Source organism: Halichoeres trimaculatus, unplaced genomic scaffold, assembly GCF_033239565.1.
Source record: "Halichoeres trimaculatus isolate MK-OKI-2021-1 unplaced genomic scaffold, fHalTri1.1 fHalTri1_scaffold_16, whole genome shotgun sequence".
Lineage (NCBI taxonomy): Eukaryota > Metazoa > Chordata > Actinopteri > Labriformes > Labridae > Halichoeres > Halichoeres trimaculatus.
In genome coordinates, this window is record NW_027437194.1 from 10979823 (window position 1) to 11049529 (window position 69707).

The 69707-nt window shown below is 43.2% G+C and overlaps 6 protein-coding genes and 5 non-coding genes across 16 annotated transcripts in view; 2 read left to right on the forward strand and 9 right to left on the reverse strand.

The window, feature by feature from the left end:
• Positions 1–12638: 12638 nt before the first annotated feature.
• Positions 12639–15261, reverse strand: nkx6.1 (NK6 homeobox 1). Its single transcript, XM_074690691.1, has 3 exons — positions 14447–15261; positions 14153–14325; positions 12639–13338 (listed from the first exon to the last, which is right to left on the reverse strand). The coding sequence occupies exons 1-3, from the start codon at positions 15006–15008 to the stop codon at positions 13075–13077; spliced, it is 999 nt and encodes a 332-aa protein (XP_074546792.1). The 5' UTR covers positions 15009–15261; the 3' UTR covers positions 12639–13074.
• Positions 15262–17948: 2687 nt separating this feature from the next.
• rpl17 (ribosomal protein L17) lies at positions 17949–21784 on the reverse strand. Its single transcript, XM_074690432.1, has 7 exons — positions 21685–21784; positions 21164–21213; positions 20939–20979; positions 19476–19610; positions 19202–19300; positions 18201–18392; positions 17949–18027 (listed from the first exon to the last, which is right to left on the reverse strand). Exons 2-7 carry the CDS (start codon positions 21201–21203, stop codon positions 17980–17982), a joined length of 555 nt encoding a protein of 184 aa, XP_074546533.1. The 5' UTR covers positions 21204–21213; positions 21685–21784; the 3' UTR covers positions 17949–17979.
• LOC141805956 (small nucleolar RNA SNORD58) lies at positions 18094–18160 on the reverse strand. The gene has a single exon (XR_012599748.1). It is a non-coding gene; the product is annotated as a small nucleolar RNA SNORD58 (small nucleolar RNA).
• On the reverse strand, positions 18653–18719 carry LOC141805954 (small nucleolar RNA SNORD58). The gene has a single exon (XR_012599746.1). It is a non-coding gene; the product is annotated as a small nucleolar RNA SNORD58 (small nucleolar RNA).
• Positions 19368–19434, reverse strand: LOC141805953 (small nucleolar RNA SNORD58). Its single transcript, XR_012599745.1, has one exon. It is a non-coding gene; the product is annotated as a small nucleolar RNA SNORD58 (small nucleolar RNA).
• Positions 20316–20382, reverse strand: LOC141805955 (small nucleolar RNA SNORD58). Its single transcript, XR_012599747.1, has one exon. It is a non-coding gene; the product is annotated as a small nucleolar RNA SNORD58 (small nucleolar RNA).
• On the reverse strand, positions 21055–21124 carry LOC141805957 (small nucleolar RNA SNORD58). The gene has a single exon (XR_012599749.1). It is a non-coding gene; the product is annotated as a small nucleolar RNA SNORD58 (small nucleolar RNA).
• Positions 21785–25082: 3298 nt separating the features above from the next.
• On the reverse strand, positions 25083–44679 carry mfhas1 (multifunctional ROCO family signaling regulator 1). The gene is made up of 3 exons (XM_074690543.1): positions 41316–44679; positions 27706–27961; positions 25083–27540 (listed from the first exon to the last, which is right to left on the reverse strand). The coding sequence occupies exons 1-2, from the start codon at positions 44260–44262 to the stop codon at positions 27831–27833; spliced, it is 3078 nt and encodes a 1025-aa protein (XP_074546644.1). The 5' UTR covers positions 44263–44679; the 3' UTR covers positions 25083–27540; positions 27706–27830.
• A 3151-nt stretch (positions 44680–47830) lies between these two features.
• On the reverse strand, positions 47831–50877 carry ppp1r3b (protein phosphatase 1, regulatory subunit 3B). The gene is made up of 2 exons (XM_074690555.1): positions 50663–50877; positions 47831–49885 (listed from the first exon to the last, which is right to left on the reverse strand). Exon 2 carries the CDS (start codon positions 49850–49852, stop codon positions 48998–49000), a length of 855 nt encoding a protein of 284 aa, XP_074546656.1. The 5' UTR covers positions 49853–49885; positions 50663–50877; the 3' UTR covers positions 47831–48997.
• A 4306-nt stretch (positions 50878–55183) lies between these two features.
• lmbrd2b (LMBR1 domain containing 2b) lies at positions 55184–64550 on the forward strand. Its single transcript, XM_074691055.1, has 18 exons — positions 55184–55348; positions 57052–57258; positions 57339–57451; positions 57743–57841; positions 57946–58113; positions 58220–58430; positions 58511–58585; positions 58659–58772; positions 60053–60236; positions 60371–60552; positions 60643–60776; positions 61237–61342; positions 61444–61541; positions 62283–62386; positions 62472–62518; positions 62613–62727; positions 62816–62942; positions 63081–64550. The coding sequence occupies exons 2-18, from the start codon at positions 57085–57087 to the stop codon at positions 63142–63144; spliced, it is 2115 nt and encodes a 704-aa protein (XP_074547156.1). The 5' UTR covers positions 55184–55348; positions 57052–57084; the 3' UTR covers positions 63145–64550.
• Positions 64551–66647: 2097 nt separating this feature from the next.
• The window catches only part of LOC141805429 (uncharacterized), a 25070-nt gene continuing 22010 nt past the window's right edge, over positions 66648–69707 (forward strand). For 4 of the 6 annotated variants that reach the window (XM_074690491.1, XM_074690492.1, XM_074690490.1 and 1 more), the window contains exons 1-2: positions 67688–67725; positions 67895–67941. The gene's annotated coding sequence lies outside the window, so the exon portion shown is untranslated. Of the gene's footprint in view, positions 66670–67687; positions 67726–67894; positions 67942–69707 lie in introns of those variants that run through there. The other 2 variants (XM_074690487.1, XM_074690489.1) reach the window with 1 other exon arrangement.

Below are 69707 nucleotides of genomic sequence, written 5' to 3' on the forward strand. Positions count from 1 at the left end.
ATTGATTTTACATAAGAATTCATCTTTCTGCATGAGAACAAAGACCCATCCACTTTATTAATCCGGTCCTGATGGATGTGTGGCTGAGGAGACCTGTTAAAGTGTCCCTGAAGTGATGGACTGAGGGTTTAATCTGCTAATATTACAGCGCTGTATTTATCTGATCTGACCTCAGGGCTCACATTCAGCTTTTAGGTCATCTCACAGGACAACCAGAGACAGGAAGACCTCCTTATTGACAAGAAAGCATCCTCTAAACAAGAGAAAACATCTAAAACATAGATATAAAACAGAGGAATTACAGCAAAGAAGAGTCAGTCACTCAGGTTTCTGTCTGAACGTTGATGCCAAAGTCAAGATTGAGGGAGAAAGATATTGAATACAGAGAAAAATCAGTCAGACTCTGAGAGAGGGAATCTGAATTTAGAAGAAAAAACTGAAAAGTTAAAAACTTTCTTATCTGAGGTTAAATCATGAAAGTAACATTCAGGTCACACCTGGATCAGGGCTCTATAGACTGACAGGTAAGACGGATCCTCACACCTTTATCATAAACCTCAGGTTCTGACTGAAGCCTTACAGTACATAATCTGTGAGCTCAGAGAGAAGGCTCCTCCCCTTGTGATGTCACTTCCTCTGACCCTCTGATGGAGTTATCGATCCGATCAGCTGATGATCTGAAGTGGGTCAGGGTCTGGGGGGGTTAAGTGCTGAGGGGGGTCTGAACCTCCTTTCAGTCTTCTTGACCAGACGCCCCCCAGGTCAGAGGTCAGAGGTCACTGAGTAGCGGCAGCTCTGCATTAACATGGCAGCAGTTAATTCAATAAACACACGGCTCGACTCTGGTATAAAACCCTTTAAACGGTGAGTTATTCTGAGTGAAGGGGGCGGGGCTAAACCAACGACCAGCAAAGTATTTCTTCTTTAATGGATACTTGAGACTCATAATAGGCCAGGTCAGTACCAGAGATATCTCCATAATCGATGAACAGAGGTTCCTCATCCTCTTCTCCTCCTCAGAGGGGGCGGAGCTAGGTCAGGGTCAGCATGTGATTGGCTGAGGCTCCAGCGCTGACCCACAGGTGAACTGAAGGTCTGAATCCAGGAAGCAGAGTTAATTTCAATGTTTAAACTCATCTGGATCAAAAATTAAAATCTTACCTGAGCTCTCCTGCAGGGGGCACTGTACCTGTGTGAGTGTGTCTGACTCTGTTAACACACACTCTGTGACGTCCTGATTGTTTTACTTGTGCTCTAATTACTTTAACGAGGGGAATCAGCCCACTCTCCCTCTCTCTGCTCCTCGTCCTCTTCCTGCTGAGCTCAGCGCGCTCTCGCCTTTATTTCCTTTTGTTTGACTTTACAGCGGACACTAAAACACAGTTTGATCCCCACAGCTGGTAAAGAGTAAAGAGGCTCCGCTGAGCGTCCCGTCACCGGCCTGCCAATAAAAAATGAAAACCCATTTAAGCCAATGGAGGCGCAGCGGCGTGTCTGCGGTCAGTCAATAAAGCAAACAGTTGGGGGGGGGGGGGGGGGGGGGGGCAGATCAGCTGAGTGACAAACAGAGGAGACGACAAGGTCAGCAAAATGATCCAACTAGAGACAAACAGGAAGTCCAGGTTACAGACCAACAAGACCCACTGCTCCACCGGGCCATCATGGGCCCCAGGCCCTGCTACACAAACACATCAAAACACACGACCACACACATGCTCTCTCAGGTACCTGAGGTGTTTAAAGAACTAGTTTGGAGCTTCTTCTGCTGATAGAGAAATGATCTATCCAGAATGAAATCATGTCCTGAACCAGGCTGTAAACATGTTTATTTCTGCTGTAAAGATCAGCTTTTTGAATTCTGCAGACAGCCTCTTGTGGACACTCTAGGTACTGCTTCAGCATCATCTCTCAGGGACGGAGGTTTAATGTACTCATCATTTTATATGAGAGAATGTTTAATTTTTTATTTCAAAAGAACAAAAGTCCACATATCATGTAAGTCGTCATCTTGTATAATGCAACAGTTACGTTAGTTTACAGCTGTTCATTTTAAACCAGAAACATTAACAAAAAAAAAGGCGTACAATAAAAAAAAAGATAAATAAGGAAAATAACAAAATTACATTTTCTCTTGTTTAGTAGATTACTTTATAGATTATCATTTTGCTAGAAATAACACATCCAGGTACTGATTATCTAAATTTAAATTGTGGATTGTTATCAGGCATTGTAGACTTTAAATAGTTATTAAAGTGATTTGTTGATGGTCACACTATAACTTTTATTTATTTATAGAGCACTTTAAATACAAACATAGTTTGTGCCAAAGTACTGTACTGCAGGAAAAACTTAGACTAAGCACAAATAGAGCAAATAATATGTGATAGGAACATAGCATAAATAAATTAATTAAATAATAATAATAATAAAAAGAACATGATTTTGACACAACAGTAAAAGTCTCTCAGGAGAGACAGCAGGATGGGGTCCCAGGTCCTAGACCTCTCCCTGAAGCCTGATGACCTGGTGGACCCCAACTAGACATGATCATAGGAGAGACGAAAGACAAACATATACGCTAATAACACATGGTGATATTCTTTTCTTATTTAACAAACTTTAGAGAAAACCAGGACAAGAGATTCTTTAAACCCTCGAAAAGTATTTCTGATGTTCTCAAAGACTTAAGCTCTAAAACATCAAATATATATGTTTCCATTATTGAACTTTGCTTTTAATGTTTTATACCATTTAAAACCCATAAAAATGTTCACTTCTCCCAGTAACCTCCTCTGAAACATGACATCTCCAACATACATACGCACACCTGTGACTGATGGTGATGATGATGATGATTATGAGGCTAAGGAGGAGGAGGATGGAGAGGAGGATATGCTCTTCATCAATGTTTGTGTTTAATGTTGTTTTTCTGTTCACAGTCTCATGTTTCAGATGTCTACAGTCGCTGATTCTCCTCTCTGTGATGGAGACACACACACACACACACACACACACACACACACACACACACACACACACACACACACACACACACACACACAGCCATTAGGTGGTGTTTTGGAGTCTCTGTTTATCATGTGATGCGTTCAGAGGAGGAACATTGTGTGAATGATTCTACAGCTGCATTCATCATAACAGATCTGTGTGTGTGTGTGTGTGTGTGTGTGTGTGTGTGTGTGTGTGTGTGTGTGTGTGTGTGTGTGTGTGTGTGTGTGTGTGTGTGTGTGTGTGTGTGTTCAGGCTAATGATCCAGGGGAAATTAATGAGTCCATAAAGGAGAGAAATCCAGCGTTCACACATGACGGGATCGTCTGACTTTGATAAACCGTCAAACGACAGATAATCAGGAGGAGGAGTCATCAGGGCCTGACGTCTCTATGTACCCAGACACACACACTCACACACTCACACACACACAGGTTCATGATACCACAGAGGAGCTGTATGGGAAGCTGCAGCCCAAAATATACAATAAATATTAAAGATTGGCATTCTGACCCCCTGTATTAAATATCAGGACTAACTTCTGAGTGGACATTGACACTGCACAGTTGGAGCTTAGGAGTGTTTTCATATGCTGCAGAAAGTAGAGCCAAACTAACCTGCTGATTTATTATCAGGACAAACGAATAAAACTACATTTATTAAACACCTCTCCTTAAAACAGCAGAGAGAAGTTCATTAACAAGTTAAAGGCTGTAGAGAAATTAACATTTAATAGAATATATATATAGTCAGAAAATAATGGAAAACAAATGGAGTATACAGTTGCTTTTATTGATGAATCTAAAGGTAATGCTACAAAGAAACCAAATAGTGAGGAAATTGTGTTGTGGGATAATCTCATGATAAAACACAAAATCTGTAACGTCACCGATTGGTAAACCAACCAACCAATCAGAAACAGCCTGCTCTGTTCTTTGATCTTTGGGAGAACACTCCATAAAGTTAGCTTAGTGCGGTGAAGGCCCTTAAAGAGACAGTAGCTACAATATAACATAAGGGGACACCTCGAAGCACAAATCTGACCCTTTATCCTCTGAGGATTTAAAGGAACATTCCTCTGTTTTTTTTTTTCCATTTTAGCTGCTGTTGTTGAGCTGAAAGTAAAGATAAAATTATAACTGTAGTCATCCAAGTTTCCACAAGAGGCACAAAAACACTAACCTTGCAGAGCAGATGGACTTGCCTGATTCAGTTTCTAAAATCTTGCAGATCCATCTTGTCAGGCTCCAATGACCAACGAATTCACTCAGCTAAATTCTGACCGGCCCAATCAGGGAAGAGAGGCAGGAGCTGTGGGAGCAGACGTGACGTCAGCAGACTTTTGGACTTGTCAGCGTTCCTTTGATTCTTAAGTTGACTTTACAAAAACAGCAACAGTCGTCTAACGCCATTATCACAGCTGTTTCTCATGTTCCTGTAGTTGTTCGTCTATTGTTTCTCAGCAGCAGCACACATAAGCTACGTCATACCGTGGCTTGATGCGGATTGGTCCGTGGTGAGTGTGTTAATCAGAACGGACGTCCAATCACCAGCTGATGATTTTTTTTGAAGGTCCCGCCTCTGAAAATAAATCTGAAGAGCCGCTACCCAGATGGACTAGTGAAATATTTCTGTGGCGGATATATGAAACTGTCCATCTGGTGTGTCAGGTTGCAAAAACACAGTGCTCTTCTTAAAACTGTTCGACCGTCTAACTCTAGTGGACACTCAAGGAACTGCAGTTTCTGGGACTTTTTGTTTAGTCACGTCTTAGACCTGGAGGTGGTTTGGTGGTTGTTTTTCTCGCCTCTGCTGATGTGGCAGTGTTTCCTCAGTGGGGAGTGTTCAACTCATTGTTTTAATTTCATTAAAGCTCTGAAGCTCTTTATTACCTTTATTCGTCTTCTCTCTTTATGACACACTTTGATACTGGCCCAGGGAGTGGGGGCGGGGGGAGTCGAGGCGCCCAAATGAAGTCTAATCAGGCTTTGATTCCCAGGTCTGCACAATCTATTACTGTGGTGCCATCTCCTAAGTGTTTGCCCCCCCTCCCTGACCCTGCCACTTTATCTGCAGCCTTTTATTTGCAGAGTGCATGCTGTCCATATGTTAGCCTAATAGTTGCTATAATTCTTGTGCTGCGGGGTGCGTGTTTTATCCGTCCTGAGCAGGAAGAGATGCATTTTAATAAAAGCCTGTAGCAGCTCTCTAATGGGCTGACAGACACATATTTGCATAGAGATGAATTACTGCAGCCGCCTGACGTGACTTTTAAAATATGATTGAGGAGGTTATTATTGCTGCACTCTGATTCGTGTTAACAGGTTATTTTAGCGCGGCTAGTGCTAATAAAATCCAGAACAAAAGACTCAGGTGATGAGGGCAGGCTTTTTCATTGCCAGAGTCTACTGAAGGTGCTCATTTTGTCATTACTTAGCCCCCCCCCCATCACCATCACAGAACTGTCCTCATGCAGAGGGCAGGAGGAACAACAGGCAGCGTTTTACCCGCATCCATCCTCAAGACGCCACGAGTAACGCCACTCTGATAACACACCACAACGGGTCAACTTCATTCAGATTAAAAAAGGGCAAAGCTGTTATTAACCTGAATGATTTTAGTCAGAGTGTGTGCAGGCTGTAACACCTGTAACCCAACCCTTCATGGGTTAAAGTGAGTCCCTTAAGCCCCATTTCCACCAAGCATTTCAGTTCGGTTCGTCTCGGCACGGCACACATTTCACGGCATTTCCAGTGACTAATCCTGGGATGGATCCCCAAATAACCGAGACGAGCCGTCCCACTTTTTGGCACCCTTCCATGGGGGTGCCAGATTAAGAGCGCAGTCACACTGGCCATTCAAACTGCCGTGCTTAAGCACGATTGCCCCCCCCCCGCAGAGCTGTTCCCCAGCCGGAGAGTACGGCCAGCGGTCACACTACCCCTAAATGAACCAGACTTTAGTGGGTATTACACACGGGCATGGCCCGCCTACGTCATCGTGAAGCGTCTGTTTACATGAAGCGCGATCTCATCAGAGTCAGCACAATGAGACACAGAGAGCCCTGCTACAACTTTAGAGACTTTTGGACTTATATTAAGTCGTTTTCGCCCGACGCAGTCCTCTGACACCCCCGCTTCGTTTAAAATGATTGTCGAGAGATGCGCTCGCGGTGATTATACGTCATGGATTGCACTCGTATCCGCTTGCTTGTGCTCGTGCATGAAGTAAACCGTGCCGAAGCCCACCTCTCCGAAGCGTGCCAAAGCACGGAAGCGAATCGTGCTTGAGCACGGCACAGTTGCGGTCACACTGGCCATTCCAAACGTGCTTTAGGGCTAAAGCGTGCTTAGGCGCAGCACGATTGGCCAGTGTGACCGCGTCCTAAACCGATCTTGAAAGGTGGAGCTATAACACTGCTGATCCTTGATTGTTCAAAAGAATCGTTACTTATCATGAATACTTCTCCACGCACACAGCCTCCTCTGAAACAAAGCTTGATTTATGATGTGTAACAAAGAGCCACATGGCAATCACAAAGAAGACAAATTGCTGGATGTTTACCATTGTTGCTCTTTGTTTCCTGTGTTGCCCTTTTCTTCTTTGTTAGATTTGTTAGCAGGGTACACTGTGTCTCACTGCTATGGCGTCACGCTATTATTTAACTGATGCAGCTATTGGCATCTGGCTTGCACCCCGCCTACCACGAGGGGTCACAGTTGGCTGTGGAAATGCGGACAGGATCAGGCTTAACCTTAGGTTGATCTGAACCCGACTGCTTGGTGGAAACTGGGTTTAAGAGTTCCTGATCCCCATCAGGGTCTTAGATCAGCTGACTTCAAACATCTGAATGAAACACACATTAATCTCTCAATCTTAAAACTCTAAGCCTCCTCAAGATGTTAAAGAGATCGCACTGAGGAGTTTGCGTCTTGCACCCTGTCTGGGATTATCTCCGACCTGTTGTGATGATACCTGTTTGTAATCCAGCTGCTGTGACACCTGCAGGGAGCCGAGACCTCATTAAAGGAGATTATCTCTGAATAAATACTGACAACAGATTATACCTGAAACATCATCCAAATACACTCACACACTCAGAAGGCTGCAGGTGACACACACACACACACACACACACACACACAGAGCAATTAGCAGAGACTTTATCTGTCACCCAGCGGACCGCCGATCATCAAAGGCTGAGGATGAATTACAGTCAGGCAGAGCATGCTGCGTTCAGGGCCCTCAAAGCACAATGTTCCCACTCAACCATGAACCTGTGTGTGTGTGTGTGTGAGGAAGAGGAGCTGCTTCTGTGTTAGCTCCTAATAATGGAGGCTCCCTCAGCGCTCCTTATCTCAGGCCTGCAGGAGGGTTACACGCTGATAACACCTCTTCTTCCCCCCCGCAGACACATGTCCTTGTTGTAATCTCTTGTTGAACACGGTCAACTAAGAGCCGTCAATGGGCTCTTTATCCCACGCCGCTAACGCTAACACATTAGTCACGGCAGCAAACAGGAGCCGTCAACAGGTGTAGCTGAGAGCAACAGGTGGGACTGTCTGCTTACATAATCTGTTAATTTGAGCAGCTTTCTCACACTGATAGCAAAAACGCTTCAGACCTCTTCAAAATAAAAGCCTCTAATTTAGAAAAACTACTCTAAAATGTATGAGAAACCAAAGATTTAAAAGAAAATTTCTTCTATTACTTTTTTTTAAAATCAGCTGCTGTTGTTCGACAACCAACCTGAAACTATCGGGCTTAAAAAGAAGAGGATAAAGTTACAAAAACCTGCAGTTCTTCAAGTGTCCACTGGAGCCAAAAAAAATCAGCACTCTTCTTAAGCCAGGCATTCACTGAAAGATATTTGAAATTGTTTTATTCAGCTCTATCTTAAAACGCACTAAATTCCCAAGTTCAAAAGTTTGCAGCCCACTAATCATGTTCTCATTCTTTACAACCCGATGCTGTGATGCAACCTCACTGCTCACATTATACATCCATATACCACACGTCGGACTCTGTATCCTTTTTTTATGGCATTTGGGAGCTGTATCCATAACTGCAATGTCAAAAAGAGGAAGAAGAGAAGCTCTGAAGCGGGAAAAGATTTTCTTGCGATCAATGGATTTGCCAATTTGGCCCAACAAAATGAGCTCACAAATGGCAAATGGTCTCAAAACGAGCCGACAATCGCACAGCGTCTGCCCATTTTTGAAGCTACTTGACTTGCTCTAGTGGACAATGAGGGAACTGCAGTTTATTTTAACATTGAGTTTAAAGGCGACCAAATCTCTACTGGAGACAGACTCTTGGGGACACTGAGGGAACTGCAGTTGTCTGGTGTGTGTACAGCTTGTTTCTGTATCAGTGTGTTCAGAGAGCGGCTCAGTCTGGCACACAGAGAGGGAACAGATGCTGCAGTGGGTCCCTGAGGGACAGGTATGGAGGGGGGTCATGTTCAGCACACCTGGAACACAGAAAGTGATGTTTCCTCACAGCTGGAGTCAGCAGAGAGCTTGTTAACTTCACCTGCAGCCTTATGGAGTCAAACGTGAGCGTTAACTCTTTGTGATTAACAACAGGACTCACCTCACTGAGGACCAAACAATGGGATTGTAATCCTGATCATTTTTGTCAGGGATTATGTTCACATTGTTCAGCTAATGGGGGTGCTCCCTGCTTCACAGCACAGGTAGCATCAAACCAGGTAAGGAGTGAACATGGAGGCTAACTGTCATCATGTCCTCACTCAATGGGACTAACACCTGTTTACTTGCTGACAAACAACTCACTGCACTCACAAATATAATCCAAGCAGCACCCTTAGCTCTAAAAAATGAGGCCACTGCAGGAATTAAACCTGCAGTTCCTGTCGTGTCCACTAGAGGCTGTGTGCAGAAACAGGAGAAACCACATACACACCCATTAAAAAGTTGATTTTTACAGCAAAAATAGACATATTTACAGCCTGGTCAAGAAGATGATTTCAGTCTGACTAGATCATTTCTTTACCACCACAAAAGACATTAATCTGATGAAGGCCATTCCACCTTTTCCTCCTCCTACCTCTGCTCCCTCTTTCACCCGCTCTGCTCACAAAGTCCTGCCGAAAGTTCCTAAAACACAAACATCAGTCGTCCTGATGGAATCCACAAACAGTACGATCAGCTGAACAATTTAATCTCAAAGTCAGCTTTAAGGACTGCTCGTCACATTTGCCGGTGGTGTTTCTGTCCTGTCTGCTGTCATAGAGCTCATGTTTTCTCACACCTGTGTGCTGGTCCACATGCTGTGTATGTACTGTTCGTTGTTAATGTCTTTTTAACTTCTGATAGTCCCTTTAGTCCTGCTTCTCTCAAGAGGCTCTGCACCTGTTGTCACTCCACATATCCCTGTTTCTTTCTGCACATTATAAGCTCAGCTGGTGTCCTGAATGATAACCATCACCTCTTTAAACATTGAATTGTGTCAGGAAACAAAAGGTCTTCATTTCTGGTTTTAACTCAACACACTCTTCAGAACTCTGCTTTCGCACTTGTTCACATCCCTTGAGTTCACTGATAAGAGCTGAGAAAAATAAAATAAAACACTTTTTTTCTCTTCCTGCAACGTACTCCTGCAATGAACAGCGCACTTTTAGCTTTAATGTGATCCAGAAACTGGATTTTAGCTTCCTCTGTGACTGTTAAGCTGAATGTATCTTTAAAACAGTCAATCATTTACCACTTTTCTCTATTTTTAATGGGTTTAATCTCTTTTAAATTAGCTGACACTTTGTTCATGAATTTAAAGGCCTTTTAAGTTCCATATTCTGCTTCTATCTTTTTTGTATTTGAGTTAAATGGGGGTCTTTCCGCTATGTTTTTCTGCAGTTTCAATAAAAAAGTAGTTTTATGATCTGCTAAACATGTAAGATTAGAAATCTGTTCTCTGATAACAGAATAAATCCTTCAGAATGGGCTTATTTTTAACATCTCAATCTGAAATAAGTCAGTGAATATTTACGTTTCATATTAGATATTAACTTCAACAAATTTCAGAAAATATCAATTATTACATAAAAAAAACATTTTGGATGCATTTATCTGAAACATATGTCTCTGTAAAACCTCAAAAAAGCTTTGAAAACTTCATCTTCATAACATCAGGATTTTAATCTCCAGGCTGATTTTCTTTGTTTCATGTTACTTAGCCTATCTAAATGTTGTTTATTTAAATTTTCAAATTAAGAAAAAGAAAAAAGTTGATTGATTTTCACAGTGAAATGGAAGCCTGAGGTGACGTTTCTGTAGAATCATAAAAAAGAAATCGTGTTTTTATTTTTCAAATATGAAATTAAAACCTGAGCTCTGCTCTCACCTTTAAATCACTCTGATTATGTTCATTATTTTCTGTTTTCTGATGAGGATTAATTTAAACTCACTTATGACAAGCTGTGTCTTCCTTCCACTCCCTTACACACGTGTAAAGGGGAAGTGACATCAGAAAGAAACTGTTTCTGAGTTTGTAAACTTAAAGTTTAATCTTTCTGCCTGTCTTTTATTCATGACTTTACTTTTCGCTCTCTTTTTTTAACATGTTTACGACAAACATTTTTACCAGCCCAAACCCTGTGACGTGTTCACTGACCGGATTTCATGATGCATTAAAGGACCCCGATGAAAACACGACCTGTTATCTGAGGGTTTGATGTGAGAAACTGGAGATTTAAATGTTTTTATGCTCAAAAAGATTTACTTCACTGACAATAAAAACTGCTTAAAATGACAATAAACGCTGCAGCTTCAAACTATTATTATTATTATTATTATTATTATTATTATTATTATTATTATTATTATTATTATTATTATTATATCAAATAATTTTATAAAGAGATTAATTAAGTTGGATATGTTGGTTCTGACGCTTTCAAACGAGAGATAACTTCCTGTCTAAGAAAGAATGTATCTTACTTTAAACATTTTCAGACCTTTAAACTATTATTGTTTCAATTCAGTCAATAGGTTATAATTCTAATTTCTTGTCAAAGTTTTATTTTCATTTCACTCTGTGGTCATTTTGGGTCTCTCTGTCGGAAAAATAAGAGTAAAATTATAAGAAGAGCCTGAAGTCTTTGTTATCCTCTTAATTATCCAGAGGAGAAGACTTTAAAATTTAAAGCCCCGCACGTCTTTTGGGGGTCAGACATGTTAGCTCCTTAAACTGTGATTCATTTTAACATCAGAGGGTATAGAATTGAGCATTTTAACTCTGCTGATTTTATCTGTTTCTGTAGTTTAAATTCTGTCTAAAGTTTTTTTTTTCTCATGATGTTAGAAATAAAAATTAAACCACCGAGGTCTCCCGAAGTAATTCTGCTTTCACTTTTTAAAGTGTCTATCTTTTACATCTGTTTATTATTATTATTATTATTATTATTATTATTATTATTATTATTATTATTATTAATAATAATAATAATAATAATAATAATAATAATAATAATAATAATAATAATAACAAGAAATAATTGTGTCTCATTTGATCTTTCTGACTTTAGCTGCATTATTCTCCAGAATCGAATCCAAGTCTTCAAATAAATATGTGAGAAGTTTGTAAAAAATCAGTGAAACAGGAACAACACATTTCACATAAAGAGATGAAAACGCAGAAACATGACAGTTTATGATCTGAAAAAGAGATGAACTCAGGCGGCGTTAATATGTTTGACTTCCTGCAGAGCCTGAATTAAGTCTTCAGGTTAAACTGAAGAAAAACAGCAGAACAGGTTTGATCCTGACCGAATTTAAAAAGATGTTTTTACACACCCCTGTGTGTGGGTGTATGTGTTTAAATGTGTGCGCCTCAAAGGCCCCTCACCAAAGACAGAAATAACCAAAGATAATAATTCATAAGAATGAACTAAATCTATGGGGAGTCGAGTCTGTAAACACAATACTGAAAAAAAGCGTCAGGTATGTTTCTCTTTGTGTAGTTGTGTGTGTGAACATCTGTTAAAATGGAGAAAATTAGACCGAGCAGAGGAGCTCATAGACACAGAGCACTCTGCAGACGGTCACACTGACACACAGAAAACAGATGAGTAAAAATAAATATTAATGTTAAAAAAAAAAACTGATATATTAAACATGTGGATAAACTGTCTTTTGCTTTTGTCGGATCGTTAGCGAATATTTTTTCGTTTGCGATGACCCGGATGATTGACTTCGGAAGCATAAATCTGAGCTGCGATTTTAAATCGGGTCTGTGTCCACATTTCCCTGACTGAATTAAATTAAGTAACGTCCTCACATTTATATTTAAAAGATTAAATCCCCAGACTGAACCAGTTTTTAAATGTGAACATTTTTTAAGAGGGATTAAAATTTTCCTCCAAATCCCAACAGATCACCCTGACACTGAGTCCGCTCACGACCTTTATAAAAACCTGAACATGTGTTTTAATTAATGTTTTAAAAGAAGCGCTGTGCAGGATGTGAGCATGCGCAGCGCGTTGATTGCTGAATATTAATGAGGCTGATAAATTGTCCGTCGTTAGTTGATTAATGAGCTGCGTCATGAATTGATGACGTGTCATTAGGTGATTAAAAGGTGCGTCAGTCATTCAGGTTAAAAGTCCAACATTAGATTTTATTAAATAAAAGTGCATTACATTCACCTGCCAGGTACACAGCTGCACTACATATAAATTAAACACGTCTGTACAAGTGCGCGTGGTGCGTTCACGGTCTCCCTTATCTGAAGTGTCAACAGGGCCTTCACAGACCCGCAGGAGTAGCAGGAGGAGATTTAGTGAGATAGAAAATAAAGTGTGAGTTGGTCTGGAGCAAAAACACGGAAATGATTCACAGCAGGGGGGGGGACTCTCCTCACAACTCACGGCTTATCTACAAGTCCACAACCACTCCGGGTCCGGGTCCAGGTCCACGTCCAGGTCCAGGGCCGGCTCTGAGAGTCCACTCAGCTCCACGTGAGTCCGGCCCGAAGCTCCGCAGACAAACAGAAAAATCCTCCTCGGTGTGTCTCAGAGCGTCCTCGGAGTCTCATCCACACTCAGAGTTAGGAGCTGTCGTTCTCCGAGCCGTGCAGGAGCAGACCCGGACCGGGACCTGTTCCCGGGGCCGGTTTGTGTTTCTTCAGCAGCTGTGTGATCTTCTCGTCGTCAGAGTTTGGGTCCAGAGGTTTGTTGTAGTCGTCGTCCTCCTCCTCCAGGTCTGAGGTCCCCTTCAGTCTCTCCGTCTCTGAGTCCTGCTTCTTCTTCGCTGTCGCCATCTCTGCCGCGTGCTTCTTCCGCCACTTCGTCCTCCGGTTCTGGAACCAGACCTACAAGAAGACACAGACCCGGGTCAGATTTCATATTACAATCTATACGAGACATATTAGTCCATCCAGGATCAGGGACAACTTCAAGAGGGTGTGCGTAAAAACAAACTAGGAGTCATAAACCGACAAATTAACCTGAACAAAAAAAAACATGGTGTATTTAAATGCATACTTTTAGAAATATGTGTTTGACTTTAATTCCCGCTTTTAGAGCTTCTGGAAGCAGTAGTTTTGATATTTCACTCTGAGAGTTCAAAAGTTTCAGCGTGAAGAACAGAGAAATGTGCGTAAATTACAAGAAAGGAAAAAAAACGAATGTGAAGTTGTTTTCTGCTCTGAATAAATTTAAAACATTGATTTTATTTTATCTGTTTTGGAACACATACAGGTTGGTGAAATAATTTTAACATAATGAGATTTTTAAACATCACAGAAATAAATCAGCCTGGTTTGTGGAGCAACAATTGAGATCGGAAAAAAATAAAATACAGGAACATTTTACGCATGAAAGTCACAGCATCATAATAGAGATAAAATCATTTCAGGTCTGCCTGGTTAAATTATATTCCAGTTTCAGTGACAGAACAATGAGCTCAGTGTTTAAGTCTACTCCAAAAACACATTAATATTTTATATGCATTTATTTAAAAAATGGTAAATAAATAAATAAATAAATACTGTCTCCACTGAGTTTCCTGTGAATTATTCAAAATTATTTTAACTCCGGCCTTTTTCCCTAATCACATTAAAGTTGATTAAAAATTCAAAAATGAATAAAAACACAAATGTATGCTGGTTTATTCTCTGGGATTACCTTCACCTGGCTCTCCGTCATGCCCAGGCTGTAGGCCAGCCTCGCGCGCTCCGGTCCCGCCAGGTATTTGGTCTGTTCGAAGGTTTTTTCCAGCGCGAAGATCTGCTGCCCGGAGAAGGTGGGCCGCGTGTGTTTCCGTTTCCCGTCCTTGTCTAGCAGCACGGAGTTCTGGTCTGAAACCGGGACAGAAGATCGGGTTAGAAACGAACCAGAGAACAAACCCTGAGAGAAACCATTCAGATTAAATCAGAGATTCTTTCAGCCCGGAGGCCTCTCTGACCCGCTCACACTCACGCGGTGAACACGCGAACCGGGCGTCCCTCCAGTGGGGGCTCTGCATCACTCCGGGCCAGAAGATCGGCGTCCTGCCCGGCAGGTCCGCCAGAGGCTTCGGGTACCGGGCCACTGCCACCGCAGCGGCCCCGGGACTGAAGTAGAGTCCTGGGGGCGGTGGGGGGCTGAGGCTGCTGAACCGAGGGAGACCCGACAGGAGCCCTGCGGAGGAGGAGGCGGCGGCAGCGGCCACGGCCACCGAGGCGGCGGCAGAAGCGGCAGCGGGCCGGTTCAGGATGTCGTTAATCCCGTGCGGGGTGGCGGAGGAGCACTGCTGAGGGGAGCCGAGCCCCGAGGACAGTCCTGAGGAGCTCTTGATTCCCGGGGAGGACACCGCCATGCCGCCCGGGTTGGGGGAGGTGGTGGCCGGGGAGGTGGAGCAGGTGGGGCCGCTGGAGGAGAGCGGGTAGGCGGGGTACAGCGGGGTCTTCATCTCCGTCATGCTGTGCAGAGCCGCTAACGGGGGGGTGCTGAGGAGGAAGGCGCTCTGTCGGGACCCGTCCATCGGACCCACCGCTAACATCACCTCCTCTCTGCGGGATCCTGGGCGAGGGGACCAGGTCTGCGTGGCTCCGTGGGGCCCTGCTCCTGACAGAGTCCGGACTACAGCTGAACCACAACCCACTCCTTCACGGACTCTAAACCCATCTCAGGACCAGGATCCAGAAAATCCTCAGAGTTACTCAGAGAAAAAGAGAAATCCCCCGCTGAGAGTCCGGGTCCGGGTCTGTCCTGAGTCCGGGTCCTTTCTGAGTCCAGAGTTAGAGATAATAAAAGCTGATCATCTCTCTGATGTCTATTAGCTAAAGTCCAAACTTTCAGAATGCAGGGGGGGACTCTGCTCTGATTGGCTGACATGTCCGTGACGTAGAGGTGTATAGATTTAGGGGGGGCTCCTGATTGGCTGCTGGGCTTCGATCTGGGGATGGGAGCGTGCAGAGGAAAACATCAGACAGATAGAAAGAAGAGGAGGAGAGTTTACCAACCTGAAGAATCATGAAAAACATCAGACAGATTAAAAAAATATATGAGGCCTAAAAACTTAAATAATGATTCAATTTTAAACGTGCAAATTTAACTTCTCGCTTTATACTGAGCTGGTTGAAGCAGGTTTAATATGTTTAAAGATTATTTTATAATGTGAATAAATTACCTTTATAGCCTATGCTTCAGAACATGATGCACCATAGCTGTTTTTTCAACACGTTTTATTTCAAAAACTAAGATTTGATGAAGTTCCTCATTTAATTATTCTCAGACTTTTTGTTTTAATCTTTAATTAGCCTATTTTATTATGAAGGTAAAATAAAATATTAAATATAAATCTGTTGCTCACTGTGTAGAAACCTCTTGAATCTGATGAACGAGAAATTATTTTAAATCTGACAGTGTATTAATTTATCAGCAGAGCATGTGCAGGAAGTGTTTTAGATCCATCAGCCGGCGCATCAGTGTTTTTGTTGTTTACAGTTTCTGAACAATTTTTATCCTTTTTACTTAACTTTCTTGATTAACATTATAAATGCATAGGTTTATTCATAGTCGAATGATTATATTGTAGAGAATGCAGGTTGCTTCAAACACTCTGCATGTCAAAAAAATATAAATCTGTAAAGAATGAAGTGAGCTGTGTTGGCATTAATGTGACTTTTAAATGAACTTAAAGTGATAGTAATTAACATGTAATTTTTCATACTGTATTTATCTTTTTTTTTTCTGTGTGACATTTAGGGCCTAGTTTGATGTGTATTTTGACAAAGAGGTATTTCAGCTATGGTAAACTTTTTAGTCTTAGCATCATAAGAAATGATTTTCTATCTGAATTGATATAATAATATTTCATTATATTACCATCACTAAGTCTATCTTTGTTAAAATGTTTTTGCTTTGCTCTGTGTAAATGAGATAGCCTAAGTATAATTTAAATATCCTATCCTAAAAGTTATAGTGAAAAAGCGGGTGTTTGCTCCAATCCAGTAGGGGGCGTGTCCGTGAGCTCAATAAATAAATATATTTGTGAGTGTGTGTGTGTGTGTGTGTGTGTGTGTGTGTGTGTGTGTGTGTGTGTGTGTGTGTGTGTGTGTGTGTCTGTGTGTGTGTGTGTGTGTGTGTGTGTGTGTGTGTGTGTGTGTGTGTGTGTGTGTGTGTGTGTGTGTGTCATTAATCTGCTGAGCGTCGGATTGGGGCCAGACACACACTCACTTGTATATGAGGACAGGTAGAATTCCCCACATGTCCAGGTGAGTGTGGTTCCTGAAATAAAATAGCACATATCAATCGTATTGTTAAATATTAAAACATTATTTCATTCTTTAACATTTCTGTATTCAGAAGAAGTTTTACGTGACCAGCTGATTCAGTTGTAAACAGATCTATCATAATTATTTATGATGACTTCAATGATTGTTAATGGCTGGTTGGGAAAATAAATAGTCAATTAAAGAGACTCAAACATGGCCACAGGAACACCTTCACATTCTTAACAATACACTGGCGCCACCTCGTGGTCACTCTGAAAACAGCAGCAGCAGACTGTATGAGGTAATCAGACTAATACAAAGCTGAATGTTAAAAGTTTCAACTCTGGGCAATAAATGATTTAATAAACTCCACGTAGTCCCGTTTCCTCTCTGTGTGTTGCAAACATTAAACTGAGCAAGACTCAAAATCCACAGCCTACCGGAGTATTGCTGCAGACTATGGCGACTCCCACCCATCCTCTGATGGATACTTCGAGCAGGATAACGCTCCATGTCACAAATCTCATATCATCTCAAACCGGTTTCTCGGACATGAAGATGAGTTCACTCCCAAAGGCCTCCACAGTCCCCAGATCTCGAAGAGAGCTCCTTTGGGATGCGATAGACCAGGAGATCCTCATCCTGGATGTTCAGATGACAAATCTGCAGCAACTGTGTGATGTTGTTGCTCAATATGGCGCAAAACCATTAAAGCCAAGAATTTGGGTTAATTGTAACCCCTCAAATCTGCAGATACACCCAACCAGAGAGAGTTTGCATTGAAATTACTCACTCTAAACTAAAAGATGAGTTAGTTACTGATGAAGAGCTGGAAAGAAGATATTGTAGTGGATAAAATTAATCAGAACAATCCCCTCTTCATCACTGTGGAGGTTAGCAGGATGAAACTGGAGAAAATATGCAGAGCTGCAAACATACATTTTAAAGTTTTTCCCCTTGAATGTTTTAATATCTGCCTAAAAGTGTGGGGTTTTTTAAAGAAGTTAAGGTTCATCTTACAGATGAGTACTTCCTGTTTCCTCTCCTCTGAAACTCTAAAGTCAAGTTTCTGGCAGGAAGAGAATGAAACTTAATATCTCTGGAGCTTAAGTCAACTTAAATACACTCGTTTTTTTTGACATAGAACTAATTATGCACGATACCCATTAGAGATCCTTCAAAACAAGAGTCACAAGGTAAATAAAGACCAGGTAGACCAGTGGTGTAATAACAAGATGTGACTTTATTCAGTTTCTACTCCCGGGCCATGAGCTTCTGCTTCCTCAGCTTCTTCTGTGAAACCTGTAATGACAAAGGAGGAGTCAGGAGGCATCACAGGCCAAAGGTCAGAGGTCAAACATGCATTAAGCTGCTCAGTTTGCACGGTTTGTTTTCATGGTTCATCCAAAGGTGTCCTAAGATGTCATCACTGCAGCTCTGCAGTTCATTCAGGGACACAGAAATCAGAGTTTTACCTTCTTCTTCTGAGCAACCTCCTCCTCAGGTTTGGGGACGATCTGCTCCTTCTCCGTCAGGATCATCTCAATGTGACACGGAGAGCTCATGTAGGGGTTGATGCGGCCGTGAGCACGGTATGTGCGCCTCCTCATCTTGGGGGCCTTGTTGACCTGGATGTGCTCGATGACCAGGGAGTCCACGTCCAGACCCTGAACCACATCAAGACCAAGAGACGGGTCAGAAACTTCAGACTTGTTCAGAAACTTTATATCCCTGCAGGGTTACACGTCTTTAGCCTCCAGTTAGACGAGGAGATCTTCAGTCAGACACGTTTTTGATCAGAGATTTTTTCAACCTTGTACTTGTTACACCTCCCACAGACTACATCAGTCAAAGTCTTTACCTGCCTGCAGACAGACCTCTGAGAACAGGTGTGTTGACAGAGACTCACAGAGAGGAGGAAGAGGAGATTGCTCAGATTGTATCATTTCTTTTCATGGTTCATCCAAAGGTGTCCTAAGATGTCATCACTGCAATCTCCTCCCACTGAGCTCACCTTTAAACTCCTATTCAAGACTCAATCAGAAATAGCAGACTAGAAATTCTCTCCATTTTGTAAATGGCCTCCTGTGTAGATTTGGTTAGTATGCAGGCAGGTTTCAGGTGTTTTAAAACTGAAGACATATCGCTATAGAAAATAGAACTTTAGGACTCAAATTTAGCAAATCTGATACAAGACTTCAGAATCAGACATAAGGAAAAAGCATCAGCGCAGATCATACACCTTGTTTACAGTATTTAAAGCTCCACACAAGGACATTTAGTGTTTAATTTCACATCACATTTGTCCCAAGTTTAACCAGATTTATTTATTTAATATTTGAGTAAAGACAGCTTTAACATGATCTTGAATTTACCTTGGGATCAATAAAGTATCTACCTGTTCACCCTTTGGCTCAGATTTAACCAGAGAGCCTGAAATCAGGTAGCAGTGAGTTAAAGTGACTCTACATCTTACCTTGAGCTCGGCGTTGCTCTCAGCGTTTTTGAGCATGTGCAGGAGGAACTCGGCGCTCTTCTTGGGCCAGCGTCCCTGCGTCCAGCCAAACTGTTTGGCCTGTGAAGAACACAAACGTCATGTTAGTAACAGTTCTGCCCCCTGACAGACCTGGACCGCCTCAGACACTGCTCAGATTAAAAGTTTAGTTTCATCTTTCATCCAAAGGTGTCCTAAGATGGTCATCACAGCAGTTGCAGCTCTCTAACGTGTGCTGGCTGTGATCAGGGCTCACCTGGGCACACCTGCCCACTCCACCGTTGTAGCGGCGGAAGGGGACACACTGGTGCTTGACGATCACGTCCCTCAGGTACTTGTTGGCCTTGCGGATGTGCATGCCTTTGATGGCCTGGGCTGTCTCACGGGTGTTCTGTGAGGAAAAACAAACATTCATATAACATCACGACATTCTCAAACCAACTTTCTCAGCGATTCTGAGGAAACTGACAGATTACACTGGTCATCAGAACAAAAACACCTCCAGGAAGGCAACAAACACGGAGCTTTAAATCCAGAATACCTAAACTTCTTTTAGTCCTGTGTGCGGTTTCAGCCAGTACAACTCTCAAGTTTAGATACTGTGTTGTAGACAGCAACAGAGTTCAACTCAATGACAAGTCGAGGCACATCTGTGAGTGTATGTACCACAACAACCCCAACTGAGAACAATCTAACCCAACAATCTATCAGAGGTTACATGTGAGCCTAATTTTAGTTTGAGAATAATCCTGAGTTCTGGTCATTGATTTTAGACAAAAGCTCTGAATCAATGATTTTAAAGACCAACATTAACCAGCATTTACATGTAGAAACACTGATCCAACAAACGTGTTTAAATTCTGGGTCATAATTATAAACAAGCTGACAGAAAATCAGTGCCACCCTGCTCACTCGCTTTATCTATCCACATAATCTCTGTTAGCTCAATGTATGGTACTCTAAATGACGAAGAAGACATTATTTTTCATGCCACTTTATATGCATCCTAAAATCATTCAAAACAAGACAACTTATCAACATCTCCATATCACTTCTAATAACGTGTGTGTTAACAGAGACTCACTGTGAGGAGGAGATTGCTCAGAGTCAATAGTTTCTTTTCATGGTTCATCCAAAGGTGTCCTAAGATGTCATCACTGCAATCTCCTCCAGCTGAGCCCACCTATTAATTCCAATTCAAGACCCGGACTGGTCTGATCTTTACATGTGTAATACCTCAGCACTGTCTAAATGTTCCGCAAATAGTTTTCACTCTGTGATCAGCCTGTGGACAATTTGGACCTGCGTTTTTAGTCTAAATATTTCAAGGGGTCCATTTTTTCTTTGTAATTTTTTCTGGTTTTACTAATAATACTTGTCTGTTTATGAATTATTCCTTTTATGCAGCAAAGTGAAGTCTAAAGTGCTGCCATCTTCTGTACTTGTGGCATTTAAACCTTGCCTTAATCGAGAGAAATCGGCAGAGATCATTTAAAATAAGGCATTTTAATGTGAAATAAGCAAGACTCCGCTTCTGACTGAGTTATTATCTGAAGAGCATTGTGTGTGTCCTGAAAAGTGACCACTGATATACCTCCAACACTTATCCTATATATAATCATATAGCAGAACAATTATGACATATTGATCATCTATAACGAATGACCACAGGAAATCTAAATACTAGGGTTGAGACTAAAGAGAAATGTTTTAGCTTACCTTGAAGTGAACCCGGAGGTTGGAGCCCCTCGACTTGCATGCTGAAACAGAACATATCAAAAGTTCACATGACAGTCAATTTGTACAAGCTGGTATGTCAGTCATGTTCAGGTGTGTCAGCTCAGGTGTAACAGTGAGTTATTTTCATGATTAATCCAAAGGTGTCCTAAGAAGTCATCATAGCCAACATGCTAGCGCAGCTGCCAACTTGCTATATTTACTCACATTTAGTCGGGTTCTCGGGGTCGAGAGAGTAGCGGACCATTTTCAGATATCTGCAGTAAACGGAAGATAATCACTTTACATTTAAAGCTTCAAATGAAGATGAAATCTAAGCATCGCGATAACAGGAAGAGACATTGATGCTAGCTTGGATTAGCTTCAGCTGCTGCGCCGGTACATGAAGCCGTTCCACATTCACACTTCAACTTTAGGTAAAACGTTTAGAGGATAAAATCAGGTGTATTCTAGCTTTAAATAAAGATTCAAGGAGGCCAATAAGCAACAATCTACTAATTCTGATTGAATAGCAGCGTCCAACATGGCGGACATGGTGAGCTAGCCACGAAAATCTAAAGAAACGCATAAAACCAGAGGAATAGCTCCTCCATCCTCTTTAATATGACATTTTCTGAACACTTGTATCATATTAAACAAGTTTTTAGAGGTTTAACACGCAGGATGTCAAAGATTTAAAGCAGATTGAAGTCAGATTCTGCTCTCCAGACAGGGATCTGTTTGCTCACCTCTGTGGCCGGCAGGAAGAGAGAGAGCAGCGGACACAGCTGCTCTTCAGCTGGCGCTCTGGAGGTCACCGCCCCCTGCCGGCGAGGAGGAGAACAGGCTGAGGGCAGCAGCTCATAAAGGAGCGGAGTTACCGGGTTTGGACCTTCGACAGTAGGTAGCGCTGTTTAACGTAACATCGCTGTTAAATGTTCATTCAAATCAAAACATTTTAGCATTTCCAATTATAATAATTTATTTATTTCATAGTCTCTTCAGTAATCTGTCTAAATAAAGTATTTTCTATTCTAATGCTATTCAATGAATGTGTATGGATGTTTGTGCTCACCCCCTTTTTCATGAGCACAGGGCACCTGGTGTTTGATCAGCTTTTTTTAATGATTATTTTATTTAAAATGGGTATGTATTTTAAACAATTCTGATTCTTGTGTTTCTGTTTACTTAGTCTTTTCCAGTTTCCTCAGAATTCATTTGTTGTTATGGACACTTCAATGGCATGGAGATCTCAAACAAGTTGGTCCCTTTTTCTTACTGTGTTCTTACTCTGTTTCAATGTTTCAATGTAGTGCGGGCGTGTGTTGGGTTTGTCTGTGTCTCTGTGTTTTTGGTTTGACAGGTTTCTTAATTCTTTCCTCAGATTTTCACATTCATTATCAAACCATTTGTAAAGTTTTTTGTTGTTTGGGGGGTTTCTAGAGGTCTTGAGGTTTGATGTGGTGGCTGAAAGGTCAAAAATATTATTTAGGCTGTCAACTGCCTCATTGACGTCTTTGCAGCTATGTTGAATTATTTATCCAGTAATTGATCTAAGAGAATTTGTATGTTTTGTTGACTAACAGTGTTTTGGTATGTTTCTGCACCATTTTATGGCAGGTTTTAATTGGGTGAAGTTAGGTTTGCCAGGGTGCCGTTAGGTTGACTTTTAGTCTGCCCACTGTAAATGCTTTGATAGACATTAGGCTGAGGTCACTAATAAAATAATCTACTGTGCTGTCACCCAATCACTGACTGTGAAAACTTCTGCTGGACTTCAGGCAGCTTGGGTTTTGCCTCACCACTCCACAAGTTATTTATTATCACTAAACTGAGGATTAAACCACGGTGAGAGGATGTTAAAGACTGACAGTGTTTGACTGCTTATAGTTTATTATTAACATAAAGCAGGATACAAAAATATAATAATACATCATCAACATTTCAACAAAATCTTTAAAGTCAAAAGTGAAAAATATAAAACAAGATAGATGAGATAAGATAATGACAACATCCAGCTCATCCAACAACAGTGTCATCTCTCTTTAAAATAAGAGCACCACGTTAAAAACATCATATTAAGTTAAAAAGTCCCACTATCCAGCTACAGTTCAAATACAAATTAAGCCTTAATACAAATCATATACTCACATATAACTCTGCAAAACTCTGTATGTTAATAAAACTGAATATGATGGTTTGCAAAGAAAAAGTGTGAAAAGCGGAAACTGGAAAATGCTTCTGTGACTGAAAATAAGAGCTGGTTCAAAATAGTTTTCACATTTTATCAGCTGACAGTCAGAATCAGAGCTTCACATCAGATCTTTAATAATCTCTAAACTTTTTCAGTTCCTCACTCATCTCCTGAAAACTGGCATTGACTTTCTGACACTGATCAGCTGACTGGTTGATGGAGTCTACTAACTTTTTATCCTCCTCAGGAGATGGAGTGAATCTGAAGATGCCCACAATAAATGTCAGGATATTCCCTATCATCTGAAACACACTTGTAATTATAGTTATAGTGCCTGCACTCATCTCTCTCAGGACGGTCACTCTTTTGAGAATCAACTTAAACTCCTCCACCTCTTCCACAGCGAGTCCAGCCTGAAGTTCGGCTGATTTGTTCTCCAGTTTCTCACATGTTGTCTTTATTTCTTCCAGCTTCTTCTTCAGTGGTTCAACAATCCACATGAACTCTCTTCCTTTCCTCTCTACTTCCTCTGTACTTCTTTTCTCTGCTGAGATTTTGACTGCATTTGCACGGACAACACTGCCCCCTGTCCAGAAGACCCCAATTCCAAAGGTTGCCTTAATTTCATCAACACTTCTTCTTCTGACTTCTTCTGTTTCTCTCTGCACATTTCTGACTTCATCAGCTATTATCCTAAACTCTTGTACAATCCCTCTCATCCTGGGCTCATGTTTGTGATACTCTTGGATAAATGAAGCACTAAGTTCAATAAGTGCGTTCATTAGGTCCGACAGTTCAGGAGGCAGATCTTTGCTCCGTCGTCTTCCTCCTATTCCTTGAGTTGGGTTGGGTGGGTCCATGGTCCAAGCTGAGGTTTTCCTCTGCAGGGTCTGATCGTCAAACTAAACCCTGAGGAGATAGATTACAGGACTCAGGTGTGACAAAGTCTCCTCTGTAGTTGTTTTTTAACCTTAAAGTTATTGATCCCAATAACTCTACTGTATGTCTTTCATGGATTACCCGAAAAATGATTCAGGAGATCCCGCTGGTCAGAGGAAGTCGGGTGTGTGTTCGGCACATAGACTCAATTCACTCCACGTTTTATTGTAGATGCTGTAGAAAAAAAAGAGTGTTTCACGGTGTTGTTATCTAATTAGTGTTCATAGTGATGGTGTTGTTTTTGTTGTTGGTGGTGTGTTTTTTTGTGTGTTTTAGTATCAGATTATACAGTTTTTATGGTTTGTGAGACATGTAAGCACAGAAACAGAAAGGTGAGAAATCGAAAGTGAATGACTGAAACACAGCTCTCAGCCCCTGATTTACACACGGGAAACTCCATAGCATTAACTTACTTTACGGTCAGATAAAGGAACTTTGCCGTATGACTACAAGGTTCACCTCAACTCTGCCGAGTTTATAGAGATTAGAGTTTGTAAAGATTTGACTTAATAAAGATTGAATTTATTAAGATCAGAGTTTCTAGAGATCAGAGAAATGTTCTTACCTCCTCTCAAAGGGTTCAGCGCAGACTGAAGACTTGCTCCTCACATCCTGAACCTCTTAAAAGGACAGAGCACTGATGTGGTTGTAAAATGTACAGATCTTATCCCACCTGCTGACTTTAATAGTACACCAAACATGAGAGTCAGAAGGATTTGAGTCAGAGCTTACACCTGTGGGCTAAGCATACAGATGCAACCACATCACAGAAGCTTTAACAAGGTCAGCATGAAGGTTCAATTAATCAAGAACAGCAAATGTGGACTGAAACTGAGTCTAATGTGTTATACTGATAGTGAAATACACACACACACACACACACACACACACACACACACACACACACACACACACACACACACACACACACACACACACAGAAACACACACACACACACACAGAAACACACACACACACACACACACACACACAGAAACAGACAAAGCTTGGGCGGCGGTACAAGAGCCAGCCGTTGGTTTATTTGGTTTGTCATGTCGTCCTGTGAGATGTAGAGCAGCTACATATAAAACCCTGTGTGCACCCTCACAGTGACTCATGCACAACATTGCACTGTAAATAATGTCAAAGCTCATAGTGTCAACATATAAAAATAAAGATATTATTTACATCAGAGAAAGAAAACCCCTCAGAGAGTGAAAACCACCACAGGGGGTGGAACAGAGACCTGGTTTCACACACAGCCTGTCAGGGAGGAAATGTCACGTGATTGGTTCAGAGGAGATAAATATCTGTACACATCTCACTGACCTCTCATGTCCTTGGCATAAAGACTTCATCAGTCCATCTCAGGCTGAACCAAACCTTTGTACAGAATCAGCTGACTGTAGCTCCTCAGTCCTGTGCTCCTGGAGCTGTGTCCTGTAGCTTTTGATTAGCTTAGCTTAGCCTCAAACGGAGTCAGGTAACCAGAAACCTTCAGGGTTTAACTGGATATGTCGTCAGCAGCAAGAGTTTGAGACCTGTGACTATGAATATCTGCAAGAGTATAAAAACAATCTAGAAAGAGCTAGCCTTTTTCTGGTCTAAAAGCTAAGCTCAGCTAAGCTAAGCAGCTTCCTGTGTGTAAAGTAAAATGAATGTGTGCATCAAAGACGGTTGGCCCTGGTCACATACTCTGCTTTTGACAGCCATATTAAGGTTTTAATTTTGAGTTTAGAGCCTTTTGATATCTATTTGTTTATGGGAAGTTTCGTTACTGCTCAACCTCGACACAAGTGCTCCAGTACTTTTCCCCTGGTTTAATCAATCATATCTTATTGTCTGACCGATTTTGTTTGACGGTTGGGTTTCACTTTAATCTATCTTTAAGGTGCAGTTTGTGTGTGTGAGTGAGTATTAGTCAGTGCTGACGCTCGCTGAAACTAATTCCAATCCATAGAGTCGACATGGCAATTAAATCTTGATTTCTGATGAAGCTCTGCCAATTTCTCACCACACAACATCATCATCTTCTCCACGAGGTGTTCACATCGATGCGAGAGTAAAACTGAACTGTCTGAGGATCAAAGCGATACTGATTTGAGATTAAAGTCATAATGTAACAGGGTCAAAGTCATAATTTAAAGTTATTAAAATCATAATGTTAGGAGATTTAAGTCAAAATGACACAAGAACAAAGTGGTAATATGACAAAGTCAAAGTCATAATGTGTCATTGAATAAAGTTGTAATATTACAGGATCAAAGTCATAATGCTACAATATCAAAAGTTGTGATAATACAAGATTGAAGTCTTAATTGAAGATTAGAGATGAGATCAATGTTGTAATATTGTTCGATGATGGTTGTAATATTACAAAATAAAAGTTGTATTGTTACAAGAACAAAGTTGTAATACTACAAGATCAAAGTCATAATGTTAGGAGATCAAAGCTGTAATACATCAAGATCAGTGTTGTAATATTATGAAATAAAAATTGTAATATTACGAATTAAAAGTCTTAATGTTATGAGATCAAAATTGTAATGTCAGTGGAGTTAAGTTATTAAGTGCTGATCCAAACTATAAGGTAATGGGAGTTGTAATGTTAATGCTATGGAGGAGCACACTCCTGATAATGCTATGAAAATAATGTCTGATCAAAGTTGTGTTTCTGCGTTGAAAATTGTGTTACTCATCCTTTAACTTGATACATTTGGATTTTATTCTTCAGATGCTAAGTCTTTTAATGTTGATGTTCACTGTCACACAGATCTTTCATCATGTTAGGGTTTAACGGTCAGGATATGTCTCCTCAGGAGCTTCTCACTGAAACCACAGAGGAGGTTAGCATGAAGCTCACTGCTACAGTGTGTCTCTGTGTGTGACTGCATTATTCTGTGTCACTAAACCCTCATTAGCTCCTCTGTTTGAAGCTGCAGAGTTACAGCAAGTGGTCTAAACCTGACACCAGGACAGCTCAGACTGATGTTTCCTCCACAGGACAACAGAAACTCTGATTGACAGAAGTCAAAGCTAGCAACACAACAACAGCTCCAACATGTCAGAGCTGGCCTCCTTCTGTCGAGAAATATTTACACAAGAAAACACTTTCAGTTCCTCTCTGTCAGTCCAAAGGTTCCCCACAGGGGCAGGAACTTTTTCAGATCTCACAGAACACATCAGTCCAGTTCAGTCTCCCCTCCTGACCTCAGAGACCTGTCAAGAAGCGCTGCATTGTCTGTACATTTCTCCTCCGTTGGATGTAATGATCCGTCACAGTTTTTCATGCTTTGAGCAATGAGTTCAGAGTAGAAAGGTTGAGACGTGTGGGCGGTCCAATAATGAGGGGCGTTTGAAGCATGACGTGAAGGGATGCTACAGAGAGGATCCAGCCGAAGCTTGTGCTCATCGAGTCCTTAAAAAGTGTTCAACATGACATCAGCCAGAGGCCCATCAACCTGCAACCACCTGCAACACAAGAACATATGGTTTAATGGACCAAGGAGTTCACAACGCAGAGAGTGACATCACCAAGGCTTTATATGTGTGTGTGTGTGTGTGTGTGTGTGTGTGTGTGTGTGTGTGTGTGTGTGTGTGTGTGTGTGTGTGTGTGTGTGTGCATTAAGTACGTACATTATAGGCAGTGATCCCACAGCCGGTGTCCTTCAGCTGCAGGTTTGGTTCAGGCTGTCTGGAGAGGAGGAGGGGACTGATGAAGGGAAGTCAGGTGAGGCAGGTGAAGGAGGGGCTCCAGGAAATCACTTGAGGCAGGGGCTGAGCACGGTGGGTGTAGGGGGGTACACCAAAGCCACGTTGACCCTTTCAGAGCCATTCTTTGGGCAGATGATCTCAGTCAGACCCTCAGGCCGCGGCTGGCTCAGCAGCTCACCTGAAACACAGACAGGAAGTGAGCATGAAGCTAAGACATACGACAAAGCTTCACAGCAGTTCCCTGAGGGTCCACATCTCTTTGTAAACTGAGCTCCATGTTTAATTCATGGTTTATGGTCCAGTCAGGATTCAGGTCTTCAGGCTATGATCTAATGAAAACAGGAGCAGCTCATCCTCATAGGGAAGAGGAACAGGAAGTTGTAGTCTGTGTGTGTCAGTAAACTCTGCTGGGTGACAAAAGTGATAGGATCTTATCTCTGAACATCAGCATAATGTTTTCCTTCTTATCGTTCCAGTTTGTCCACTAGAGGGCAACAGTGACAGTGTAAAAGTGTGCTACATGTTAAGGGAGAGGCAGCCAGCAGGGGGCGCACACATGCAGAGTTTTTTGTGTAGTTCAAAGCAAGTGATTTGAAGCAAGTCTGACAAACAGCTCATCGCTCAGTGAAGGATAAAGGGTCAGGGTCAGGTCTGAGGACTGAGAGACCCCAAACTCAGGGCAGTGTGTGTGTGTGTGTGTGTGTGTGTGTGTGTGTGTGTGTGTGTGTGTGTGTGTGTGTGTGTGTGTGTGTGTGTGTGTGTATGTGTGTGTGTGTGTGTGTGTGTGTGTGTGTGTGTGTGTGTGTGTGTGTGTGTGTGTGTGTGTGTGTGTGTGTTTTATTTTTCCTGGTAGTGTGTATGTTTCCCCTGGACCCAAAAAGAGGAACACATCCACACACTCAGCCCCAATTCCTCTTCCTGTCCAGCACAGGAAATAGAATAAATAAACATCTTTCACTGCTCTTGTGTCCGACGTTATACCCTTCATCATCATCATTATCATCATCACCATCAGTCCCTCTTCTTCACACAGGAATAGCTGAGTCAGGTTAGGATCAGACTCCTGTTGATTCACAGTCTTCAGGATTTACAGACATCCCAAGTTAGGACACAGACCCATCACACCCAGGATGTAGACCTCTCCCCATCCAGATTGTGGATTCATCCTGACCCAGGACTCTGACCTTTTCCACCCAGGATGTAGACTCACTCTGGGGAAACTGTTTCACCAAACCAAACTGATCAGATGTTCACATTTATGACTCATCTCCTAAAAACCTGGAGAGTAAGTTTACCTTCCTGTGAACTCCCTTCAATCTGTTACAAATATGACTTATTTATTTTCTGTGGCTGTGAATGAAATGGAGACAAAGAAAGTGGAGCAACAAAAACACCCGACCCAGATCCCAGCTCCGAGGCTGACACCAGGGATTAATTCACATTAATACCTCCTGTTTTCAGGACAGCTACAGCTCAAAAACACTGTGATCAGCTCACACACACACAAACACACACACTGACCTGTTTCCACGGCCCATATATAACATGCTAAACTGCTGTAACATGACACAGACACAGAGAGAGTGAGGTCGAGTCTAAACACAGGAACACTAATCCACCAATCAGCTTCACCCTGACTGAAGACGTTCAGGTGAGGTCAGCTGATCAATCAGCTGACCTCATGAATCTTCTGCACAGATTATCCACAGGCACAGAAATTAGACATGATCAGAGTTTAGAGCTGAATAATTCAAGTAGCTGATTCTGACCACCTGCCAGATCTGAACCAGATCCACAGTCCCTCATTTCACATAAATCTGGATTAAAATCTCTGCTGAGGCTTTCTGACAAGGTCCCAGTAGACAGGAGGATCAGGCTCATGTGGTTCCATCAGACTCATGTGGCATTTAAAACCAGAGGAGACCAGATGACAGGAAAAAATGTCACGGGGGGCAGAGGATCCATCCTTCAGGATTAAAGAGTGGTACTTCAAGATGCTGATCAGGATTAAAGAGGGGTACTACAAGATGCTGATCAGAAGGACGAAAGATGAAGAGAGGTCAAAGATCAGACTCCACTCATCTCTTTTCCCTTGAAAGCACAGTGAGGATGTGTTTCAGTAACAAAATCAAACTTTTAGCTGGAAATACACTGACTCCACCCCTTTAAAGTCAACCTGTTCTCATTAAAACCTCAGATATCAAAGCAGACCTGAACTCAGCAGCGGGTCTCTTCCTGAACATGCGGCTCTCACTCCTCTGAAGCAGGACGGGGGTCTGGATCCTAATGAACCTAAGCTCACACATTAAAGATGACATCATCAGCCATTAGCCGTTAGCTTCTACCCTCTCACACCCAGCTCCTCTCAGAGTGATGGATGGATAGATCTGTAATGGATCTGTGTGAGATCGATCAGATGAAGCAGATTCACTGAGAGACACGTTCAGCTGAGCGTTAGCGCTGTGCTAAGCTAACCAGATCAGAGGCCTATTAGCCTGTGATGGGGTGAAGCTAAGCAGCATTAGCATCAATCACACAGCTCCCTGCTGACTGCAGACCATTATAGACCAGCAATCTGAAAGGATGTAAGGAAAGGATGTGAGGAGAGGATGTGAGGGGGGATAATGATTGTTGTGTCTGCAGCTCTAAACTCAGCTGATGCTGTCAGGCGAGTTTTCATTCCAGGAAGCAGCTCCAACATCCAGCTGTGTGTCCTGAATTAGGTCAGGGAGTGACTCCTCCTCTTTACACACACACACACACACACACACACACACACACACACACACACACACACACACACACACACACACACACACACACACACACACACACACACACACACACACACACACACACACACACAAAATTAGGAATGTGCTCACCCCCCCTCACACAGGTAGATGACTGGATCACATTCCTGCTCCTCTCGCCCAGACTGTCCTCTCCCTTCTCCTCCTCCTTCTCTTCTTCCTCCTCTCCCTCGTCCTCCTCCTCTTTTCTGCAGTTTCTCTCCCTTTTCTCAAACAGGAAGTAGACTCGAGGACTTGTGGTCCTGCAGGAAACTCTCTCTGAGCATTCAGGGTAGGCTTTGTTCAAAAACTGTTTCCACAAAGTCTCATATCCGACTCACTTCCTGTGCCATGAGAGCAACAGCGGGGTAGGACCATTGAACCCAAAAAAATTAAGCTCACAAAGAAGTCCTGCAGATCGTTTTTAGACTGAAAATGTGTCCTGTCATTTTAAAGACAAAGAGTGTGAAGGAGCATTTCTTCAGTTTAGAAACAGGATCAGAGATCGTTATGTCTGTGATTGTTCACCTCTCACTCCCTGACAATTAAAGGCAGATATTTACAGATTTGTGACAGAGTGGCGAGGAGAGGCCGCCCCTCCCATTAGAGGTGGATTGGAGTTTGGCGTGTTGCAACCTGTTGTTGTTCTTTGTGTAACCTTATTACTGCTGTTTCAATGTGGACGATTTGCTAAGAGAGGTTTAGTGATTCAGAGAGGACGCTGAAATTAAAGAATCTGCAGATAAACTCACACAGGACAAACGATGCTCCTGGTTTTAAAAACTGCAGAAGCTACAAATATGAGTCACTACTGTCTGTGTAAAAAAACATTTGTGGCTGAACGAGTGGTCTATTTGGTGATTTACATTGAGCTGCAGGTCAGTTTTCAGCACAGAGCACATAGAGGACAATGTTAAGCCTTGTTTCCTTAGAGCAGTCTGGTTTAGATTGGTACAGTAACGGGTTGGCTTGGTTAAGCCTGGTCCTGTTTGTGTCTCCATAGTAGGGCTGCACGATTATCGCAATCGCAATTGCAATCGCAATGTCAGCACATACAATTACGTAATCGCAACAGAGGATATCGCAATCGCAATCGCAATGTCAGCACATGCAATTCAGATTTTTCTCCATGATAACCAAGCAAGTCTGTAGACTCATCATGACACAACTTTTTTTATTAAATCGCAAGCACGATCGCAATCACAATATTGTCCACCTAATCGCAAATCGCACCTTTTCCCCAAATCGTGCAGCACTACTCCATAGCCAACCATGCCCCCTCATGGTTGGAGATGTGTAAGCCAGATGCTGATAGCCACACCACTTAAATGATAGTGTGACGCCATAGCAGCATGAAACAGTGATCCCTGCTAATAAATCCAAAGAAGAAGTAAAATGTGACGCAGTAAACAAAAAGCAGCTTTGGGAAACATCCAGAAACTGGAACATTAATGACATATAAAGCAGAGTTTATGAATAAAAGTATTCATAAAGTGATCTCTGCTCCCTCAGCCTGAAGCTTCAAATATTAACAACCTGAGCTGCAAATAGAGACTGTCACCGAGCAGAACCACAGGGTGAGGGAGAATCTGTGTCAGAACCAACACAAGCTGCAGAGTCACTGCCTGATTACACAGCAATAGAGACCGAGAGAGACACCAGCAAGGGGCCAGAACAAAAGATCATATGTGAGCTGAAATCAGCTTATGTTACAGAATCAGCTCTAATCTGTAAACCCACAGTTCCCAGAATGCACCTCGGCATAGCCGAACCTGAGTCAGAGAGCAGGGTGTATAGCCTGGCAGACAGGGAGCAGGGCATGCAGCCTCACAGGCAAGCTGCAGGGCATATAGCCCAGCAGTCAAAAAAAAGGTAAAAGGCCTAAGAGGCAGGCAGCAAAGCATACAGCCTGATGGACAAAGAACAAAGTTAAAAGCCTGACAGACAGATAGCAGGGCTTACAGGTGGACAGACAGAAAGCAGGGTGTGCATCTCACTCCTCTTGCTCTTGATGCTCACGTTGCTGCTTCTGTTAGCATAAACACATAAACAAGGGGTCACATGACATTCACACACTTGAAGGGGATATATCATGCTTGTTTCTCCTTTTCACTATGCCAGACTAGGATGCCTGTAAAGCATTTCTGCCCTCAGTACAAGTCATTTAGTTCCTTCATTGCCCCACAATAAATTCTTAATATCCTCATTTTAGGCCATTCTGAAGATCTCGTTGAAACGCTCTGATTCAGGAATGACCTCCAGTAACCCCGCAACGTCACAGCCCTTTGTGCTCTGATTGGTCAGTTCTATCAGAGGGGCGGAGAGATTAGAGCCAGGGGGCGGTTTTTGCAGCATGGCAGTATTTACAAAATCGCCACATTGAATGGAGCAGACCGAGCGAGTTTGCTGTTTGCCAAAACTTCCCCGTAAGGCATTGATAGCACTAATATAATGGCAGAGTGTAGGATACGTCCTTTTGTATTGGACCCCGAGTCAGACCCGGACGGTTCTGCAGCTCAGGAGGAAGAAAATCCACCTCGACATAGATCATCACAGGACGCTACAGTGTGGTGAGTCAAACTGGTACTGTAACATGTATAGTTTTTACGTTTATACTTGGCTCTTGGTGGGTGTATCCTCGTTGGCGGTTGTGTGACTAACTGACATCACAGAGGAGGAGCTGCTTTATCAGATTACTCCAATAAAAAGAAAGGATCCTCGTGTCGTCACGAAGGTCGAAATCTCACGGCCAAATGGCAATGACCTATTTTCAGAAGCATCAAATCTCGTTCTAGGATATCTGAAAAAATACAATATCTCATTTTTGAAAATTCAGGGGGTGAAAGGTCTTGTTTTTAAATTTATTATTTTATATGTAAGTATTAAATTACGGATCAGCATATGTCCCCTTTAATGTGATGCTAACAGCCAGGCTAACAGGGTTAACTACTGCAAGGTGATAACGTTTGCATGCTGGTTAGCCTGGAGAGCTAACAGAGCATCTGGAGTCTGTAACAGAGAGTGTTTGTAGCTAATCCTCCTCCATCTTCACACACTCCGTCACACACTCCTGGTTTCTATCAGTCTGATCCGTCCCCCACAGTGAGTGTGTAAGATCTGATAAATCCAGGGTGTATGAAATGGAGCAGAATCAGCCGACAGGATCCAGATCTCCTGAGCAGTCTCTAAAACCACGCCACATTAGCCTGATCCTCCTCCACCTCCTCTTCTTCCTCCTCCTCCCCCCCTCGCTCTGCTGGACTGACACACAGACGGGATTCTCAGGAATGTGTGGCCTACTTCCACCGCAAAGGAAACACTGAAAATAGCTCTCACACACACGCAGCAGACACACACATGCAGCAGGCACACACACAGACACCTGAGAGCTGCACGAGTCCTGCAGGATTGAAGCTGAGAACAGAGGAGCAGCAGCTGTCCCAGAATCCCTCACTTCATCCAGAAATAGAAACCAAACTTCATTTTTATCATTCAGACATCTGAAGCTCTCTCACATCTGCTTCAGCAGTGAGGGATTCCCCTTCAGACGTGAGTGTGAGCGTGTGAGAGAGTGTGTGTGCAGCTGCTAACATATGCTGTGTAATGAGATGGAGTGCTGAGCAGGGATCTGTCTCATTAGGAGCAAAAACAGGCAGCGAGGAGCCTCGTGCTCTTAGCACATCTGAAGACAGACCAGGAGCTGTGAGGGCCACCGTCTGAGCTCTTACATAACCTCCACGGCGCCTGGCAGGCACCAGGGATTATTATGGGATGTATTCAGGGTGATTCTGCAGACGTAAAGAGATGTACAAACAGACAGGAGGACGTAAAGCAGTCGATCAGGTGATCCTACAGGTGAAGAAACATCCTGCTCCTGATGTTTAATCTGTCAGTAAGTATTAATGCTCCAACAACACAAACCAAACATGGCCTCGCCCTGCAGAGCGGTGTGTCGCCTCAGGTTCTGGTGAGTCTGAAACCTGACCCGGTCTGAGCTCCACAGGAAAAAAAGAGAGTAAGAGAAAGGCAGGGGGAAAGTTCTGGATCCTGTTCAGGGCTGCAGACGAATCGATTAAAATATAAGCTGGACATTAGGCATCCAAACACACTCTGCACACACACATCAGAGTTTCAACGACAGCCATATTTTAAGCTGACTGTTGACTCCTGGTCCTGAGAATCTTAAGTTGTGAACCTTCAAAGGGGGACAGGGTTTCCTTCAAAGGGTTTGGATACTATGGCACAAAGCGAGGAGAGCGCTGAAAGCCAGAAACTAAAAAAAAATCACCTCCTGAGGATATTTTATTCCCATCTGTCCGACTGTACAGAGCAGTCTGCATGTAAATACAGAGACACACACTCCTCTGGGTTATTTAACACCAACAGAGGAAATATTAATAATTTTTCACTGTAATATCAGAGATATGTCACTCATTCAGCCTTTAACATCTGTTAGCATGAGGGGGGATGTTGCTGTAAACAGATTTTTGTGATAAAACAATAAAACAACAATCCACCATGAGGTCAGAGGTCAGGTTTTCATCACGCTCAGCTACAACTCAACGCCTCAGGGGAGTCCAGATGTGGGCGGAGCTCCTCCCTGACATCACAGCTCAGGTGGACTCAGTGCTGGTGAGTAAATCCTTCCATCCTGTGAGTGTGTGTCTGTCAGAGTGTGTGTCACATGTGTGAGATAATACAGCAGCTTAGTGAGGTGATGTAACAGGATGGTAAACACACACACACACACACTCACACCTTGCTCTGAGTCATGAGGATGTTTGTCACCTTACAGTCAAGAGTCATTCTGACAGATGATGTTAAGTATTTGTGTAAATAAATGTTTGTCATTGATTGAATCTGGATTAGATATTTCACCACACAAGCTGTCAGTCAGTCACAGCTCCTGTAGTGCATGCTGGGAGTCAGGGTAGGCTGAGGTAAAGATTTATGATGAGTGAGCTGCAGGATCAGATCCTGACCTCAGGCAGACGCATGAGATCTGACAGGAGACACAGATCTTCAGATTAGACTGATTTATGTTCATCCAGGTCCTCACCTGCAGGGGGGGCTACACCAAGCCCTGATTAACCACCGCACAGAGCAGAGGGGGCGGGTCCTAACACACCTGAGCCACAGGTAGCTGTTCCTGTACTGACTCTGCTGTAATCTGACTGATCCTGTAACAGGATTAACGCAGACACTGAGACAAGAAGAGAGAAAGTACACACACACGCACACACACACACACACACACACACACACACACACACTCTCTCTCTCTCTCTCTCTCTCTCTCTCTCTCATAGAAACACATACACATACATGCAGGTGGTCTGAGGCTCTAGAAGTTCCAACATATCCTGAACTTTAAGAGTTAAACAATTAACCCAAGATGATTTCAGACATGAGAAACATTTTTCACACTTGCCAGCGTTTTCACGTTCGCCCCCCCTCTGAGGAAAGGATCAACTTCATCTCTTGAGTGTCACAGATGGAAAATAAGGCATGAACATTTCAGAATTCAAATGTCAACATGAAACCGTATAACTGTGTTCAGAGCAGGGGTAAATAGTTTCTGTGGCTCATTATTTGGGTGACCGTGGGGCCAAAAACCTGGGTAGATTAAGCCGCACCAGACCAGCAGAGGACAGTAAGACAACTTGCTTACAGCCCCCGCCTCCCAAAGTCCTGGAACTTTAGAAAGTACTATCCCCAGGTAGGGCCGTTTCAGGGGTTGAGATTGATTCAGTTCCCGTTTTCCACCAGAACAGCTGAAAAAGGTTCGGCTAAAATCTGAAACGATGAACTCGGTGACCCTCTGAGCTCAGGACGAACATGGACGAGTCTATTTCTGACTCTGGGAGGCTGCAGCATGAAGTGATACCTGTCAACAGTAACTGCTAGACGAGGTTAAAAACTGAGCGTGCTCAGAGAGCTGTGTGTTTATCCTGCAGCTGTGTGGAGTCCAACAGGCTGCAGACCAGAATATCATGTCCATAAAAGGTCTGGAGAACCTCAGAGCCCTGAGACACATTGCTGGGTTCAGACTGATCCACAGTCAGCCAAGGTGATCAGGAAAACCAAGACCAGAACACGCCGATAACCGAGCAGAGAAGAAGAAACAGAGCGAGCGTTATCAGAGAGAAGGTAAAAACCACCTCCAGATGTTTCAAAGGAAACAGAGGCAAGGAGCTGGAGTGCGACCGGGTGCATCATGGGAAATGTAGTACACAGTGTGGTTTGATGAAACCAGGATGTGTCAAACTCAGCTGCTTTAAATCTAGATAAAGAGGGCTGAAAAGATGCTCAAAATCTCAAAGTAAAAGCTCTTAGCTAGATGATATCAAAAAGCTCAAGAGATCTAACAGATCTAAAGAGTTGGAGAGCAAGAGAGCTAAAGGACATAAAGAAACAGTGAGGTGAGATTATTATTTTTTCCGGATGGATTCACATAGGAACACGTCCACAGCTCCACCACTTCCTGTGACACCAAAGTGCCTCACTTAGCTCTGACAGCATGCTAACTGTGCTAACTCACAGGTAAAGGTGTTAGAGGAAGCTCTTTAGCGTCTCATCCAGTCAGCTGCAGATGGACTGACAGCAGAACACATGGGGAGAGAAGTGTCTCTGCAGACACACACTCCACAAACGCACTTCTTCTGGATAATGGTTAGTAAGTCAGAGGAACAGCTCCTGACTCAAAGCTGGCATCTCAACAATTTGGGTTTTATTATTATTATTATTATTATCATTATTATTAATAATAATAAACCTTTATTTAACCAGAAAAAAAAGTAATTGAGATTTAAAATCTCTTTTCCAATGGTGTTCTGGCCAAGACAGCAGCAGCAAAGCTACATTTCCACCACAGACACAAATAAACACTTTACACAACACAGCACGGAAATATGGCAAATACCTCCAGGAAATAAAACCATCATACATCTGACAAGACACTTGCAGACACATAAATCTGTCTCCCAATCATTTAAGGGTCTGTTTAAAAGCATCCAGAGAGCACAGTTCAAGTCTTTCTGTAGATTCTTCCAGCTAATGGAGCACTGCAAACTTGAAAGATTTCTTTTGCCAAGTTCAGTCCTGACCCTGGGAACAGTAAAATAAGATCTTGTGATGGAGGGGCATGATTCCTGCACTTTTCTGCACAATACAGGTAAGGAGATAGGGTGGAAGCAGACCTAGAATACACTTACTGCGTGATGACAAGGAAGGCCACTCCACACGAGAATAGAGCATGCAGTGGTGAGTCAATGCTTTAAAACCTGATGAACCGTAAGGCTCCATGGTACACAGTACACAGGATCGTTTCATATCAAAGTTTTAAAGTCTCAAATCATCACAGATGAAAGTTAAAACCTGCTGAATCATGTCTTAGAGGGGGGGTTCCTGTGTTCACAGTGTGATATAATCCTGATCTTTGACAGTCTGTGAAGCATCCAGAGTCTTTCCTCTGGACTTTCTTCTGCTGGTTTTACAGAGACTAAAATAAAACCTCAAAGTCAAACCTCAGACCTGAAACACAGAATGAATCAAAGCCACTCAGAGAGGACGTTCCTGCAAACAGCCAGCTATAAAAGCTGTTTTCTTTATTCAACCCCCCCAGAGAGAGAGAATCTGAAGCATTTCCTGATGGGGTCGATGGCCCAAGTACAAAGAGCTCCCTCTTTTTATTTTCTCTAAATCTCTTCCTCTCTTTCTCTGGCCCTCCATCGCTCTCTCTCCAGCCATGAAATGATTCATCAGATATCAGTAATCTCTCTCTCAGTGTTTGCTCATGTCGCAACTTGCTAACAGTCAGGAACACAGGGAGGTTTTTCTGTTCCTGTGGCTGCAGGACAGCTTACAGACAGTCATTCATTCATTCATTCATTCATTCATTCAGAGAGCTCTGAATAAAACGCCTGCTGAATGTTTACGGGATTAATAATCTGCTTACACGATGAACTCTTGATCTGTGTGCGAGGTTCATTCTGTTTACAAACCTAAGCGTGTGAGGAGTCTGAGAGCGGCTCCACAAACTGATCTGTGTCAGGTTAATCTCTGAAGACTAAGACCAGAGACTGGAACCGGAGACTGGAACCAGAGATTTGGACATGGGACTGGTATCAGGGCGCAGACAGCCATTCATTCAGAGGGCAAGAGGATAAATTCAGAGGAACAAACGAGTCGCTGAGCAAGAAATCAGCTGACTGTCAGGAGGAACACCAAACACCATCTGATCGTTTAACACAGCCCGTGATACGCTTTACTCCTCTATCTCACTCCTCTCTGTCTCTACTCACTATCTTGTCTTTTTCAGGCTGATACGCTGTCTTAGCATTAAGACTGGAAACACAGCAGAGCAGCCAGCTTAACATAACCATGTGAACTCATGCTCAACATCAAGTGGGACAAAAAAACTGGAGCTGGAAGAAATGCTATTTGAGCTTAGCATCAATTTTTAACACTCTTAACTTTAGCAAACAGTCTGATCACAAGGATAAACAGCTAGCCATGAAAGCCTGGAAACCAGTAGACACTCTTGGTCAGTCTTAACCTACTAGCATAGCTAAGCATTAGGATTGGGTAAACAATAAACATGTAGGTAAGATTAGCAGATATATTCATTATATATGGGATAATATACGAGAGGCAACAGCAGCAAATATCCTAGCTTAGCAAAGCCACTACACAGGTGAAAAGGTAGCCTGGCTTAGTATAAAAAAGGAATTTAAGGCTTATCATAGACTAACTTAGCATTAAGATATGCTTCAGTGGAAGAGGGCTACTAATTCAACTAATTCAGCTCAGTTTAACATATAAACTGGAAGCTAGGGGTGCACCGATCACAATTTTCTGGCCGATCACCGATCTTTAAAAAGCCTGACCTGCCGATGCCGTTTTTTATTTTTTTATAACTGACAGCATCTACCTTCAATGTTCCAATCTTATCTTATTGAAAATTATTGAAAAATACCTGTAAAGCAATAAAAATCTTTATGTTTTAACTTAAACAACTAATAAAGGGTCCTGAGTTTTAGGTCTCAGAGCAAAAAGCAACAATGGCTGGTTGTCAGACCTTCCCAGAGGTACATAAGATCAGTTTTATATGTAAGGATGGGCGGATCACCAATCACGGATCCTTGATCACCGATCACTGATCCCCCAAATTAAGGAAATCGGCATTAACGGTGCATGTCTACTGGAAATTAGGGATGCACAATATTGGATTTTTGCCGATATCCGATATGTCGATAATCACAAGTTTGTTTTTTTCACTGTAAAGAAAGCTAAGTCTATCCTGTACTGGAATTTATATGTTACTCTAATTGTGATGGTCTTATTTGTTTAAGAAACACACATAAAACAAGACAAAAAACATTTGATTTTACGATAAATAAGAAATGTATTATTTTTTTCAAACTCAAGACATTCAGTATTGAAATACAGAAAAATAATTTCTTTAGATCACATGAACTTTAAATGTACAATGCATTTTTCAACATGACCAAGTTGCATTTGATTGTTTTAGAGCTACTGTAACAACCTGGTGACAGACACAGAGCTCTGCACTGCAAATAAATGAAGTGCTACATTTTATTTAAGGAGCTTATTTTTCAGATGGAAAATAATAATAATCCTAACTGAATAGCACCTTATCGGGTGTGCCTATCGGCAGAAATTTTCATATCTGCCGATACTGATAAACATGTTTTTAAGCTTTTATCAGCCGATACCGATATTGTGCCGATAATATCGTGCATGTCTACTGGAAATGGCACAACATTTAGCAACGCTTTCAGCAGAGTCACTTAACAGAGAACTTAGCCCAACATAGCATAAAGAAATTAACTGTTTGGACACTAAACCAGAAGAAACTTCTAGCATGGCAAAATAAAATACACAGACTGGAAACACAGTTAGCTCAGCATGAAAACTAGAAACAGGATGAAACAGCTAACCCATCTTGGCATAAGAACCTGACTCAGTCGGATTAAACAGGGGCAGACTTCACAAAGTCTAAATAATCTGGAAACTAGATAGAGGCCTTAGCTTAGCGTAGCATACTTAGAACAGAGGGTAATAACAGATTTATCTTAGCATACAAACTGCTAGCTGAGCTCAGGTCATAGGGAGGTGTTCTCTCTGTAAACAGGGCTACCAGTGCCTTATGCTAAGCTAACAAGCTGTAGCTGTGCAGTAATGTGAGCAGTGAGCTGGTGGTTTGTTTGCTCTGATCTGATGATAAAGCTTAGTGTTATAGAATAAATAGGTAATAGGTTTGTGTTGCTCGGTGTTAAAGTTTGAACATCATAAAACCATAAAAGGCAGAAACACCTTGCTAACACACTGACATAATGAGAGGCCAACCTGCCCCTGAGTCACAGGAACACAAACAGATCAGTTCAGGGACACAACAAACAACAACATCCAACATCTGAAACACAACCAGCCTCAGATTCACTCCTCTACACCTCCTCACAGCTCCTCTCTAAGAAACAGCAGCCTTTGTTCTCCTCCTCCTCCTCCTCCTCCTCCCTGACCCTGAGCAGATTTCCCGGCAGAAAGAGAATCATTCTCTGAATGTTTAATCACTTTTAGAGATGAGGACCTTCAGAGCTGCAGAAGCTGACTCAGCTGACCTCAGATGTGTTTAACAGACTTAAGTAGAGAGAGTGTGTGTAATGAAGGTGTGTATGACCTTCTGTGAGGTGTGTGTGGAGCAGAGGTGTGTGTTACCTGGGAAGGCGTGTGGGCTGCTCGCCCCTCTCTTCAGGCACTTGGAACAGAGGATTTGGACAGAGTAGAGGAGGCCAGGCCACTCCTGCAGCAGCATGTTCAGCTCCTCCACCAGGGGCGTGACGGCCTGCCATGCCGTCCAGATGTTGGGCAGGGAGGCGTGGCTGGCGATGGACAGAGTCTCAGGCTGAAGCTTCCCTCTGGCAGGCTGGTGGCTGATGACCACGGGGACTTTGCCTCTGTAGGCCAGGATCTGGTGCCTGCCGTCAGAGCGCTGCACCACATGGCTGTTGATCTGCACGCTAAAGCGGGCAAAGAGTCCAGGGGGAAACAGGAAGGGGAAGCTGTACTGGATGTGCAGCTGCTCTACGGACAGGAAGTGGCACAGAGGACTTCCCCCCGCTGAGGCCTCTGCCCGCGGCTCCTCGCTGCTCACGTAGCTGGGGAACTTGTACCAGGCGGTGGCGCCATTCAGAGGCTTGCTGCGTGGCTTATTGATGCAGTAGCAGATCCCCATCTTCTCCAGCAGCTCCAGGATCAGGTGCAGGTCCTGCTGAGTCTGGATCAGGGGTCGCAGCAGCAGACGAATCACATTAGAGGGCAGGAGGCCGTGCTGGAGGAAGCCCTCTACATGATGCTGGAGGTGAGTCACCCTGAGCTTCTCCCCCTTCTCGTCCTCTATCACCAGACTCACCCGCCCCTTGTCCCCCCGCTCCCCTTCAGACAGGAGCCGGTCCAAGAGCGTGGACTCGTCCCGCTGAAAGAAGACGTTGAGAATGGCGATGAACCGTGGAAGATTGTGAAAGACATACTCCTTCAGCGTGAGGCTGTCCTCAAAGTAAAGCAGCTTCCCGCTCTCGTGCAGGTAGGACAAAGCGCTCTGCAGCCTGTCCTCTGTCAGCCCCGCCTGCAGGCCCAGGCGAGCTGAGTCCCACCACGACAGCCACAGGTCTTTGGGCTTAAAGTGCAGCTCCTCCAGCATCTGCCAGGACTTTGGCAGGATGCGGTGCAGGTTGGGGAAGATGTCCCGGTGGTCTGCGACAGACATGAGCTTCTCCCTGAGCCTCTGGATGTTCCTCTGGCTCTGGGTGCAGCTGACGCCCAGCAGGGGGGACAGGATTTGCAGTCGCTGGTTCAGCATGAACTGCAGCTGAGCTTTCCTGCGCCTCAGGTTCCTGTCAGAGACACCATAGAAGAGGACATGAGGGCTGGAGGAGCGCACACTGAAGCCCTGCTCCAGCGCTTGGTCCACCTGCAGATCCAAACTCCTCAGACCCTGGATGTCCCTCTTCTCCTGCAGACCAATCTGTCTGTGGATGTCCAGACTCTTCTCCTCCAGTTCCTCCTCATCACACAGGTCAGCATGTGTGCCCACCAGACAAACCACAGCGTGTGGGACTTTGGCTCCAAGGAGGTGCAGGAAGTACCCCACATGGGTGTAGAAGTTTTTGGGTGAATAGGCTTTAAGGTTTACAACCAGGATGTAGAGAGCACCGGGGGACAGGAAGAAGGGTTTGATGAGGTCATAATTTTGCTTCCCTGACAAATCATAAACCAGAAATGTGAGGCAGCGATCAGCGTCTGCCACCCAGTTTGTCACCTCGATCCCTTTGGTTCCCTGCAGTCCTTTGGTGTCCTGCGGCGTGCTCACCAAGCTGCGCCTCAGGCAGGTTTTCCCCGCCTTCTTCAGCCCCATCAGGACCAGTTTGAGCCGTGGCTTGACAGCCAGCTGAGAGTGAGCTAGCTCTTTTTGATAAGCTGCAATGTACGGGATCCCCTTCATACAGACCTCGTATGGGGGCTGGATCAGCGGGTTGTCCTTCACCTTCCAAATGTTCACCTTAGACAGCTTCCCGAAGTCCTCTGGCAGTATGGCTATTTGGTTCCCCTGAAGGACCAGCTCCTCCAGCTTCTCCAGCTCCACGATGGAGTCGGGCAGGTATGTGATGCGGTTGTTGTCCAGCCACAGGTTGGCAAGCTGCAGCAGCTGACCGATATCCTCAGGGACATGGGTCAGTTTGTTCCTGCTCAGGTAGAGCTCCTCCAGCCCAGTGATGCTTAGAACCACCTGAGGGAAGTCCTCAAACTCGTTGGAGGACAGGTTAATCATTTTGAGTTTCTGCAGACGTCCAAACCCGGCAGGGAGCTGCGCAAGGCTGTTCCCGTCCAGCATCAGGCTCTCCAGGTGAGTCAGGTGACAGAAGGTCTCTGGTAAGGAGGTCATGTGCAGACTGCTGAGCCACAGGATCTTCACTGACTGCAGCTTCATGATGTCTGCTGGTAACGCCTCAAACTTATTCCCAGAGCAGTCCAGCTCCTCCAGGTCACTGAGGGCCAGAATCTCAAGGGGGAACTGGTTCAGTTTGTTGTGGTCAGCGTCTAGAGTCCGCAGCTTGGAGAGTCCAGAGAAGGATCTGGGGAGATCTCTGAGGTCATTGAAGCTGATGTCAAGCTCCTCCAGAAGCTGCAGCGCTCCAATCTGAGCCGGCAGGTGCTGGATCTTATTGTGGCTGATGCAGAGCTTCTTCAACCCCCTGAGCTGACCCACACCCTCCGAGAAGCTCCTCAGACTGTTGTGGCTCATGTCCAGCTCCACCAGCTGCCCCAGCTCGAACACCACCCTTGGAACGGCCGAGAACTTGTTTCTGCGGAGGACCAGGATGCGCAGGTTGTTGAGGGAGGATCCCAGCCCGTCTGGCAGTTCCTGGAGGGAGTTGTTCCCCAGGTTCAGCACCTCGATCTCTGCGATGTCCTCAGGCAGGATGATCTGGTTGTCTTTGGAGCAGAGGGTGAGCTGCCGCAGGTTGCTCCGCAGCTTCCTGGAGCGCAGGGCGGCATCCCTCCACAGCCTGGCCGTCCTCAGATTGTTCTCCTTGTCCTCCATGGCGGACCCCTCCTCCTCCTCCTCTTCCTCCTCCTGCTCCTTGTTTTCATTCAGAGTTTTCATGGAGATGGAGCGGGCAGCCTGGAGGACGGACTCCGGCTCGGATCAGCTCTCTGCTCGGCTCCACACACGGTTCAACACACGGCTTCTGTCGGCGGACAAACGAACGTATCGACGGCAGCAGGAGGAGCGTGTGTGTCCGCGGAGGCATCCTTTTCTCCTGCGCCACCCCGCACACAATGAGAACAAACCAGCGCGCTACACGCCCGGGTTCGATCCCCGAGCAGAGCTCCTGAACCGCGGGTCCCCTCGCTCCCTCCCGCGCGTCCTCATGGCCTCAGCACGCCGTCCTCCGGAGCTCTCTCCCGGGGTAAAACTCCGTGTTTGTGAGCCTTAGATCCGTCTGCGTGTTCCTGAGAGTGGGGAGTGGAAGTGAGGCAGCGGAGAGGATCACACTGCGTCAGATCCACCAGCCCTCCTCCCTCTCCCCTCCCTGCCTGCTTTCTCCTCCCTCTCTCCCCCTCCCTCCCGCTGTGTGAGGAGGAGTAGGAGAAGTGAAAGTGTGTCCCTGGGTTTAAAATAGACGCAAAGCAGAACAGAAGCTAAGAGTTAAAGTTAAAAACACTCATTAAACACACATTAATCCTAACCCTAACGTTTCAAACTGACCCCTCTCAGACCCCGTACGAGGATCATAATCTATGAACAAATAAAATAAATAATCTCTACAGCTCGTAGGGGGTCATGATTATCACAGATTAATGTATAAATTAAATAAAGATTAATTAATGGCATAAACCAGAAAGCTTTCCTCAAACTGTGTAGATATAATATTATTATTTTTATTCTGCCGCTTTGTGAGCACACCTTAGGACTCAGTCTCCCCCTTCGGGCCAGGATGTGTAACTGCAGAGCTTAAACGTGCCTCCATACACATTCATTCATCAAATGTTTGTTCTCTGAACATATTAAAGATTTCAGAAACAAAAAACAGAAAACATAAAGGTTTATTTTCTCAAGTGAGAAAATATCATTTTCCAGGACTCCACAGTTTCACAGGTTTGTTCACAAGTTAGAATAAACTTTGATATAAATTCAGACCAAAAAAAAACAAATACAACAAAGTTTCAGTTCATGGACTGTCCACTAAAGGCTGTCTGTAAAAAGAAAAAGAAAAAAAAAATTTAAACAAAGCTGTAACCACATGGATACCCTTTCAAAAAGGTTGAGTTCTACAGCAGAAAAAAATAAATAAATTTAACAGCCTTGTTCAAAACAGGATTTCAGCTGCTTTAGGTTGAGTCAGCAGGAGCTCTTCTACATCTTAACCAGCTGCCCGAGGATATAAAGTCAACAGAATCAATTTTATCTTCTAAATGTCGTCTTAAGACACTTTTTAACAGTCTAGCTTTATGTGACGAGCTGGAAATATGTATCACTATTTTTTTTCTTTTCTTTTTTTAGCTTTGGGGATTATTAAAACGCCAGTGCTGGAGGATCTTGGGGTCTGTGAGAGATCATATGGTTAATCTAAAAGACCCAAGGCCCAAGACCTTATAAAGACCATTAAAAGGATCTTAAATCAATCCTAAAACACACAGAGTCAATGCAGTGATTTTAAAACCAGCTTTGGGGACCAGAAGGCAGGGCATTAAAAGGGTCAATGCATCTGGAGATAAAAGCATGCATTAGCATCTTCGTGTTAGCTCCTGAGAGAAAAGGGCAAACTCTGGTTATGTTCTTTACATGATAAATTCCTGTTTTTGTTACATGTTTAATGTGTGAAATAAGGATGATCTCAGAGTTGAAGATGCCGCCTGAATTTTTTTTTATCTAATTGGATGGATTTAAAGACAGTTTTTGCAATTTTGATACAAGTTTCTCTCCCTGAGCCTCAGGATCAACAATTAAAACCTCAGTCTTGTCCTCATTGAGCTATAGGAAGTTTTCTGCCATCCAAGTTATAATATTATTTAAAAAGGGCATCAGTTGGCCCTGTGTCATCAGGACACATGGATACGGCTATGTGTCAACCACATATCTGCATAAAAATGATGCTATGCTTCCTGATGACATTTTTATGGCTCTGTTACCTTTCTTTTTTTTTCTTTTTTTTTCTTTATCACCAGTATTTTTCTTACTTTGATTATTTTTACATTAACTTTTTGATTCTTGTTGGTATTGATATATATTTGACCTTTAAATTGTTTGTCTACTTCATTATTTTTCTTTCCTTCTTTCACTTACTTCTTCTTGCCTCTGCTCCTTTTGGTCTCAAGTCTGTATTGTATAGTTCACTTGTCCTGTAATTGTTTTTCTGTATCTGCTGAACTTTTTTTAGTTGCACCCCTTATTTAGTTTCTACCTGTTTAATTGCTGGCTTTTTATTTGATTAACTGTTTTTTCTAGGACTTCTGCTTTTAAACACTTTGTAAACTCATGTTTTTAAAGCTGCTTCATTAAAAAAAAAGTTATTTATTATAATTATAATTTTTAGTTTTAGTTTTGGTGTATCAGGAGACGGTAAGGTCCAGAAAGCATGTTTTTATTTCTGCAGAATGATTTTTCTCTCTACAGATGATGGTGTTTCAGTAAGATAGCAAGTCCTCTGAAAGTTATGGATGAAATGTTTTTACAGGAAGTCTGTCTCATTTCATGGTGATTTTAGCCTTCACCGTAAACTTCAATCTGTCGATCTTCCTATCTCTGACTTTATGTAAATCTGTTTGTCTTTAACAGACTTCATGGTAAACCTCAGCCAGCTGTGTGTCTGTTATCAGAGTCTGTAAGTGTATCAGAGGTTAAGGCTGCTCTGTCTGAAGATAAACACAGACCTACAGACCTGCTGTTTGCTCCCCTCTAACCTCAGTCCTCTTATATAAGAGAACCAGGTTCACCTTCAGGATCAACAGCAGCTCCTGACCCTTATGTCACATGACCTACTTTCTGAAGGTAGAACGAGATGGGGGTAGGATGGAAAGACACTGACTGAACCAATCAGAGTCCAGAGATCTGAGCTAAGAGGAGACCAAAAAACAGTTTGGTGAAAACTAAAAATCTTTAAGTTTTAGGTTGAAAGGTTCAAACAGTCAGCCAGCTTCCTGCTGAGACCATCCAGGACAAACTCTGACCTGATGGTAGATGTGTTTCCTCCATCTCAGTCCTCATCATGATCCTACACCCCTGAGATGGAAACGTTAGTGTTTTCACTCACTCACACGTGCCATTAAAAATTAAGTTTAGGTCACAGATATGTAAAGTTTGAAACTCCTCGTGTGGCCGATCATAAACATCCACATGGCTCAGATAAAAAAATTTCCAGATTATGAAAAAGCTACTGAGGTTTTTGATGTCTAATATTTGTTAATCTTTCTATTCAGATTAAAACCTGTCCAGACTAAAATACCTCAACAAACTTCAAGTCAAATTCAAAAGAAAAAGCAAACTGACAAAACTGTAAACAGAAAATACAGTGTGAAGTCACCTTAGGTCACACACGATCCTTTAAGATCTCATTTCTAAAAACACCAAGAGATCGTGATGTTTAACTGTCTTTCTTAGCGCACAAGTGTGTGTGTGTTGTTGCCAAAGATTTAGAAGCCTAAATTAATCCAACAATAAAAAGTTAAAAGTTGGTCTTTATTGAGCAGCAATTCTGAAATGACTTCACAAAAAGTTTTAAACATAAGGCAACCATGAGTGAACAAGAAAATATACAGAAAGTAACACTGATGCTGAGTCTACACACCCCTCACAGTGAACACCTTACAGTGTGTGTGTTAGTTTGTGTGTTAGTGTGTTTGTTCATTAAGTTTAGTGTAAAACCTTCAGTGTGTGCAGTGACAGCATCGAGTGGGGAACGTGAAACAGTGACATTATCCTTTAAAATGCATACATACATTAAAACCAGACATTGCATTTAAAATCACACACACACATTTGCAGCTCCTTTCACACACTCATCAGGACACACAGAGGAGCTTTAGACAGAAGAACTCTCATCTTAAACCTGAACCTGGGTATAGCAGCTTACACGGGTTTCTGTTTTAGTCACAACATAAAATCAGAAACACGGGTCGGGACTTTTCCCTGTCAGAATAAAGAAACGTCTGGACCTTTGAGTCTAGAGTAGAACCTGGGTCCTCCTTCAGACAGAAACAGACTCTTCCGCCTCCTTTCTCTGAGCTTAATTCTGACTTTCTGTGCTGAAGGTAGACAACAAGAAACATAAAGAAAAACATTTTAAAATATGATTGAACAATCACATGCTCCCCAAGCATCATCCTTTCACTTGCTGTTTAGGCCACATATTTCAGATACACATTAAAGGGTTAATAAAGTTTATCATGAGACCTGCTCTGACTCTGAGACCTGAGAGATCTGGGGGCTCAGTGTTGACTGGGTTTAAGTCACATCCAGAGTTCTGTCTGAGCTTTGAACCTGTCCCCTCCTCTCCTCTTCCTCCTCTCAGCTGAAGCTGCACTAACGTATGGTTTCTGACCTCCAGAACGGTGAATATTTACCTTTACTGACTGGAAACCTTGAGCCCTAAGCTCTGATCTGATGTTACGTTTTGTTTGAAGTTCATCCGGAGCTCAGTCTGTTTCAGAGACGATCAAACGTTTGTGAGAAACCGAGACACACGCTGAGTCAGACTGATTTAATAACAGATCTCAGAGGATGAAGAGGAGTAGGAGGAGGATCTCAGGTTTAGCAGCAGAGGTGACTCCAGCTCACCTCCACATACACACACACAGGTGTGTGAAGCCTGAGGTTCGTCCTCAGGATCTGGGCATGCTCAGTAATATGGCCTACTGTCCTCATAGCCTGCATAACTCGGCCAGTCAGGGAAGATCCCGTGTGAGCATGTGGGACTGCCGTAGCGGTCAAAGTGAATCCCAAAGTCAGAGGAGCCTGAACGATGGCTGCAGGGGAGCTCCCGCTTCATGGACGACCACACAATCCTGTAGTTGTCTCCATAGTTGCTGTCCCAGTGCTCAGCCCCGTCCACCACGTAACACACGGCAAACTCAATGCGCTCCGCGAGCCCAAGCTGCTCTGGCAGAGACACTTGGAAGGAGAAGGTGTCGCTGTAGGAGCTGGGGTACGTGTCCTTCACATACACACACTCCACATCTCTGTGGCTCCTCCAGGTGTCAAAGGTCACTCGCAGCTTCACTGACTTCTCAAAGGACACGTTCCTCACCTTCACCGTCCCCGCCAACGCCTTCTCTTTCAGCACACAGTGCTCCAGACACACCAGCTGCTGCTCCAGCTGCTTCCTGAACCTCAGGTAGTCCGAGGACGGCTGAGCGAAGTCCAGCTCCAGCTGGTCCCGGTGGGGCGCCACGCAGAGCGCCGAGCGGAACATCTCAGTGATGTTGATGGGGATGTCAATTGGGTCATTGAACTGGGAGAATATCTTCACCTTAGTCAGAGACAATCCTCTGTTGTCCGCAAACGTCACCTGCTTCTTCACCTTTCTCCTGCTGTCTCTCTTCGAGTGAGCATCCTCTGGCTCCGTCTGATCCACCAGCAAGGGGCGCTGAAACCTGAGGCACGAGTTCGGACTGGGATCATGGGACTTTGGGGACGTCCTGAAGACGAAGTCCTCTTTGGACAGGTACAGGGGCAACGCCATATCGATTGGCATGATGAGACCTGAACCACACACACTCAATGCAGACTGAGAGAGAGAAATAGGGAGTGTTAATACAAGGAGGTGGTAGAAGGTGTTTCAGACATGCAGGAGATTAAGTTAGTAAACTATATTTTGATTGCATTCTATTTCTTCTACATCTACGTTTCACAGTCTGGTGTTTGTTGTCTATTTAACTATAAAAATACAGTAGCTTAGAGGAAGATGATAGCTTAACATTTTAAGTCACAAATTTTAAACCCACCAACATCATTTCTCAAGAAACTAAAACCTAAAAACGCAGCAGTTATAAATGACACAGTCTGGGAGCGTAACTGCACATGACCTGATTCACTTCAGTCTGACTCATGTAAACACCTTGATGACTCATAATAAAGTGATTCTTTCTCAGTTAAATCTCAGAAGACTGAACAGTGCCCCATGTGGACGAGCTGGTCAAGAAACCTCACACACAGCAGCTCCAACCCGATTATATTCAGCTCAAACTCATTAATCCAAATTTGTTAATCCGACTTGATCCGTGCTTTAATCTGAGTTTTAGCCTGAGCTTTAATCTAACTTTAATCTAAGCCTGGAGTCTTCGTTAAACGCTCGGACAGGTAACGCGGAAGTGTCTGCACACCTGGAGGTGGAACTGTTACCGACTTAGCTCAGGCCACAGGAAGAGATCACACAGCTATCTCTGTCTGCTTTGCCTCCATGTTGATCCGACAGCTGCAGGCTCTCTGGATCTTTCCACGTTGACACACTTCCACACTTTTCGCGCACACGCTCCTCACAGAGAGTCCGGTCTCGGTGTCTTACCTGGATCAGGCTCAGCAGCTGGTCTAGGCCGGTCTCTTTCCTGTGGGGTCTCGCAGCAGCTTTGGGCTTACTTGGATTTTCATGTCTGGTGCCTGGACCCTCCTGAACGTGTCTCTGGTCGTCCTACTGGTGTGCTCTTCTTTCCTCCATCTAAGCCTGTCCCACCTTATCAAGAGCCACTCGTGCTTCACGTGAACAACAGCCGGCAGCCAATCAGAGAGCGCGCTGACGGAGTGAACGACGGGCCGCCAGGGTCTAAGGACTGAATGGACCTGGTCCCTGGGGGACGTGCTCTGCGTGCCTCTGTTTTGGGGACAGAGACTGCTGAGAATGGGAGTTAAACCCTCGGGGTCAGAGAGGTCATACAAAGTCCACGTGCTCTCTTTATTATCAAACAGCACTTCCATCATGAATAAAGTCAAACATAAACAGACTATCAGACTAACACTTTGTCAGTCAAAGCATTTACCATCAGGCCTACATCTGGAAACTGAACCAGAAACAGTTAAAACTACTTCTTTGTCTTTATAGCACAGACAATCTTCTGCTCCTAAAACATGAAGCCAAAGCAAAATTGTTATAAGCTGCAGTTCACCCGGTGTCCACTAGATGCTGACTCCAAAAGCCCAAGGAGCCACATTCACATCCAGTCAAAAAAAAAAAAAAACTTTCTTTTTTCACCTGTATGAGGGCATTTTGGTTGGATTGACAGATGGGCTCACTGTAGCTCAGATGATGTAGGGGGCGAGTTTAGTATGCTGCTGCAGAAACAAGCAGGTGATGTCACAGATACGATGTCCTTGTTTCAGAATAGACTAAGCTTGACTGTTGCGTCCCCAAAAAGAAACCTGCACAGATATTTCTCACTATGGTCCCGATGGAATTGAACAGAGCACCAACTGAAGCAGACTTTATGTCACCTGTGGAGGTTTACAGACTTAGAGAGTCTAAATCTTACCACTTTCATCCTGAGTCTACAGAGCAAGCGGAGACAGAGACTCAGATATTCATATACTCATTTTAACCTTCAGTTAAACCTTTTGTCCACAAGTCTGAGTTAATGAACTGCTCTAATGGGTTAAAGAGAAGTTTAGTTGTGAGCTGATATGTGTGTAGAGCAACCACCCCCACGTTGAAGAGGGTCACGACCATGGATAGGAGCTGGTAGAACCAGCGTTACAGGACACACTCCAATTACCACTCTGCACACACACACACACACACACACACACACACACACACACACACACACACACACACACACACACACACACACACACACACACACACACACAGCACAACGGTCACATTGATATTTGTCAATGTTGCAATGACAAGCTGTTCGATGTGATTGTATCTCTGATGTGATGTCTGTCAACAGGCAGTCAGTCAGGCTGTGAAACAGAGTCCAAACCTGGGCCCACATCCAGGACACTCAGGATCCAGAGGATTAAGCTGCTGGCGGTGGTAATGAGGGGGTGATAACTAGGAGAACAAACGTTGACATGACGGAGGTCCAGCTGATCAGCAGTACAGGTTGTGACCATCTGACATTAGCACCATGAGCACAGAACAAGACACACAGAAAGAGACGTACACAAAGACACACACTGAAACACAAACACACAGCATTGGATTTTTCAAGCTATTTTTATTGCTTTTACAAACAACAAAAACTCAAAAAGGCTCAGCACAACATTGGTCCACACAAAATGAAACATACAAATATCAATGAAAAGATACAATCCATATTATTATTTATTATCCCTTTTTCCCTCTAAAATGAAAAAAGTCTATAATTAGTCCAGTACAATACATACAGGTGTTGAAGCAGCATTGTTTGAGAAAAAAGAAATATGGAGCATCTGATAAAATTGTCTTACTGTTGAGTGAAGCAGACAGGTCAGGTATTCAGGAGGAAAACATCCAATAGAAATCTTATCCAGGTTTGCTTTAGAAAGTGGTTATTCAATTATCCATGACAAAAAGGTATTCTTCTTTGAGACGTGTTAAAATAGGTTGAGCTGCTTTGACACTGGAAGTTCTCTCTGATTTTCTGATCTTCAGATCAACTGAAAAAGCTGATGAAAGTATTAATACAATTTTTTGAGTTCTTGCTTGGCAACAAAACAGCTGATGATAAAAAATAAAACAAGACAAATGAGACTTTGAGACTGTGTTGATTTTGGTGCCCCGTGTGGACAAAGCAGTTAGTGTTGTGTCTTTGTATTTTGAGTCATTTCAGGTTTTCCACACTCTAATAGAAACAGGAACAGTAGATATCAATCTCCTGTAAAGATAATCCAAACACTGACACCCTGGTTTGGTGTAAGACTGTATGAAAATGTTTGATCCAGACTTAAGGTTTGAGGTTCAGTCTGTGTCCAGTCCGAAGGATCTGGACTAAGGCTGGTGTTTGTCTGAAGATGTCTTTCTGCTGCTGTAACGTGATCTCACATGAGCTCACAGCACAGTTTGCACTGTGTGATGGCCTGCTGACCTGAAGACCTGCTGACCTGAGAGGCCCTGGTGGTTCAGATGGATAGCTGTGGTGTATTTTTGTCCACAGAGACTGTAACAGATGCAGCAGAAGTATGATCAGATGCGCTCTGAAGCTGCTGGGATATGTTCATGTCAAGATGACGGAAATAAGATGAGCAGTTGGACCTAAACTTTAGAGTCCAACAGCTCTGAAACAGTGTTTAGTTAAATAAGGTCTGTGATGGTGTTCAGTTAAATCAGCTCTGTGAGGGTGTTTTTAGGTATCATTCTGAGCTCTGTGATGGTGTTCAGTTGTCAGTCTGTGATGGTGTTCAGATATCAGTCTGTGATGGTGTTCAGTTATCAGTCTGAGCTCTGTGATGGTGTTGCGTTATCAATCTGTGATGATGTTCAATTATCCTGATCTCTGTGATGGTGTTGGGTTATCAATCTGTGATGGTGTTCAGTTATCCTGATCTCTGTGATGGTGTTCAGTTAAATCAGCTCTGTTAAGATGTGAGATCTGCAGCGTGACACAACTTTTGTCCTGGCCTCTTCTGACCTGTCCAGCTCTCTGTAGAGACGTGAAGAAACATATCTCATGGGTTCTCTCTGATCCTGTAAATATTTGCTTAGGATACAGAGGGATGAAGTCCCAGAGGAGAAAGACCTGGTTTGGGCCTGTTATCAGGGCCCTGTCCCCGCTCAGCCCTATGTTGACAAGAGACCTCAAAGCTGTCTTTGTGACTGTTCTGCTGGCCTGGAAGATCCATGTCAAACATTAACCACAGGATGATCACAGCGTGGTGTGTTCAGAACAGCTGAACATGCATCTGTACGTTCTGGAACTTTCCTTCACAACAAATACCTTAACTATTTGTCTTCACTTTAATATGTCCCTTGTACGTATGTGTCCAAAGCGTTAATTAGTATTTTTGGTGATTTGTGTTTGCTTGTTTCTGAGAAAATATGCACGATACAAGATATCTGCTCTCTGTTGGTTTTGAACCTTCCCCAACACTTATAACACCACTACTACTAATAATGTTGATGATACTACTACTACCACTTCTACTGCTACTAGACCAAGGTACATTCTATCAGTCTGTTTCCTGGGTACAAAAGATACAAGCAAAAACAAGAAATCATGCTATTTTTCCATTTTGTGCAAAAAACAAACAAAAAACAACAAACGGCCCGTTTTTTTTTTTGTTGTTGTTGTTATTGTTTTTCACACAAAAAAAATGAATATTCCACTTCATATTTTATTTTGTTAGTGGGCGAGGTTTTGAAGCCTGACAGTCCTGTGCCCTTCAGAATAAAAGTCTCTCTGGCAGGCATGGAGAACCAAACGTTATGTGCATTGCCTGCATTCATTCCAAATCAAACCCAAGTGGTGTCCACAGTTTACAAAGTATACACACACACACACACACACACACACACACACACACACACACACACACACACACACACACACGTATTATATATATATATATATATATATATATATATATATATATATATATATATATATATATATATATATATCTTTGTGTGTGAGCCCTTTCCTTTTTTTTTCTTTTTCTTTTTTTTTTTTTTTTTTTTTTTGCACAAAACGGGATTTCATGTTTCTGCTTGTGTCTTTTGTACCCAAAAAACAGACTGATAAAACGTACCTTGGTCGGTCACTACTACGACTACAACTACTATGACTTCTACTACTAATACTAATAATAATACAATGTTTTATTATTATTTTTAATAATAATAGTAATAATATAAAAATAAAAAAATATATAAAAAATTAAAATATAAAAAATCAGGAGGGGCATGAAATATGTGTTAATATTCTAATAAACTTCTTATTTTGTCTCTATTATTTAATCTATTGTTTCCCCTGTTAAACAGGTTTTTCGGTTATTGTAGTGGTAGTTCGTGGTGCATCCAGCAGGAGGTACCCTCACCCTGTTTTGGTTGCATTAGGCCCTGAAACTACAGGCATGCGCAGATTTACACTCTGCTCAACGTCATCGTCCCTCCTTGGTGCCGAGGAACCCGGATGTGAGTGATGTAGTCCTGTGATGAAGCAGGAAACGGATGATTTTAATGACAAGCACAACGGATTATAATCTGTCGGTCTCCTGAAGGGATTAGTAAAGAGTTTTTTTCCTTTGAGAGCTGAAGAACACGGAATTAAACCCGGTAAGTTACTGCGTGTCAGTGACGATGTTGTGTTATTATGTTAGCATCTGTTAGCATCGGTTAGCTGTGGACGTAGCGTAGAGCAAACAGCAATATGTAAAGGTGTGTGTGTGTGTGTGTGTGTGTGTGTGTGTGTGTGTGTGTGTGTGTGTGTGTGTGTGTGTGTGTGTGTGTGTACATTCATTACAATTGACTGTGTGTTATCAGTAGAATATCAGACTGCTCAGTGGGATCGGGTTACACATCAAAACACATGACTGATCATACTAACAGGGCGGAGACACACACACACACACACACACAAACACAATACACACACTGTTTATCAATCAGTGATCGATCTGCTGATCAACCTTCTGGACGTCTTATTTAAAGAGCTCTTGTTAACACGTCACCAGATGAATGACAGCTGTTTCATACCTACAGAAGGGAGTGTCGAAGTATGTAGAAATCACCATGGATACGCACGGCGTCACGTCATTATCAGGGGGCGGGGCTTCCGCATAGGCCAAAAATGCCCCCCATTCCCCCTTAGTAGAGCAGACACCGATTTAAACTGTTGTGGTAAAGCTTTAAAGTTGCCTTTCCTACTCAGAGAGATGTTTCACTAAAAAAGAGATTTTTTCATCTTAAGTTCAGCCTGAACACAGACTGATGATTGACTTACCACCTGAGCAGTGCCTCTCCTTTCTGTTTGCCTACATGAGATTTATTTACACTCACCATCAGGATAAAGAGATCACACCCAGACTATTTCAGCCTGTGCTGCATGCTTTCCTTTATCCTTTCCACCTTAGGTTTATCACGGTATTGTTTATGTCATGTTTTCATGTATGCTGTAGAAAGCCACAGGTGTTAGCTACCTCCAGGTGCTTTAAAGTGAAAGTCCTGTCCTCCAGCATCGTGGCATTAATAACTGGTTCTCCCTGCTGTTTACAGACACACTGCTCCCTCCCCCCTGAGTGACACAATAGACCCTTTCATAGTTTACAGGTCAGCATCCCTCAGGGAGCCTCATGTCTGTAATGAGTGTCTTGCTTGCTCGTGTTGTACGTTGCTTTAGACAAAAGCATCTGCTAAATGAAAATTTAGAACTGTAGAGAGAGGTCCTCATTAACATCAGTGAAGAGGAGCTCATCTTCATTTCTGTGGTCACTATAAACTTTGGGCCTCTGTCACACGATTATGAATTAATTTAAACATTACTCATTATTTTGATATCCTCTTAACTAATGAGATATGATCCATTCAGACTAAAATCATGTTTTGAACCTGGCTTTAAACATGTTTCTGCTGTAAAGATCAGCTCTCTGAACAGGTGTGTTTGTGGTTTCTACTGTTTATGCAGACAGCTTCTAGTGGGCACTCCAGGAACTGATGTTTGTAACACTTAAGTATTAAATTTACTAGAGCAGAGGTTTCTGTTTGGATAAACCTTTTGTTAGAGGGTTACAAATGTCAGGAGATGAATTAAAAGTCTGTGTGAGCTGAGTCTGATGAGAGTTTGATAAATAATGATGACACGTGTTCTCCACAAAGGTTAAATGTTTTACTCAGTGCACTTCAGATGAACTGTTTGAAGCTGAATCCAGGTTGATCCAGTTGGTATTTTATGCAGTGTCTGTTTCTGTTTCTTGGCTCTTGGTTTGGACGCCCTAAGGTGATCTCCAGGTGTGGATGTGTTTACATGATATCTGTTACAGGTCAGTGTAAGCTGCTGAAAGGTGCTGGGCGGGATGAGTGGGGCGGCTCTGGGAATCGAAATTGTGGTGGTGTTCTTCCTGGCTCTGTTCCTGCTGCACCGGTATGGAGACTTCAAGAGGCAGCAGCGCATGGTGCTGTTTGGCACGCTGCTGGCCTGGTACCTGTGCTTCCTCATCGTCTTCATCTTACCTCTGGACGTCAGCACGGTCAGTACTCAGCATCACTTTGTGCCTCTCATCCAGGAGACAGGCAAGGAACCTGAACCCTGTGTGTCCTGTTCTTACAGACCATCTACAAGCAGTGTAAGATAGACCACGAGGAGCATGCCTCCATCCCCACGTCCAACCCATTACCGTCCAATCACACGGCAGCAAACACGTCCGCCACTCCCACTAAAAGGTGAGTAACCAGCAGGTTAGAGGGAGGCTGAGCTCCAATACAAGGTCTTAGAGAGCAAAAAGGTTTAGGCAAAGTTTAATCTGTTTTATATTCACATTATTGTTTTAAAAAAAAACACAACATAAGATTATACTAGAGAAAAACAAAGTCAAGAATGTTTGAATGTGCATTCATAAAAGGAAACATTAGAAATCAGACAAACTGCTGATTTACTGCTGCTGCTGTACCTTTGGCTGCTGCATTACAAACAAAGTGAATAAAAAGTTTGACTCTGTAATCCTTCCCTGTCAGTGCACCCACGCCATGTTACAAGCCATGGAGCTACATCCCTGATGGCATCATGCCGGTGTTCTGGAGGGTGGTGTACTGGACGTCTCAGTGCCTCACATGGTCTGTATCATCACCGATCCCTTTATCAGACTTGTTTCAGATGCTCTGAGCTCAGCGTCACGTCTCTGATGGTGTTTAAACGTTTCTTTCTCTGTTGTCACCAGGCTGCTGCTGCCCTTCATGCAGTCATACGCTCGCTCTGGAGGCTTCTCCATCACTGGGAAGATAAAAACAGCTCTGATAGAAAATGCTATTTACTACGGCACCTACCTGCTCATCTTTGGCTCTCTGCTCATCTATGTGGCTGTTCACCCTGAGTGGCACCTCTCCTGGTGAGTAGACCGACTTCACACACCCACCCTGACCCTGCTCCTGGTCATGTCTGAGTCTTTGCTGGGATGGAAGCAGGGAGATGATGTTCTTCCTGTGTGCTCCCAGGTACGAGCTGCAGACCATCGGGATCACAGCGGCCAACACTTGGGGCCTGTTCCTGCTGGTGTTGCTGCTCGGCTACGGTTTGGTGGAAATCCCTCGCTCGTACTGGAACGCTTCACGTCACGGACACTTGCTCATAAAGACGTACTTCAAGGCATCCAAGCTGATGACAGAGAAGGCAGACGCAGAGGAGAACCTGGAGGACGTGATGGAGGTGGGAGCCAGGCTTTCAAGGTCCCTGTGAGGAGGTTTTTCTGGTTTCTGTGATCTGACTGTGATGTTTGGTTCCCGCAGGAGGTGAGGAAAGTCAGTGAGTCCATCAAGTACAACCACCCACTGAGGAGGTGCATCGACACCATCCTGAGGAAGGTAAGCAGACTGAATGCAGCAGCACACAAGGACCAGATTCTGATCAGACTGACTGATGCGACTGTCCCCTCAGTGCCCACTGGACTACCAGGAGAAGATGGGACGGAACATGGACGACTACGAGGACTTTGACGACAAACAGAACACGTATCCCAGCGAGAAGAGCCTGGTGAAGCTGCACAAACAGGTGAGAAGACGAGAAGTCCAGGTCCTGAAACTCAAAGCTGATTACAGAGCTCTGAAGTGTTTAAACCCTCACTGCACAAACCAACAGCTCTGAGGAAAAATCTGTGTCTGAAACCGGATTAGAGGGATTACAGAGTCAAGCAGGACTCCAGCTGAGATTATACCCACAGATTGTAAAGTTAATAACAATCAGCTGGGAGAGAGGACTACTGGGACCTGGGGGTTACCTGACGTTTAAAGTGATACTCCGGGATGGAACAAGTTGGGTCCTATCACAAGGTTTAGGGCAGAAATTACCCCTACAGCAGTGTTTTTGTGCAGCAGAAGCCCAGGGCGCACGCACCAAAGACCCCCTCCCTGCTCCTCTGCCGGTTTCTTCTGCACTCAGATGGGGCCATTCTTTACTTGACCAAAAACACAAATGAACGGACTCCCACCATAAAAATTTGATATCGGTCTGCATTCACGCTTAATTCAGAGAATTTTCAGCACGTTACTTTCACACAAAAACACCACTAAATAAGGCTCTAGTTTTTCAACGTGTCGTAAAACGGTGCTACCTCCGCTGCAGAGCCACAGCTGGCTACGAGCTGCTTAGTGTATTAGTCCGTGCGCGCGGCGTGCCAGATATAAACAAACACAGGTAGTCTGCCAGGACGAAGAGACACAATGAGAACTAGAGCTTTATTTAGTGGTGTTTTTGTGTGAAAGTAACACGCTGAAAATTCTCTAAATAAAGCGTGAATGCAGACCGATATCAGATTTTTTCGCTGGGAGTCCGTTTATTCGTGTTTTCGGTCAAGTAAAAATTGGCCCCGTCTGAGTGCAGAGGAAACCGGCAGACGAGCAGGGAGGGGGTCTTTGGTGCGTGCACCCCGGGCTTCTGCTACACAAAAACACTGCTGTAGGGGTAATTTCTGCCCTAAACCTTGTGATAGGACCCAACTTGTTCCATCCTGGAGTATCACTTTAATGTTCAGCTGCCGGAGCCTGAAGGAAAAGAGGAAACAGGTGGGGATCTAAGACTGAGCCCTGAGGGACACCAGAGGTTAACTGGAGAGTATAGGATCCAACAGGGGGCGCTGTATTGTTGATTTAAAACCAGGTGCAGCTGCAGGCTTTGGCATTCTATATAGGCACATGGAAGGTCAGGAATTCCTGAACAGAGACAAAAATAACTGACTATGAAAATAATTCTTTAGCTGAAAGTGTTCCTGACTGGACACAAAAACTGATCCAGGTTCCTGGATTGTTATAAACCACATGTACATTCCTGTTCAGGTGATCTATGCGGTTCAGAGACACAACAGGACTCGGGTCCAGTGGCAGATCCTCCTGCAGCAGGCCATTCATCTGGAAGACGTGGCCAAGAACGAGACCAGCTCCACCCACCAGTTTGTTCACAGCTTCCCGTCCTCTGAGCCAGCTGGCTGGTTCAGCAGATATGTCTACACACCAACTGTAGGTGGGTGTGAGTTCTTGACCAATCGGACACCGGCACAATTTCTCAAGAGAGAGCGAGGATTGTGTTAAACTCTACCTCAGAAAAATGGAGAGCTTATTTATTTCATTTTAATGCAAATGTATGTTTATGCACAGAGTGGTACTGGGAGTGTCTCCTAAAGCGCTGGTTCTATCGGCTCCTGTCCGTGGTCCTGACCCTGTTCAGCGTGGCGGTGGTCTGGTCTGAGTGCACATTCTTCAGCACCCGGCCTGTCCTCTCTCTGTTTGCTGTTTTCATCCAGCTTGCTGAACGAGACTACAACTACCTGTACATCGAGGTGACACACACACACACACACACTCACATACACATACAGCTCAGGGTCCAGTTTCTCTGACCAACTAGTGATAACTTCTCTCTCCACCAGATGGCGTGCTTCGTGACGATCTTCTTCCTGTGCACCTGTGTTTACTCCACTGTGTTCAGGATCCGTGTGTTTAACTATTACTACCTGGCCTCCCATCACCAGACTGATGCTTACAGCCTTCAGTTTAGTGGCATGTGAGTTCCTGTCCTGACCCCTTGTCATGTTTCAATGTCAGAGAGAAGTTGATCAGGACTTCCTCTTTCTGTGGAGATGAATCATAAAGTTTATAAATCAGTGGACTCTCTTAAATCTTTCTAAGGATTGACTCTTTGTGTTTTTCACCTTTTATCCAGGTGTTTATTACATTAATTATCCCTTGGAATCAACTGTTTTTTATGCTGTTCCAATTTTATTTCTCCTTTTATAGCTGGTTTTGTAGCAAGGCTTGAGTTCCTCATGGTAAATATAGAAATAAAGTTAAAAACAAAGAACAGCCAACACCTCAGATACAGTTGGAGAAGTGTTGATGTTCTTACTGACCTTTAATAAAACATGTAAACTCAGAGGTGGAAGCAGCACAGAAACATGCTCCAGCTGAAAGTTAGTGCAGAACAAATGAGGAGGTGTACCTGATGTTGACTCTCTGGCCTGTAGGTTGTTCTGTCGTCTGACGCCTCCTCTGTGTCTGAACTTCCTGGGTTTGATCCACATGGACTCCGCCATCTCCCACCAGCAAAAGGAGCAGACGGCGTACACCTCGGTAAGTCGCCTGCAGCATCATTTGACCCAGTCCCCGACAGATGCAACACGTTGTGGTACAAGCATCTCTAATCACGCGCCTGATGTGTTCTCCCCTCACAGATCATGGGCTCCATGCGTGTTCTCTCGTTCATCGCCAACGGCTTCTACATCTACTACCCCATGCTGATCGTGATCCTCTGCATTGCCACCTACTTCAGGTGAGTTCACTTCCTCATCGTCTCCGTGTCAGAACAACAGTTGCTACAAGCAAGAGTTCAAAACAGATAAAGCACTCAGGAGAGCTGCCCATTCATTTCCTGATCACCACAGAGAATTAATTCAAATGGCTGTGGTTTTATAAACAATAACACTTCATATGAACAGGACATGCAGATCACAAACATGGAAAGAAAGAGCTGATAAAAAGATGAAGCCTGTATTAACTGGGGAGCGACATTTTTTTAGAGTGACAGAACTCGAAATGGAGATAGAAAGCGTTTTTCTGTCATTGTTGTACGCCTCTGAAAACCATCTTTCTGATTGTCGCAACAACATGAAAACACAACGAACTTTAACTGTACAGATTAACTTTTAGAAACAGACAATGTAGTCACGCTAGAGAGAGGCTGTTAAAACGTCTCCATCAATCAAACTTTATTTACAGAGCAACTCTCAGACAAATCAATGCAGCCCAAAGAGTTTACAGATTAAAAACAAGAAAAACAGCAATAATACAAACAAAATAGAGATAAAACATAAAAAAATAAGTTAAAGCAGCAAAATGAAAAAAAAAATTAGATTCTGTCTAACCTGAGTAGAGGTGAAAGAGTGAGGATGGATTTCAGAGAGGCAACCTGGTTAGTTCTCCGCCTTTTTAAGTCAGTCAGGAAACTGTTGAGCTTTGTGTTTTTTGTTGCTTAGAGTGAGTGTGACCAGATCTTAATGCACTTTTTCTGCAGTCTGGGGACCCGCTGTCTGAACCTCCTGGGCTTCCAGCAGTTTATGGGTGACAGTGAGATGACCTCTGACCTCATCGATGAAGGCAAAGAGCTGATCCGCCGAGGTAACTTCAGTGACACCCAACAGGAATAAAGCTAACATTAAACTAGTCTGACATCAAACTGATCTGACATCAAACTGTGTTACAGAGAAAAGGAAGCGTCAGAGGATCGAGGATGGAGAGAACAGACGCAGAGTGAGTAAAACCTTCTCTGAGGCCCCTGTTCATTTCCATATCGCAGTATTAAGACTAAATCCTGAGTTTGTGTGTGTGCATGTGTGTGCTGCAGGAGTGGAAGGAGCGTTACGGGAATTCCAGGGAGGAATACACGGCAAGGAACAGGAGCAGCCATGAGATGAAGGAGACCAGTTACTCAGACACTGTGACACCCAGAGATAACCGCCGTAAGCACTTCCCTCTCTGGAGTTCAGATTAACGACAACAATAAAAAAATTCTGACGGACAATAACAGGAAGTGTCGTTTGTTGACAGAGGCTAAATACTCTCGCTCTGGGAATCGAACAGAGAGGGACTGCATCGAGCTGCTGCAGGACGCCGAACCTTTAGACTTCAACGCTGACTCTCTGGCTGACGATGCTCTGGACTCTGAGTCAGGAAGGTAAACAGGACACAACAAGCAGGACACTGCCCATCTTGTGGGCTTTTACTTCTACGTGAAAAAAATAACAGAGCAGAAAACATTGGCTATTGGTGTGGTGTGAGTCTGAGTTGTGTACTTTGTGTTGTGCTCTTTCAGACACGCCGGAGGTCGCTATCTGTCCATGTCGTCATCACGGAGCCGAATATTTGACGACGTCTGATGAAGAGGAGGAATGTGAACAGGAGTTGAAAACTGGAACACTCAAACATCACAGGAAGTGACTGTCCCACATGACCTCTGCCTCCCAGAATGCATGTTAATCTAAACACAGGTCACATGTTCTCCATCATCATGTCTGCGTCAGGCCTCCTGTCTAGCTGCAGGTGAATAAAGACAAGTTACGGTTTATTAAAGCTATGAATGTTACACAAACCCTCTGGCACATGATGCCCCGCATGTCCCGAAGGCAGGGGCGCTCTAACGGTCTGAGCATGCTCCGAATGAGCTGCATGTAGACACTTTAAAGACACATGAAGGAAGTTTATTTATATATTTTATTCTCCTCCTCCTTAAACATATTGATTTTATTTATCTTAAACGTTGATTCTGGTTTATACCCTGACCCTAACAGGGTAACATACAGCTGCTTTAACCCTCCTCACCTCACTGAACACTGTCACAAACTTTATCACAGCTCCCTACTTCCTGTTTCCTCCTGTTCTTTCTAAACAAGCACAGTTTCTGATCTCTGCAGAGTTCCTCTGATCACCTGATCACGTCCAGTTAACCGTAAAGTTAATGCTACTTTCCCTCGTACTCCCAAACACTGAGTGACGTCAGACTGTGATTGGTTATTAAGAAACAAGAAGGAGAGACAGATTATTTACTTCAAAGATAAGAAATGCAACCACAGCACCTCCTATTGGTCAAATAAAAACAAGTTTGTTACAGTCATACATGTCAACCAAATCATGTCCCGAAAGCTCAAAGTGTATGGGACAGATTAAAGGTTTATATAAAAGACTGGTCCTGTTCTGTTGAGTCTGTGCTTTGAATGAGCTAAGCTGTGGGTCTGGCCCTTTAAATGAGTTAGCATGTCGTGTTAGCTCCTGTGTTGGTTAGGAGATCCTGCTGGCAGGTTGAGCTGACCTGAGCCCAGTCATCATGTCCTGTTTGTGTATATATTGTATAATATCTTTTGTATGGGCTGATTCCTGATCCTCAGAGGAATGAAAGTGACTTTGTATTTATTGTATCTGCTGGTAACTCCTCCTCCTTTCCCCCCTCTCCCCCCTCCTCCTTTCCCCCCTCTCCCCCCTCCTCCTCACACTGTTTCCTCCTCATCCTGCTGATTGTCACCATAAACCCTTTGGTTTGTGAGTATTTATTGTCTTAATGATCTCAGCACACCTCTCTTTGGCTCTGCAGGTGGAGAGTAGATGTCATTAGTTGTTTACAGTAGTGAATCATGAAGACAAACAATTATGTGTTTAATTCTGATGCCAGTGTTGTGACAATAAAAAAATCAGTGTTTAAATTGTGCAGTTCTGTTTATTATTCAGGAATTAAATAATGTCAAAGTGTTTCTGCAGGAAAAACTGTTTAATACAAATCACTGAGGAAATTCTGCTTTTATAATCTGCCAGTCATATTTTTTTCCTCTGCCAGGTGACTCTATGTTCAGACAGTTTAAACCTGCCATTTGTGGATCATTACAGACCTGTTAAAATGATTATTACAGACAGCTCTTTTAATACTGTGAAGATGTATTGTTTTTTCTATTATTTTGAATGAATAAATCAGTCAGTGGTCACATGATTTCAGGGAAATATGTAGTCCTCCACTTGAAATGAAAGAGAAAGAAAGGCAGAAGGGTGGGGTGCCCAAACCCTGGACTTTTAAATTAAAGCCAGCTGTCTGACCACAAAGCGTCCAAGGTCTGACCACAGAGCGTCCATCGTCTGGAGATTTGGGGGGTTAAGGTCTTAGATAATTTTGTTTAGCGTTTATGTTTAGATTAAAATAAAAATAATAATACATCTTAATGAAATCAGATTGAACAACATTTTTTTTCAATTATTTTCTTTAAATTGTTTAATCTTAAATCATAATTTGATGTTTCCTCCTGTAAAAAAAATATATATATTTTATACAGTCAGTTTTTACAGTGAATCATAGAGACAGGCTTTCCAAACCAGTTTTTTGTTGTCTCCAGTTGTTTGTCCGACCCCCAGAGGATATTCTCTGCCCCAGAGGAGAGGTCTTTTAAAGGTCTCATATTCTGCTCCTTTTCTGCAGTTTAATATGGATCATTGATGTCTTCATGAAATGGTAGTAACATGTTTTGGTCCAAAAAGCCAATGAATCAAGCACAGCAGCATTGTTTCCAGGCTCTCATAGCCCCTCTGTTCAGAACGCTCTGATTTAGTGGACATGACCTTAATACGTAAATGAGCCACCGCTGATACCGTCCCGCTCTACTGTGTCACTGAGAGCGGCGCCACGAGCTCCGAGTGCATAATGTTTAGAAAAAAGATAAGCTCGTTAACCGTAACATTACAGACTAAAACAACAGGCTAACCACAGCTAAAGTTAGCATCCTGAAGCTAACACAGAGACGGGGGGACACTGAGGAAAAGCTCTTACATCTGCTCCACAGCACACAGCATTTAAAATACTCACATTTCTAGGGTCCCAGGTTTGTTGGAGGATGGTTGGTAATGTGCCTGGATTCAGGACCAGTCTATTTGCTAGCCCTCTGTTGTTCTGTTGCACTGTCCAAAGTTGGAAAAGCAGTGAAGTTATTGCACACACATGCACAGTTTTACTGAGTGTAGCTGGCACATTTCCCTGATAAATGAACTCTAGCCACTTAGTCTTGTCTTCTTCTGAGATGGGAAGCTTGTGCATGGAACTATGTGGCTGTCAACAGCCAAAAATAGTCATACTCTTCTCCCCGCTGCTGGAGAGATTTCTCTCTGCTGTTGTAGACATTTCCCTCCAGCAGCGTGGAGAGGGGTGGGCAAGATGGGGGTTCGGGGGTTTCTGCTCCGGTGGACCAATCAGGTCAGACTTGCTCCTGGTTGGTCAATAAAGGGAATCGCTGATGTCGGCAAATCCCCAAAATCCAAACAGCTTGTTTTAGGTCAGGATTTTACAGTCACAAGCACTACTAAGTACAGGTTTTGTCATTAAATTTCACATTTTGTGGGCTGGGAGGAAAGCCAAAGACCCACAAATTTAACTAAAAGACTTAATAAGGTGATTTTTGCATAATATCGGACCTTTAAAAGAATACCTGGACACTTTCTCTCCAGAATGAAAGGGAATCTGTGATGATTTATTGATCAGTTTGAGTGAAATATGATTATTCCTGTTATCTGACAGTGGTAATAGGAGGCAGATGTTTTTCTTTTGGTCACTTAACCCATCAGCTGAACTAGAAGTTGAACTGTTCAGGAATTTATCTAAAATCCTATTGGTGGGAATCTTTAGATTCCTCTGGGCCACCTTCAAAATTAAAAAAAATACAGAGTTATGTTATATAGTTGTTTGATAACCCTGTGAGGTTATAATATTAACTTTTGCCAAGAATATAACAGGTGTAGCTGACATTGCTGAGAGATATCCAATGTTTTATCTCTGATAAACAGCAGGTGGAGCCCTCTGACTTCTCTCCCTTTTCTCCACAAAACTGATAATCTGATCCATTCTGTTTCTCCTGTGAAGTCGTGACCACAGCCATGTAAGTACTGATGTTTCTGTAACAACATAAAGTGCTGGTGCTCATATTTAGATTCTGGAAATGCATTGTGGTGTAAATTTTAGTTTTAGAAAAAGAGTAGTTGATGGGATGAGAAGTGTGGGGTAAAGTGAGTATCACTGAGAAGGAAGAGCTAAGAGGGCAGGGAGGTGTGCAGATATGACGGAGGTTGGTGAGGTTTGGAAAGCCATGATTATAAGTATGGGACCAAGATTGTACAACAAAGGTCACCAGGATCATAGGGTTACACTCACATGTCTGCAGGATCAATAAATTTCTGTGGGGGGCAGGACTTGGTTTATTCGCAAACCTGGGTTCACTAACAGTAGCCAGAGGCACAAAGTGAGTCTGATGAGTCAGGGATCAAATTAAGGAATAACAGATAGTTTTACATTTAGCAGAACTTATTTTAAGATGAAACACCTGAGATGGATCCATGGTCTTTGTAACTGTCAGTGTGTAGTAGGTAGACGAGGCACTAAAGGATCTGGCCTCTGACCCTGGGCACCCTAACAGCTGGAGATCTTCCAGTAAGGTCTTTTTAATTGATACACAGCCCAGGCTATCCAGGACTGTGCAACATGCCACATCTTTAGGTACGGCTCTTGGTATTTTAAACATGTTGATGTTAATCTCACTTTCTTAGCAGTTTTTATTTTTTAAGGTGATAAGACGTCTGTCTGTCTGAGACTGTTTCTGTGAAATCATGTGACTTCAGGGAGCCCACCCTCTGCTTAAACAAACTCTAACTGTGAGAGTTCAACGCAATCTGACAGATGATAAACATCAAAGAGCACATGCAGAAAGAGAGCATGCAGAAAGAAAATTATACCACAAAAAATGGCTTAAAATATGGGTTTTGATACTGTCATCTCCCAGAGTGTTTTTGTGTGTTAACCGTTTATGTGTCTCTGAGACTGTTTCTGTGAAATCATGTGACCACACAGTGCCCTCCCCCTTTCTCCCGCTCATATAAACTCTGCCTGTTTCCTCTCCTCAGCGCCAGAGAGCCCGCTGACTCTGAGAGCTGAACACCAGGTAAGAATATCATCATCTGTCAACTTTAATAAGTTTAAAAGAAAAGAGTTTAGAGTCTGATTAAATGTTGTATTGAGACTGCAATGATTCCAGATGTGATGCACTGTGTGTTTATTAAAACATGAGGGAACAGAAGGTGGCTCTCACTAACTGTTTCTCCTCCACCCAGAGGTCGGATGAGCTGCTGCAGCTCCTGAGAGGATGCACTGATCCCATGTAAGTGATGCCAGAGTTTCTTACTGTTCACTGAGTAACGTTTCATAGCATGCTGAGACCATATGTAACTTGAATGAATGTATAAAAGTGATGTCTGTGCGTTAAAGTTTTTCTTCCTCACTCTTTAAGTTACGTCCTCCTTCAGTCTGAGCTGGTCTGAGCTCTTTGTCACGTTCTTCAGAGACTATGAGACATTACTTTAGTTTTCTAACCACTTGTGTTCTTAGCTTTACATTAAACTTCTGCTTTTTTAAGACACTTTCCCCATGTATCTGCTGGACGTCCTTGGCGTTTGTAATCAGCACTTCCTCTTCTCTTGCTCTCCACGTTCACAAACTTGCAGAGGTTACGAGTTCAGACAAAGGAATGCAGCTGATATCAAACCTCAAGTTATCCCCTGGAACCTCTGTCTGCCTCCTTCCTCTTTCTATCTCCTCCTCTCCCTCCCTTCCACTCTATCTTTCGTCCTCTTTTTTTCTTTCTACGCCCCCCCCCTTTCTATCTGTTAAACCAGTCGGTGTGGTTCCCTCTCAGTTATGCCCTCTGGGTCCAACATTTTATTTTTCCACTCACCTCTCTTCTGCTGCTCTGCCCTGCCTCGTCTATGAGACACACCCACCTCATCAGATGACACCTGAGCACCCAGCTGCAGCTCATCTTTAATCAGTCCTGTATTTAACCAGTTCTTTTCCACAATTTTCTCAGCTGTGCATTACTCGGTGTATGAATCAGGGAAGTATTGTAAGATTTCTGTGGGTCCCTGCTCATGTAGGAGTGGGGGGCAATGAAGAGGCAGATGCCTTAGCTAAGAGGGCTCTAAAGAAGGAGAAGGTTGAAATGCATATTCGATTAAGCAAAGCAGAGGCAAAAGGGATAATTTGGGAGAATGCAAATCAGCTGTGGCAGACTAGATGGGATAAAGAGGAAAAGGGTCGGCACTTCTACCAAATACAATGTAGCATTAAAGGACAGGAAGTCAGGAGTAGCAGCTGGAGGGATGAAGTAGTGTGGATGAGGCTTAGGTTGGGACATTGTGCACTGAATAAAACACTGAAGATGATAGGGAGGCACCAAACAGGGCTATGTGAAGGGTGTGGGGAGGAGGAAGAGTCAGTTGAACATGTGTTACTGTGGTGTAGGGCGTATGAAGAATATAGGAGAGAATTGAGGAGCAAAATGAGGAGTGTGGGGATTCTGGGATTTGAAGTGAAGGATATACTTAGTGAGGGTGGTGGAGATACTTTAAAGATGGTGGTGGAGTTTCTCAAGAGCATAAGGATTTATGATAGATTATAAGGATTTTTTTTTTTTTATTATTATTATTATTTTTTATTATTATTATTATTTTTAAATGGTGACTATTATGTATTTGATCATATTATTATCAAATTAAATAGATTTATTTGTTTATTTATTTATTTTAATTATTATTATTATTATTGTTATTTCATTATTTTATTTATTTGTTTGTTTATTAAATTCTAGTATTTTGGTTATTTAGTAGTTAATTTCCATTTATTTACGTAGGACAAGAGAGAAGTAGGTAGGGTCATTGGAGCCTGGCCCACTCCGGGGCCAGAAGGTGGCGGTAATGCCCGTTTTTAAGGTGGCCAACCGCCGTTAAACACCACAAAGAAGAAGAAGAAGAAGAATTTTCTCAGCTGTAGGCCATGTCCACACGTAGCTGGGTACTTGGGAAACTGCTTTTTTTTATTTTTATAAGTTTACACTTGTCTTCCACACAAAACTGCAGTTTTACGTCACTG

Bases quoted from the DNA above. Each gene is read 5' to 3' on its own strand.
- nkx6.1 (XM_074690691.1), bottom strand. From the start codon at position 15,008: ATGTTAGCGGTGGGTCCGATGGACGGGTCCCGACAGAGCGCCTTCCTC. The intron at 14,326-14,446 runs GTGAGTGTGAGC...TCCCGGTTTCAG, and splicing joins CCGGTTCGCGTGTTCACCGC to ACCAGAACTCCGTGCTGCTA. The intron at 13,339-14,152 runs GTAATCCCAGAG...GTCTTCTTGTAG, and splicing joins TGACGGAGAGCCAGGTGAAG to GTCTGGTTCCAGAACCGGAG.
- rpl17 (XM_074690432.1), bottom strand. From the start codon at position 21,203: ATGGTCCGCTACTCTCTCGACCCCGAGAACCCGACTAAAT. The intron at 20,980-21,163 runs GTGAGTAAATAT...GTTCTGTTTCAG, and splicing joins CCCCGAGAACCCGACTAAAT to CATGCAAGTCGAGGGGCTCC. The intron at 18,393-19,201 runs GTAAGATGTAGA...GATGTGGTTCAG, and splicing joins AGAGCAACGCCGAGCTCAAG to GGTCTGGACGTGGACTCCCT.
- mfhas1 (XM_074690543.1), bottom strand. From the start codon at position 44,262: ATGAAAACTCTGAATGAAAACAAGGAGCAGGAGGAGGAAGAGGAGGAG. The intron at 27,962-41,315 runs GTAACACACACC...TCTGTGTTTCAG, and splicing joins CAGCCCACACGCCTTCCCAG to GTGAGCTGCTGAGCCAGCCG.
- ppp1r3b (XM_074690555.1), bottom strand. From the start codon at position 49,852: ATGCCAATCGATATGGCGTTGCCCCTGTACCTGTCCAAAGAGGACTTC.
- lmbrd2b (XM_074691055.1), top strand. From the start codon at position 57,085: ATGAGTGGGGCGGCTCTGGGAATCGAAATTGTGGTGGTGTTCTTCCTG. The intron at 57,842-57,945 runs GTCTGTATCATC...TGTTGTCACCAG, and splicing joins ACGTCTCAGTGCCTCACATG to GCTGCTGCTGCCCTTCATGC. The intron at 62,387-62,471 runs GTAACTTCAGTG...ACTGTGTTACAG, and splicing joins CAAAGAGCTGATCCGCCGAG to AGAAAAGGAAGCGTCAGAGG.